Below are 71,205 nucleotides of genomic sequence, written 5' to 3'. Positions count from 1 at the left end.
AGAACACCCACAAGGCAATTAAAGAAAGATTCATTTTAACTGTCCAGTATTGCATCTTCGTTGTGTCTTCTCCTGCTATTACATAAAGAAACTCTTTGTTTAACGTTAAATTTATTACTAGAACTGTGCAATTGGAAAAGAGTTTTAGATAGGTACAGGAAATAGAGAGTAATTGCACAGCCGTGGTCATTAGTAGGGGAAGACAGAAAGGAATGCTTAGTTGGGAATAGTAGTCTTCCAGACTTCAACAAAATGCCAAGATTTCTGAATATTCACCTCAAAAGACAGATTTTTTGCCACTATTTCACTTTACCATGGCTTTGTCCAAATGGGAGTATCATGCAGAATTCTGCTTTGCTGGTTTCTGGTGTCTTTAGCACAATGGAAATAAATGATGAAGAACTCCTGTGTTCATCAAAACCAGAGCATTTGCAAAGCTGACTGGGAGTCTCTGTACAAGAAAAGGGAAGTGTTAGAAGCTACGATCACGTGAAACACAAATCATAATCCATGTTCATAATACATGGCTAGTAGAGCTCACCCAAAATGTTGGAGGGATAGATCTGCTAATGCTATATACTGTGTTCTCCCTCTGCACTGCCTGTTAAGCTCCTCTGTGATGGAAGGAAAGATCTTGGCAGTCTTTGGTTTCATGCCTGTCATTACCATGACACTACCATACGTTCCCTTCAGCATTGTATATGTCTTCCTTTACCTCTCAGCAGCAGCAACACCAGTTACTCAACAGGAAATGTCTCGAAATAAGCCTTTCATTTGAGGAGTCTGCCAAAATGAAAACACTTTTAGAAATAGACAACCGATCTCACAAACAGAAATAAAACTAAAATTAACTGAAACCAAAATCACATGTTTCCCCCCCTACGCCCCCACCCAGGTCTCTGGGTGTTGGGAATCTTAAGCTGTGCTCTCCATTCTGAAACTAAATTAGACTCGCAGTCTGAAAACTAAACCTCAGACTCAAACTTTGGTGGAGCGGCTTGAAATGATACGTTCTATACTTAGATGTAAATGCACAACTTTAGATTCATCTGTACTCATGAGTTGTTTCCTAGAAACAAAATCTTACGATTTCTGTTCAATTAGATTGTGTATTTTAATTAATTCTCTAATCTTTCTCTGGAAGCAAATCATCAAATAGAAGAGGCATCTGCACCGTTCTAATTGACTTAAATAGAAATAATGAATGTACAACCTTTGGGTTGATTGGACACCTGGATTATTTCTCACTGAGAAAAATAATACATCTGTCCACAAGCAAATTTTGAGAAAAGAGTGAGTGCTAATTTCATCAACAAAGCATTAGGAAAAAAGTGGGCTAGAATTACACACATTTACTAGGTAGAGCCTCTACTCCATCCTGTGTTAGAGCTTCACTTACAAGACTGGAATGAAACAGCAACAGTTTGTTTCTTTCAGAGATTTCTGTAATAGAGAAGGTAGGATCCAGTCCATGTATAGAAATTCTGGGAATCCTTCTGAATAAAATACACCAGGAATTGCGTTTGCCACCACTGAAATAATCCCACTGAAATCTATTTCTCTTTTTTTTCCAGACAGAATGGGTTTACATTTTAGTAAAGGGATAATACTATTGTTACACCTAGAAAACAAGAAGCCTTTCCAAAAAAAAAGTACCTTGAACAAATTCTTACAGAATACAGACCATTTACTTTGCAAAATTAATCTCTTGTACTTGGAAATTCATATACAAAACACAAACCTCATGAATGATTTCCATAAGGATTCATTTAACAGGCTTCATTATGTGGAAAGGGTATAAAGCAAGCGAAGACCTAAAATGGCTGCTCGGCATTATGCTGTTCTGTGGCTGCTAGCGTGATTTACAACTGTGCATTTTCTGCCCTTGTTTCTTTAGCTTAGTGCTGAATTATAAATGAACAACTGGATCCTGGGGTTCTTCTTCCAGTTTGAAAATAAAATTAACCTGATCGAGGGACAGTTTTCTAACACAGTAAGTCAATGAATTCTTTATGAGGAAATACATTATTTGGAGAATAAGACCCAAACCCCTCTCAGACCTTTCAGGTTTCCTCTTAAATGAAGAGTAAAGAAAGCTAGATGCACAAACAGACCACATAATGACACGTAAGCTGGTTTGATGCAGTTTGGGTAACTGTGTGGATAAGCAAGTCACAATGCTTTGTGCGAACAAATATATAAGCAACTAAGAGGTGATTAGTAACCTTTGGCTTGATTTGAACATACGTGTGCAGTAAATTTGTCTACTGATCTAGGTATTTGACACCACCTGCAATCTGCAAAATCACCTTCAGTCTTCCTGACAGTATGGATCTTTCTGCCTGCTTAACAGTTGTGGTCCATATCTGTTGTTAAATAATGTACGCAAGTGCTGCAATCCCGTCCCACAAACGAATCATAAATAATTACTGAGCATTTTCTTTTAATAGACGACGCAAGCCCCTGCCTCAGGGGCTTGCACTCTACCTCAATAATGGGCTAAAAAGATGGAAAATAATACACAACACCACAAATTAGGAGAGGTCTGTCACCATTCAATACTAAAGGCTTGAGAGAAGACATTCGTATGAAGAAAGAGAAGACAGAACTGTGAAGTTCAAAGTTAAGAGGACATTAACACTCAAAAGCCATCTAAGTTTTACTTTCATACTGGATGCAACCCCAAGACCTGCCGGAGGGAGGATCACCTCTGTGCACGTAGCCAGCCCACTCTGTATTTCTAGCTCTGTTGTAACTAGACCTGAACTTTTAAATTTAAACAGATGCGTATCTCGGTAGGTCCTACTAATCTAAGGGATGCGCGTGTGCTTCGTGGCTGCAGGTCCCCAGATGGGCCTGCAGATTGTCCCTGTGCCTTTTCAAACATCCCAGCGTGTGGCCGTGCCCGTCTCCGTGGGGCAGTCCCAGGGGCTAGGGCAGAGCGGGGCAGACTGTACGGGCCCTTGGCATCCTCTGACCACAGCCACCAACACAGGCCTCGGGCTGTCAACCACAGCCCCGGGCAACAGGAAAGGGTCTTCAGCTCGCTCCTTGTGTTATAGGCCTGGGTTAGGCTGCTTTAGCCTTATTTTATTTTTTTTTTTTGTAAATAAGGCACCAGGATCTGCCAGCAACATTCCTCTCATTTTATCTGATCTCATAAGAATTATTTTTAGTAAGGACTGGTTTGCCCTGAAAGAAAGCTATTCTCTAAAAAAAGCTTTGTACACTTAAGACATATGGGACAGAAGGAAGCCTGCATCTAGCATTACATTTTTTTCCAGTCACCAGAAAAACCCTGAAATTGCCCTTTTTAGCAAACAGAAAAGATAAATGGGTTAGTTCTGAATTGAAAATAATAGATATGCCTTGTGCCATTCTTGACAACCTTTTCTGAAGCCTCATTAGCTCACAGAACATGTGCACAACTCCTACCTCTTTTTATAAGAAAGTTACACAGGTATAATTCCACCAAAATAACAGTTGAATAGCTGTAGTAGAATGGGAGCTATTTCTGTCGCTTCTCTCACAAAAATTAATTGAAATAAATACTTCCCAGCAGCAGCAACATCAGCCAGTCCTCCTTTCTGACAAGCTCACAAGCCCTGCAGACATTGCTTAGGGTCATCATACTCTGTATTTTGGTACACAGACTTAGTGAATGGCATGCATGATATGCTTACTAAGCTACTTTGGATAAACATGGAAAAAATCTAGTGGTGTAGTTGTCACAGACCAGAATGGTTTCGTGTGCTATGTGATTTGAAGAATTGAGATTCCTTTGCTATGTGTCATTTACCTTTTATACATTGCTGTAGCTCAGTATTTTGTAACCATTAATTCTCTGGATGCCCACACTAAGATTGCTACATGCATAAAAAAAAGGAGAACTGTGCATTCTTACGTGATGTCACGCTATAGTCCACCAACAGCTTTATTGCTCTTTACCATGTTTGGGAACAAAGGGAAAGGGATGCCAATGACGTATGTCTCACGTTAGAACAACTTCCTTTTCACACTTGGAAAACAGAGCTCCTCTCTTTTACATACATTTTATGTACACACACATAGCCTTGGGACGTCAGTATCCTGAGCAAAAAAAAAAAAACTTTCCTACGTTTCATATGTAAATCAGTGACAGCCGTGATCATGTGCTAAAAGATAAATAAGCCGGTGAGGTGAAGTCAGCAAAAACTGTCATGAGTTAATTATTAACTTACTTTCTTGAGCCATGATCCTGCAAGTCATAAGGATCTTTGAGTAGGCTGGGCTCTGTCATGCATGAATTAATTGTTGGCATAACTGATACAACAGCAAACACCATCCTAGATTATAAAAGTCTTTGGGAGAAGAGCTGTGTGTCCAGGCTATAGCAGGTACAGCACAAGAAGCCCTCGCTGATGACTGCCTTCCCTGGCACACCTGTAATGCACACGCTGTGCTTCAGTTGCTGCTAATTCGATAAATCAGTTGACACCGCGGGAAGAGAATGATGATATTTAGGGTATGAGGGAATTCAGGGTAACGTGGGATCTGTTCCTCCCTCCTGTTCCCCCCGTGGTACTCCGAAACCGCCCTCCGATGCCTCTGTGCCTCCATTTCTGCCTGCACGGTAATAATTTCCGCCTCCTAGGAAGGCTGAGAGACTGTAAATGTGTTTAAGGGCAACCAAGGTCTTTGGTTGGAATTTGCAAAGTCGATGTGGCTATTTTATACAGTAGGTTGTGACATTATGGCTAACGATGATAAGGCTTCCTGTAGCTGAGGTTTTTACAATCTCCATTTAAGTCACTGTTTTCAGCTACTTACAATATTAGCAAGTACAAACTATGGTGGCTGAAAGTTACCATTTTGGGTATCCACCTCACCTGAATACTTTTGGATAAAGCCAAAGTAACCCAGGCAAGACAGAAGGATATCATTTTGCCTTAAAAACGTTCACATACGGGTTTTTTTTTAGAAATCCTAGCCCATCCTTACTCTGAAGGAGGAAAGGATCATGAATGCCGATATCAAGGAGGCACACTTTGCTGTTCATACGACGAGCCTCCCAATTTGGCCAAACCTCTGAAAATTGCTTTGCACTCATTCAGTCAAGAATGGACAGGTTCGGATTAAACTTGTGCGGTGTGACAGAGAGCTGGGTGAGAGCAGGGGGAGCAGCCCTGTGGCGAGGTACCAGGGGCTACCTGGACTACCAGGGACAGACCCATGGAGCTCGGAAGCAGGGGAGCCTGGGACAAGGACTAGGAGAAGGAGCTCCTGACAGCTGGAACGCGGCAATGGTGAGGACTAAAACTGTGAAGCTGAAAGGAGACTGAGAAGCAGGGCCGGAGACAAGGAGATGTAAGGGTAAGAGGTGGAGAAATTGGGACTGTAAGAAGGAAAAGCTAGAGGGACTAGGAGCTGAACGCTTCAAAGTTGTGTTAAGAGGTGACTCTGTGCCTAGGCGTGTTCCTCCCAGAATCTGTAACAGAACCCAGACTTTCTGACTTGCAGTATTTTTCTATTTTTCCTACTGAGATCCACTAAAAAAAGTGAACGCCTTGCCTCCTTGCAGCCCGCACAGAGGATGATACAATTCTACATAGTGAGAGTTGACCGTGGACCTCTGCTTCAAACTGTGGGTCTGGAATTCCAGCCGTTCCAGTGAAACGAAGGGGACTAAATGCGGTAACATGTGAAAGGACATCAACTTTCTTTCCATAAGAAGCTAAGAAATTATTTTATATTTATATATGTGCATGTGTGCATAAAAACTAGTTTGAAAGGAATTTGTAATGTCAACGCGTTCAGAAGATAGGAAATACAAGCGGTTGACCTCGCAACCGCTGCTCGGCTGCTTTGACCACTTGCATTTTTATAGTCTCTATTTCTGCCACCTCATGCAGAGGTTCCTCCAAGTCATCTGCCGCACAGGAATTACTTCAACCTTTTATTATTAGCATTAGTAAGTATTTGTATGGCGGTAGTCCCTAAGTCGGTGGGTGTTGTGTAAACACAGGAGAAAGCCAGTCTCTTCACGGACAACTTTGCAATCTAAAGAATCTGGACTGTAATTCAATAGCTGAAACTTTTTGCTGCAGTGCTCAAATTTAATTCAACCAACCCCCAGCTTATCTTGCTAGTCTTACTTCTCTTCCTCCTTTTTTTTCTTCTTCATTCCTTAGGCTTCTGTTTCTTCTTTGTTTGTTTGTTTCACACTTTTTCAATAAAAATGAGAGCATTCTGTATTTCTCCATTCCTGTTTTCCTTTCCACCTCCTCTGTTTCTGTGCTTCTTTTCCACAATTAGCTCACTTTTTTTCTTCCTTCTTCATTTTTATTTCCCTCTTCTGTCACAAGGAATGAAGTGTGCGCCTGATCTTGCATTATCTTCGTAATTATTTGAACCTGTATTACGTCTTCAGACCACCTCTATAGCCACAAGAGCTAAAACTTGATTATTGTAGTTTTCAATTTTTTTTTAATAAAAACTTTTTCTGGGCAGCCTCCCAACTATGATATCAGTCTTATGACATTTGCCTGAGTTTGCTGACACCCTGAAAGAATGATCTCAGGAGGTGTATTCTCCTGGCTGTGAGGGCCAGCAATGGCACATCACAGTCAGTAATGAGCCTGCCCACAGCTGATTATTTTGGGGGTTGGAATGGTGCAAGGGGAGAGAATGAAGCCCCCCTGAGAGGCCTCCCCCTGGAAACGGCTGAAAGAAAGATGGGGCGGGGGGGATGATGGATAAGCAGAAGAAAATCTGAGGAGGAAAACTTAAGAGCCCAGAGGCAGAAGCAGCAGTAGCCTAGAGGAGAGATTTTCTTAGTGTGATGGAGAACAGGAAAATAAGTACTGATTAAATTTTAGTTACAACATAATTTTAATCTATGAACAAACCTCCTGGTGATATCAGTATGAGATCCAGCGATAAATGGAGATGTTAGAATGAAACACGATAGCCTGCCTTCTTTTCTCCTCCGCTCTGCTCTATCATCTTCCTTATCCATCCCTATTTTCCCTGCCTGGGCCTGCCCAGCTCCTACAGAAGTTGAGAGGAGCTTTGCCATCGACTCCAGGAGGGGCACGGTTGGGCCCCATTTGCGGATGACTGTAAATTGAGGCCAGCCTTGGCAACGTGCTCACAGAAGGGCCAGTTCCACGTCAGGAAGCAGGGGATGTTTCACTGACAGTGTTAATGAACTGTGGAGCAATAAAACTACTGGGCTCTGGCATATTATGGAGCAACATGACAAAAATTGCAGAATCCACAATATTATCCTACCCGCAGTTTTCCATTGACCCTAATTATAGTTCTGTTGCTAAAGCTATATAATTTGATTTTCAATAGCACACCAAAAAGGCAGGAGCTCAGCAGTTCCCAGAGCGATTGCACACAGTTTGCTGGACAAATGTGTTTTGTTTTGCTTGTAGTCAGAGTTAAGGTGAATAATGAATTAAGAAATTAGATGTCTAAACATTGGGTCTCCAGCTGGACTAAAGGATGAGAACTAGTATCAGGTAAGTTAGGGCTGGCATGCCTGTATCTTTGAACTCCAAACATTTGAAGTTGATGATAGCTTTTTACTCTAATGGCAGGTGGTAGATCCCGTGACGGCCACAGTGTGCTTGCACTTCTATTCTGAGTGTCATTCTCGTACCTTTAGAGATAACGAAAGGCCTAAGCACCACCGGTGTGGTGCCACCTGGCCCTCATGCATGTGGCAATAAAAGCACAAATCTTTTCTGCTTATCCCCATTACTCGTCCCACTTGACTTATCTTTTGTCATTTTGAAAACAATTTTATAACTCGGGTGTCCACTGGTTGCTCATCCTCTGTCCTTTCTGCTCTGACTGCCCAGGAAGTGGCAAAGCAGCATTAGCTGTCACTAGGATCTGCTCTGACATCAGTGAGCCATTTCACAGAAGACACTAAACAGCATTAGCTGGTAACACAATCAAAACCCATCCAGACAGCACTGCAACTACTGACGTACCGCTGAAAGTCTCCATTTCCTACTGCCAAGTCCCCAGCTCATCCAGTGTCTGTCCCTGGGTTTTTTTTTCCTTTTTAATGAAGGAAATCAACAGAACACAGACTGTAGCTTGAAGTGAAAGAAAAATATTTGTTAGAAAAGGAAGATGCGGAGTTGTAGCTCTCCAATAAATTATCATTTCACTCATCATGTGAATTTTTGTTTGGATCTTGCCCTTCTCTTATTTCTATACTTGTGTATTCTTGATTATTTTGCTGTTCAAGTCCCTGATCTCTTTCTTGCCTAATTCTCTGTTGCCACGCAGTTGTCATACACGGGTGAGCTGACACCTGCCCAGCACTGACAGATGAGTACAGCTGTGGTAGCCTCAAGAGCCACCACGTCGGGCTGCCCTGTCCTTCTCCTGGAGGTTTCCACCCAACGGCCGAGTGTGCAGCAGGAAGCCTGTGCTTCCACCTCCGTGGGGGGATCGGTGCAAATCCAGCTGAGAATCCAGTCGAGGTGAATGTAAGTAGACGACCAGGCTTTCCATGAAGAAACTGAGGTGTGACATACTCTTTTCTGCCAGCGTTGCTCGGGTGGCGATAACCTCCAGCGAAGCAGCAGGGTGGGAAGCCTGGGGCAAAGTCTTCTGTAGCTGCTGCAGCAAAATTCACCAGAGCTCATCTCTCAACGTGGAGTAACACTCTTGGCGTTAGTGGGAATTGGGCATCCTCTGACTAAAGTGAAGAGTGGCAAGGGACATGATTTCAGATTGTTACTGATTTTGTTTTGCTTTCAAAGGCAGCATGATTAAAATTTGGATTCTAATTATCTGCCTTTTTTTTAAAAGTAGCAGCGCCTAACTAATTCCCATCAGTGCTTTCCCTAAGATCAGAAGCAAAGCTGTCTCTGAAATATATTTTTTTCAATTCCAACCCAGTCAAATAAGAACAGTGACCAAGATGAATCAGTTCTATGATGCTTTCATTCTGTGTTTAATAATAAAATAAAACCAAAAAATATTAATGGAATGCCGAATCCTGCAGGGTGCTGAAAATTGCAGACTGTTGTCTGAGCTTGCACTCCGACCCCGGCTTACATTTGTCTGCTAAAGCACAGTAAGCAGACAAGATATTATAGAAACAAATAAAACACAATTAAACCAATACATTCAGGCAGATAAAACTAACGAAAGGTTTACCACCTCTCAAAAATAATGTGCTCAGTAGAAGAAAATCTCTTGAAGTGTGGTATGTGTTAACATAATACATTTCCATGCTTAGATTTTCAAAACTGCAAAATACAGACATTTATAGGTACGTGTTTCAAATTTAAAATAATCTCTTTGGAAGAAGCAGATGATTTCTTTTTCTGACACACTGAAGGGGAATAATGTTCATTGTTTATGCATTTGCTCAAGCAGTGGAATTTTACATGGCTGAACTTCACTTCATCAGATGTGTATCAGTTTAAATTAGCTCAACATCCATCCCAACATTCATTTTTAGATCACAGTCTTCAGATGAACTGATTTATCAGGATGCCTAAATCCAGATGCACTACAAATAAGCCAGGAAAGACAAATAAGCCTCTTGGCATAAACCAAATGAGCTGGGGGAAAAGGAATGTGGAAAAAGAAAGAGCTAAGGGAAAGTAAGAACAAACCTGCCAGTGTGAAGAATGCACAGTTTCAAATCCCGGACATTACCCCACTTGGATTTCCTCATGTTCCACCTTCCCTGCAGCCTTTTTTTTTTTTTTTTCTTTTCCTCTTTTTTAACATCACCTTCTGGACCACCTTCCCTGCCCTCATCCATCAGCTCTCCGCTTTTTCATTTGCATTCCTTTTTAAACCACTTCTTTTTGGCAAACCTTATAAACCATTTAGAGTGCCTGAATGAGAACAGTTCAGAAGCACCGAAAAGCTTTGTGCGTGGTCTGATCAATGGTCGCTGCCCAAGTATGCTTTTAGCTCCCAGCAAATACAAAGAAAAACAGAATAAGACCTTAAAATGAAAGGCAGTCAATAGCAGACCCCTTGTTATCCTTCCGTTGGGTATATTGGTTTGATGGTTCTGGAGTTGTGAAGACTTTGTGAAAGAGTATGAGTGAAGGAAAATTGAAATGCTTGTTTGATACCAGTGCTGGCAAGAAACAGTGGCCAACTGCTAGAATAACTACCGTTTAAGGAATGTGGGATTAAAGGTAAAATCTTTCCAGCTGAGACCGGGTCTCCTTAGCTGGGGAGCAGCCCAACAGAGAGAAATCCTTCTTCCTGCACAAGCTTTCCTTTAACGGTGGCTAATTAACCTGGTGTTACGTTAAAGATTTACCATATTTATCAGGTCTGACTCAGTTCTTATTCATCGCTATTTAAGAACACAACAGAGGTAACTTGGCATATTTTCATCCTTGTTCGTGTAGTTTGGCTTGGGTAGAGGGTTAAATGAACTCAGAGGAGTAGGTTCCCTTAGATCATGTACAAGATACCATTTTACCAGGTAGCACTGAGTATAAGACAGTCAGTGCCCCATATATTACCATTACACTCCTCTGTTCTGGATTTTGCTCTTTTTGTTTCCTGTCAGACTCCCTAGAGGCCTTAGTTTGTATTCATTCACTTTCTCAAACGTCTTCCCAGATGCTCAAATCCCACTTCTGTTATTGCAGTTTCTTTTAAATTTGTCTGGATCCCTTGTGCAGAGTCAGGACTTTACTATTCCTTAGCTCAGCATTCTCCTGGCTGGACTCCAGCTCAGGTAATTATATCCAGGGCTCTCTCAAACTTCTCTCTCTAGCTGCATTTGGAGAAGTTATTCTGCCCTTTCTTTTCCGAACTGCTTTATAACATTGCGGATACTGAGAACTGACGGGATGTGTATTTCGGAGAGGCTGTGCATTATGCATTAGGGGTGAACCAACACCTTCCGCAGGGGGACTGAAGGTACTGTCACAGCTTCCTTTCTTTCTCATTTCCACGCTGTTTTAAGTGGACAGTTGTCACACAAAGTAGAAGCTGGAGGGTAAAAATTTGGTCCGGATTAATCTGTTGTCGCTATTTGAACGTGGAGACTTCTCCCTCTAATTTACTATTCTGAATCTAGCCTAGATTTGTTCAATAGCTGTTCAGTGGCTTATGTCACTTGAGCCGGTTGTCACAAGATGCTCACAAAAATAGATTTCTCACTTATTGGGAGAAATATCAATACAGAGGCTAAAGAGAGAATGAGCATTGCTAGAGGTAATGCTGCTACATCAACCATGCAGCAAACTACACAGCAAAAGCAATAGAAAACTTAATTTTGCAATGCCCGTGTTCAATCTGCTTGTTAACCAGCAGTTCTCTGATTCTGATACGTATCCAGTGCGAGGCCAAATACAGCTCAGAGAATCCTTTCCAATGAAAAAGAATGAGAAGGACTTTGATACATTTAAGAGAGAGAAAAATTCTTTTCCTTCTGAACTAAGACATATGAACCATAAATTCAGGTAAATTACAGAAAGAACAAAAAAACATAGTAAAAAAACAAGACAGAGAACAGCAATTAATCTACTTACTAGATGCTGCTCGTTTTCTGCAGGATATGGGCATGAGAACTGGCTGCAAGTACTTATGCAAGCTCATCTAACTGCTCACTGCAGTGCAGTTCTTCCAAGGCAAAGAAATGGATCTTCACACTTCAAACGGGTAAATTACAATCAATTCTCGCTCCCTCACCTTGGAGGAATTTGAGCTGTTGCTATCAGTTAGCAGAAGTTAGCTGCTCCCTAGTCTGGGCAGAAGTGCTGCACTCAGGAAAATCTTGGGAAGACAAATGATTCAGGAGAGCTTTATGCTCACAAGAAGTTTAAGAAATACTTTTCTAATATAAACCTGAAGGCTTTACTTTCGCCATGGGCCATCTATCAGAGAAGGATTATCAGAGAGCAGCCTCATCTACTTGGCCCTACTTGGAATGGAGGTTAGACCAAATTACCTCCAGAGGTCCATTCGAGCCTGAATTATTCTATGGTTATTCCCCAGGCTCCGTGAGGATAGCCTGTACCTGGAAAGAAGGTAGTTGTTCCTGCTCTGCACCCACAGGGGAATCCTTCACGCCAGGGAAATTCCTACCATGGAAAAACAATAAAAGAAACATCTATCTGATGCAAAAGTAATCTAGACTATATTCAACTTTTTTTGTTTTTCCTTTCCCCTCAAATCTTCAGGTTTTAAAAGCTGCCGGTTCCAGCTCAGCTTTCATGTTAAAAAAAAATTTATACCCAGTTAGGCCATGGCTGAACTTGGATCACTTCCTGAATTCAGTTCTCCGGAGCAGTCACAACCGTCGCAGACTTCACCTGATGATGTCCACCTGGCTGAGATGCTTTTGCACTTGTCCCAGAAGGGGCTGTGGGGAGCGAAGCGAAGAGAGGGGAAGGGAAGGACCAGGGGTCTGTGGAAGCGCACATCTGGAAGTTTAAGTTAACCTTACCCTACTGCAGAGTTAAGTTAGCACAGCCCCCGTGCGGTTTTGATGACAGGACTTGGCTAGTGCAAAAATAGCTGGCACCAGGTTCAGCTTCTTCCCCTTCTGCTAAACAGTCCTTTCACGCAAAAAGAAACTGACCCCACTGTACTCGGTAACATTTCTATCCTGCCTCCACTGCAGTTCAGTGGTACATAAGCGGTAATAAATCCCTATTTAAAGTGCTGTTGACTGCCTTAGAACTTCAGCAGCAAAGGAAATAAAGTAAGCACATAAGCATGTAGCCCTTGCACAGTTAAACATGGCGTCTGCTGCCGGGTATAACTAAAAGCATGGCTGACTAAGGAACTAAATAAAACTGTAATGCACTGCTGTACGGTTTTTATCACGTGGATTTTTTTGTCATCTTTGTAAGTGGAAACCAGGAATGGGTGCGCATGTTTGCACAAGACCAACGACAGAAACAAACTTATTTTAGGATTCTTACTGCAATCAAAGCACTGGGGACACGGAGAGAGTCAAATTAGACGAACACGCTTGAGAGTCGGAATTTTTATGAAGAAGAAATATTCACTCTATGATGATATCCACGCAGAATGGATGCAGTTGGCTTACATTATACCAGCAGAGATGAGTCTGATGATGATGCTACGACATGAATAGCTTATAAGAAACGTAACTTGTATTATTTCATGCTTGCATATTTTCAAAAGAGGTGATATTTAAATGAAGCCAATTCTACAGCTTCATAATCTTCAGCATGTTTCTTTCTGTTTTGAAACTTCGAACCTCAAACAGGTTTTGAGGCCAGCTATCAGGCAAGTAAACATTGCTTTATCAGATCCAACTCAGGATTTTCTTATTAATCATTACGGGTAAATATATCTAATGTATGAATAGCAACGGTCTGAACTTCCACAGTACCCATCACCCAAATGTTTCAAGTACTTTACAAATATTACTGGGTGAATTTGCATTGAACAGTGATATGCATCTTATTAAAGGGAAGGAAAAGCACTGCTATTACGGATCACATTTTTACAGAGTTGCCAGTCGTCTTCTCTGCAGGGGCTTTACACACGGGGCAAGCTCACCATGGTATGATCCTTACCTTACTTCAGTCACTTAGTAAAAGAGCCTCAGACCGCTCATATACATTTCTGCAAATGCTGTAACAATCTCCTATTCTCAAAATTCATTAAGACAGCTACGTATTTTCTTTTTAAAAACGCTGTCAGAGAAACAAAGTGAATGCTTGAACCGCTACTTTACCAGGAAGGCCTTTTTGGCTGCATGATTCTGAACGTTTGTAGATGAGCGAAAATGTTTTCAGTCAAACTTAAAAAAGAATGTGGAAATAACCATTAGCAAGCCAGAGGTGCCTGTGAAGATCATAGAGGATATAGAGAGGGATATTAAGAGAGTGCTGCGATTCAGCTGGGAAAGATCAAAGAGAGCCAGATAACAGCCAGGGGACATAAGAGTACCACGAAAGTTGCTGAGGATGTAGGAAAAGCCTGCGTAGTGCTGTGGAACATACGGGAAGTTGAATAAGATATGTATGTCAAGAAAGGTCCCACGGTGATATAGAAAACCAGAGGAGACATCATCGTGACAGCGCTGCCTGAGAAAGCCTCACAATGCTAGGAGATGCAAGCCTCAGGATGACGATGAAAACCAGAGAAGGCTGAGAATTGCTGGGGACACAAAAGACAGTCATCTAACACCAGGGAATGTTACTGAATGCAATCGCATCAAGAAGGGATACAACTGCTGGGTATAGCTGCAAGGATGTTTGAAATAATACAGTCACAGAGTGTCCAGATTATGGGGAATAACACATGCTGCTAGAGATCAGGGACTGAAAAAGGTAAATGAAGAAGCAATTAGAAACACGCCAAGGAAAACCATATTATATCACAAAATAGAAAAGAAACTCATTGCTAGAGAGCATGAGGAGGAATCTGAAAAATGTTTTCAGCAAAAAGCTCACCAGCCTTAGGAACCTTCTTGGAGCAGCTGCTGAGCCTGAAGAAGGCTATAGCGTGTTAAGAAATGAGAGAGCAATCGTAAGATGCCAGAAACAGTGAAGCAGATTGTGAGTTGAATGACAAATGTGTAAACTGCTGGTTGCTATAAAGGGCCACAGTGTCAGGAAATGGTGGAGCCTGCTGTTCTGCTGCTGGAGGCATCCAGGAAGAATCCAAGTTGAAAGAACACTGCATAGGTTGAACAGCGTCAAGAAACATCGAAGGCCATGAATACTTTTAAGCCTGTTCCACGGAGGGACCCAGACGAAGGCAGTGAATTACTGGAGTGGTTATCTATGCAGCCACATAGAAGCCAAGGCGAGGCCGTGATCTCCCAAGGGCCCAAGATACCAGGAAAAAGCTCGAGAAAGAATGCAGATTGCCAGGGGGACTGAAGAATCCTGCATATAAACTAGGGACAACTGAAAAGCTGTGAGATCTGTCAGGAAGCACGGGGTAAGGTCGCAGACTGAAACAACTCAGATGTCTGGTTTCACCGTTTGACTAATAGAAGAAGGATGTGACCCAAGATAATCCTGCCTGATTCTCTTTTGGAGTGCAGAACAGAATCCCTTTCAGTACTGTCTTAAAGGAATGAATGCTTCCTGCCGAACAACCAATGCCATGTATGGAAAATAGCTATCTATCCTATGTCATTGTATGTGTTTAAACTGGGCCTTGGAAACCACATGAGACTAGGAGAGGAAAATAATCTCTTTGGGGCACAGGAAACTTTTTAAGGGCTAAGTTGTGCTTAGCGCTGTGTGCTGGCACATGGAGCCCTTTTGCCCCTCACGGCACAGTTACACAGCAGGTAGATATCACTGGTCTCTCATTATGAGTTTATAAAATACCGATAAGAGAAAAACAGTACGGAAAATATGTTTTATTCATGCAACATCTATCTCCAGAGCCACTGGCCCTAAATAGAGTAACATAGCCAATGTATTTATAATTCACGGTGCTGACTGGCTCTGGAGCGATGCCTTGCTGGAGCCTGGGCAAAGCGAGGACCTCAGCCCCCATCTGGCAGCCCGGTTTTGCTGAAAAGACACTTACTCTATTTGAAACATGTTCCTTGCTGCACGTCTTCCCGGGGGAATGACAATCGGCACCAGCACTTCAGCAGCGCACCTCCTCCCTCCCTCTAGCACAGCTCAGCCTCAGGAGAGCCATTCTGCAGCCTGCGTTTGGATGGGGGGGGAAGGGGAAAGAAGGCAAAGAGTTATTTTTCATAAGATTTGCTGCAGAAGGCAGCAAACAAGGTTTCCAACCTCTTTCCTTTGTTTGCCTTAGGTCTCTTAATTTCTATATCAGGCTCTGGTTCAGCTTCCATTAGCGCTTCCTCATCAACATCGTTAACAATGGTTTCCTCACTGAGGGTATCACTAGGATTATACTTACTGCCAGAATCCTCTGGCACAAAATCACTGTCTGAGTCAGAGCGGAGAAATAATTAACCCTCATGATACTTCTCTGAGGAATGCACAGAATACCTAATAAGATTTATGGGGCATCAAATTGATCCTGCTCCTAAGGAGAAAAGCATCCACACGTTGAAGTTGGCATTGCCACTGAGGAGTGAGGAGGTTCCTGTGTCAACACAGGAGACATCTTCACCTCACCTGTAAATGGCCTACATTACCTTAATTGCATTAGTTACCTTACATGTCTAAACAGCAAACCACTTGTTTACCGCTCTGGCCCTGGATTAGATCATGGTTTCATTACCCAAAAAAACTATCAATGTCAATGGATTCTCAGCTTCTGTGAAACTGGAGTCAGGCAGGGTAAGACTATCTTACTCTAAATCACCAGCATCTGATTTGCAAACAGCCTTCAAACACTCCTGATCATATTCTCCATCTATCAGACTAGATATATGATTCAACCTACAACTCCAGAAACTGAAATAGAACTGCTGGAAAATTTGCCCCACATATGGAAAAGAGCGTTGCCCCACAGAAGAGAAATAACCTTCAAGATTTAAAAAAATTTGAATGTTCTTGCTGTTTTCAACTCTGGAGACAAGATTTTTCCTTTCCTCCAAAAAGTAATCAGTCACTTCAGTGGCAGACGTTCGCACACAAAGCTAATTAACTTTTTAGGTCCAGAAGGATCCCCTCCCAAAAGCTGATAATATGTCTCAGCGGGACAGGAGGAGGATAGTGCAGTCCTAGCTGGCTGCGAAGGACCTCTGGAGAAGCACATATCATACAGATTTCTGTCTGCAAAAAACAGTAGTCTGCTAAGATCTGGAAGCCTCAAAATCCTTTCACTTCTGCTGGGAATTTAGTTCAAAGCAGCTGCATGTAAATTTTTCATAGCAAACGCTGCACTGGCAAATCTTTCTCATGATTCTTGTTTTTAAATCAACAAGAACAAACTATATAGAAGAGGAGCTAGCTTTAGGGCAGCCAGATTTACCCTAACTGTTTTAAAATAAAAGTGAAAACAACCCTAAGGAAAAGAAAAAGGATCTGAAATATGTATGAGCAGACGCACTGCCCTGCCTCATCTCTTTGTGCTGCATAAGGGGGACACAGATTGGCTGAATCCTTATAAATAGAGATCCGATGCAGAGATTCCTCAGAAAACATGCAGCTACCGTTCCCAGATCCTCTCCCTCCAGCCAGGAGTGGGTAAGAGGAAGGGAGACAAGGAAGGAGGGTCAACATCACACTGGGAATTGCCTGAAGGCTCCTTGTCTTTCTCCAGGCCCTAAAATGACGACGGCAGTGAATATTTCCTCCTTCGTTCCCTTCCCTTGCATATGTGTTTCTGGTATCTGTGTGACCTCTAAACTCCTGCCTCATCTGAAAGAAGTGGGAACTTAGTAATTTATTCCTGAATTGCCAAGATCACTTCAACCTTTAACTTACTTCATACACATTAAAAAAAAAAAAAAAAATCAGTCAAAGTTGCTAATGGAGAGAGAAAACCACCTCAGCAAGAATGCAATTGTTAGGACACATTTCAAATCTTGTTAGTAGTTATCCCTTTAATATAAAGTCACAGCCCTGCTATATAATTTATATATTTTCTCTGCCCCTACTCCTACACACTACCTACATCTGCTTTCATATGTTTAATGTACTCCAAATCTTATGAAAACGCTAAACTTACAGATTTGAGGTTAAAATTTCTCTGCAGACTCAAGCCAACCAAAGGGCCAGGTAAATAACTTGCAAGGTTTGTAATAGCAGCACCATGTTGGAAGTAAGGAAGCTCTTCCCAGCACAGATCCCATCTCTTACGGATGCATTATGTGGGCCTGCGAGCCCGATAGCTACACAAGCTCTGCATCACACATCCTTTATAGAAAGCTGCCATGCTGTAGACATCAAAGGAATGTCTGTGCTTGCAGTTGTTTCAGGAATTGGCAATGCAAATGCCGAGAATCCACTTTGACACTGATTTGACCATAATTTGGACCTGTGCCGGCGCCGACTCTTGACCAAGGACAAACGCGTGAACAGGAGAGCTTGAGGAGCCTGCAGAGGCTTCAGTCTGCTGCGCCTTCTCGGCAACAGCTGCTCCGCACAAAGTTTTTCTACTGTTGTAACGACGGGAAGGGGTATATGGGAAAACAGCTGCACCGCTGTGGCTTCCCAAGTTCAGCCTGCCAGCTGAGCTGCCCAAGGCGTAGGGGGGGGGGGGGGGCGCAGCGGCTGGCGTCCTCTTCTGCCTGCCGCTGAGGGGATGGGAGAAGTTGCTGATTCAGATCCACTCCCCCTGCTCAGCCCGTCCTACTTCTTCTTGTGGAAATTACCACCTCTTCAGATCTGCCTGCAGAGTGGCGCGTGTGGACACCCCCTAACCTACTTTGGTCAACCTGAGCCAGACTTAGCTTAAATGGATTAAGTAGGAGGTTTTTGCTAACCCAGTTTGATTGAAGTGGGTTAAGGGGCACTCACACAACCATCTCTGCAAACACATCATGAGAGGGCATTAATTCCTAGGAAAAGGCAATGACAAGTGGCTGGGATGACCAGCCTCTTTTACTGACACAGCTAAATCAAGAGTCCACTCGAATGAGGCCGCACAACTTTAGGGACAGGCATGAATTTACTTTGCAAACAGCAAAAGTTACTGTTTCCCACCAGCCGCACGTTGCTGCTCTCACAACAGCACTGGGGGAAGGCGGAGCGTGTTACTCTCTCACTTCAGCGAGAAGTTGGCAGGGTTCACCTGCCAGGAAGGTTCAAACTCCAGCATTACAGCGGACTGGGAACCGCTCATGTCTTCCTTTCCGCAGGCTGAACTGGGAAGGAGGGAATTCCCATGTGATCTGGGCTGAGACATACAGTTGAGAATTAGAAGTCAACTCAGTTACACGTGGCGAAAGCCCTTCTGCCCCAGGTGCAGTTACACTGCTCCAGAGGACCTGGGAAGGTATCGCTATAAGCATGTAATCTCGCTTGCCTGTTCTGGTGGTTTGTACTCTTCAATTACGTCAGCCATGCCGGCGTGAATTGCACAGGTAAACCAGCCGGCAGCCATGCCTATCAAATAAAAAGCTTTTCTATTTAAAGATTAATGTAAGAAATCAATGTGCTTCCAGCGTGTGCCAGCAGATGATCTAACCCCATCTTAAGCATGCTCAGAAACTGCACGTAATGGTGATAGAAAATCTATGAGCAGTTAATGCTCAGAGTGTCTGTCTGCTTCCAGAGTGCTTCAAATGCCTGGTCATGAGCTGGCTACCAGATGTGCTCATCTTTTCCCCAAAGGCCATCACGAGGACTGCTATTTCATTCTCAAATCTCAACAGTCAATGTTGTGACAGCATAGAGTCTGCTCTCTAACATATGTCTCTTGCATGACAGCACGTTAATTTCAATACGTTATTATGCTGAAGGGACTAAACTGACCGCTTAGCAGGAAGGGATGCGTCTTTCCAGCTATCAAAAGCAAACAGCTTAACAAGAACACTGTCAGAACAGCATCCGAAAATGAAAGGGCAGTTTCTATTAAGGCCAGGCTGGAAACACAGCCATACGTAGGGACGGCTCTCTTGCTAGTGTAATGGCTACTGACATGCACATACATAAACTCCCTACCGTACAGTAAGATTAGATGAGACAATATTAAATGACAGGTTTATTTTTTTTTTTCTGATTGTTAAAGCAAAGTAGGAAACAATGCTGCCCTTGTGAAAGGTTTTATAAATGTATAGCAAGTGTGGATCACGGTGAGCCCACGGCTGCGGGCTCCCCAGCAGCGCCGATCAGGGACGTGTTTGGAGCGTGTTTCCTTTCACAGGAGTAAGGACACTGGGGAACAGGAACGAGGATAATAACAGGCACCCAGGTCTCATCCTGACTTGAAGCTGTGACTTGTCTGGGACAGGCACCAGGACAGGGCCCTGGAATCCTGCTGTCCACGTACAGCCTTAATTGTCATGAACTGTATTTTAACAACCAAGTGACACCAATATTTAATTATCCTGTTAAACAGTATGAGCCCGAATCACTTGATAAGATGCTTGTGTGCAAAAGAAATAGAAAATTAGCATTGATGTAATTAACTATGGATGGCTTAACCTGGCAAAACCATTAGCCAAGCTGTTTAAAACATAAAGCTCATAGAAAGGAGCAGAATGTTTTGTGCTCCTTCATGAGCTGTGGAGTGAAAACCTGTGGCTTGGTTTGGCATGTTATAACCCATCCAGGAGCAGGAACAGCTTCTGACTGCAGACTCAGTTCTCATGGGTACTGAGATTGAGAAGCCAGTGAGATGTCAGAGACCTCAGATCTTACTGTACTCAAGATCTATCTGCATCCTTGTGCACATAAATACCCTTTCAAAGAAAAATATAACCCCATGTGATTGAAGTTTGCATCAGTACAAATCCCAAACTGGTTTAGACCATACACACACGAGAATGGAATGTTTCATCATCGTGCCCATGCCTTCTTAACTTTACTGAGGGCTGGGTTGAAGCTATTTTGAAAGAAGTGACTGTATCTTGCTCTTTAAACATTCCTGGCAGTAATAATTGCCTCGTAACTAACTCCTCATTAGCACTCTCTTAGACCTGTGTAACTGCACTGACTTTATGTTGCTCCTAGTCCAAGAAGAGGATTATCATCTCAGCACCAAAGCTTGCTCTTAATTAAGCTGTTACAGATACAAGAAAAAATCCACTGAAATAAAGGGAATGACTCTGGATTTACAGCGGCATAACTAAGATCAGAGTTTGTCCTGTTGTTTCCTATCAAATCCATAACTTGGCATGATAATGCACAGCATTCTGTACAAAGCTTCTTTTAGCTGGAAAGACCAACTTCTTTTGCCCACCAGTAGTATGTCATGGTGACAGATAACAATTTTAATGAATTCAATACTCTTATCTGAATTTCTTATCCAGTAAAGAAAAATCCATTCGCAAATAAGAATATGGCACCTGCTTTAGACTGAATAAAAGCATTAATGTGAAGAACAGGAAACCAAATATCTAACCCTGAGTGATGCTGAGCAGCTGCAACTTCCATGAACTTTGTAGAAGTTGCAAGAAGCCAAGATCTCCGTGGATGATATTTTAAGATATAATGCAAGGTCTTTTTCTACTGTTTTTGTTCAGTTTGTCATTTAAGTAAAGGAAGACACAATATAAAAAACCTAAAGAAATTAACATGTGGAATCCAGATGCCTGAGCATAACTATACAAAGCAGAACTTGCAGTGGCGATGCATGTAGAAGCTTGATCAAAGAGAGATCATTAATCATGTACATACAGGTTGGATGAGGGGAAAAGGCCTGAGGAAAAACCGCACGAAAAAACTTCATCACACAAGTACTTACACTATTGCTTCATAGCTTTTTATGGCCTTAAATCCAAGCTAAAAAAGACATTATCTAAGGTGGTCCAGGGGATATAGCAAGGATATACAAGGAGAGATTGAGGAAAGGGTAAATGAGGTTTTATAGCATTCCAGATTTCACTTACAAGTGATGGAATGGCCATTAAGACTGCTGGAATGATTTCTTGCATGGAAGAAAGCAAGAACTCAAGAAAAGAAAGCAAGATAAGTATGTATATTTTAGCAGAATTCTTACCAACTACTAAATTATTATTGGCTGCATACCAAACGCTCCACACAGTGATAAACAACTGTTCGTTTTATTTCACTAAACAAAAAGCCTATTGAAACATTTCTACTATTAGTGCATTCACTGGAACTCACTTGAAAAATACAGTTTTGGACATACATCAAATACAACTTACAGATGAATAACTGCAGTGGTCTAAGTTACTTTTCAAACATGTCAAGAGAATGTTCTGTTCTCCAACGAGAGGAGAACAACAGGGCGAAGCAGCACACTAACTATAGGTATCAGACATTCCCTGAGGCTCAGAAATAGCTTCTCTTTTTAATTGCCGAGATTTCAGCAACTGGCCTTGCTTTCGGGGGAGTTGGGGGGTTGTTTCAGATACTGGCCCCCATTTTTGGTGGCAAGCCAGTAAAAACAGTAGGAATTCCCATATCCTGTCTTGCCACCAAAAAAGGTGCATTTTCAACAGCTGTGTCAGCACAACAGTATGTAAGGCCACACAGCAAACTGGAAAAACGAACAGATCTTAGTTGAAAAAATGTGTTACTAAAAACGGTGCTGCTTTTAATCCAAGCATTGGTTTGATCCCCAGCGCAGAGTTACAAACAGCTGTGGCAGCACAACCATGGGGCCATAGGTGGTGGTGGTGGTGGTGGCAGGGAAGATGAAATCCTTAAGATCGCAGCCAGGAACAGGCTATGTAGAATTGTGCATCAGGCTGTATATAACTGTCGTAGTGACACATCACATTTTCTTCAGAGGTAAGGCCAATTACAAAATCCCTCTCTCTGGTCTTTGCCCTGGCTGCTGCAGTTTGTCACCTCCAAAGTTGTGCGTATATAATAGTTTTAGAAGCTGCATCCTAACCTGGATCACAGAAATCATCTGGGTTAAGGAAAAAGAAATACCAAAATGGGTTTGTTTTCTAATCTGGCTCTGTCGCATTTGCTCAACTGCAGAAATTGTGAACAACAAGGCTAATGACTGGCCACTGGCAAGATCCTAAGACAGCTTTTGTGTCAAAAAACACATAAAAGATCCTGAACATTTGAGTCAAAATTAAAATCCTCTGAAAAGCAACCCTAAGGTGCTTCTGACTGGACAGAGCAAAATTGGGACTCTTCCTTCACAAAGAAAATATCTGTGTCCCACTTCAAAAACCTGGATCCAAATTTGGCAAGCAATGGTTTTGTGAAATGTTACAGGGTTTGCGCTACCCATACCTTTCATTTTCATATATTTACATCCCCTGTGTGTCTGTAAAACACTGCCAAAAGCAATCCCTACTTTGCAGTTATAAACGGCTACCCAAAACTTGAGACAGCGTCGAAGCACTCCTTCCAGGTTAGGTTCTGTGTTTTCGATAATTGCTCTGTCAATACATCTATCACCTTTAATCAGAGCTGTTGATTATTGGCCTCTCTGAAAGACAACTCTTACATTTCTGAAGCTAGGTTCTCAGACACAGCAGCATCTAAACTCTGTGAGCAGTTCTGGAAAGAAAAAAAAAAAGTCTTCAGTCTTTCCACTATTCATAGCCTCCACTCATTGGTGCAAAGCCCTTTAACAGAATTGTTTAGACCACATAACACCCACAAGTCGCAATTTATTGAAGTTGGGCAGTCTAATCACTACAGACTTTTTCAGAGTTGATCCCCACAGTAACAATTATTTTCTGCTTTACTGACTCAGGGAAATTCATTCTAGTTTTTCTCCCTTCAACTCCCATCCACACTTTTATTTCTATGCCATGTTTCTTCATTCTCCCTTGCGCCTATTGTGCCTTTTGTGGTCAAAAAACCTATGGCTAGTATTTCCCCATGTTGCTAGCGGAGACTGGAACAGCCTGCATAATTTGTCCCCTTACATGCACATCTGCCCTAAACTTTGCAGTTTATTTGTTTGGCCGCAATGTTGAGGTTTGTGCAGTTCAGTAAAACGAGCTTAAAGTCGTGAGTCGTTATCAGGAGCTTCTGGGTTTTCAGCGCGTCCCCATGAAATAGAGAATAGAGGACTGCAATTACTGTTTATTGTAACCGCAGCAGTGACACAGGCCGTGTAGCGCCGTCAGAGCTTGGCACTGTGGCTGTTCACGCTCTTTGTGCAATTAAGGAACAAAAATCACAGGTCACCAAAGGAAATGGGATTTTAAAACGTAACAGGAGAAACCGCGGATTATTTTTCTTTCCTCCCTCATTTCTCTTTTGAAATGAATTCTAGTCAGTTTTATGTAAATGCTTTACACACACACAGACGTATATGCGTATTTGGACAACGGGGTTCCCCGAGATCTTTGTAACTTCCTGACTTCCAGGCTCTCCCTGAAGCCAGCAGCCTGCCTCCCAGCGCCAGGCCCAGCCTCAGCGCCCTCCCCAGCGAGGCCAGCGAGCTGCTCCTAAACGTCCCTTTTGTTCGACGCGGAGCCACCCTCCAGTTTAACAAAGGACCTTCCAGCCCGGGAAAACCTGGACCAGATTCAGCTGTAAAAGCCAGCCGAGCTAACGCCCCACACTCGCGGCCTGCTCGCCCGCCTGACCGAGGCCGGCCCTGGGCCTCACCGCCCGCCGGGTCCCCCATGGCCTGGAAAAGCCAGGTCGGGCCCATCGCCCCCACGCTGGCCCACCCGCGCCCCCAAACTCCCCTCCGTGTGCCTCAGACCGGGAGACTGAGGCGGAGACAGCCCGCACCTGGCCTGGTGGAGCCCCGCTGCTGCCGCCCCCTTGGAGCACCCAGCCGCAGGCAGCCGGGCGGGCCGCCTGCCCCCTCCGCCGGCAGCGGGGCTCGAACCCGCGACACCCGGCTGGCGGGCGGTCGGCCGGCCGGCCGGCTAGTCCGCGCTGCTCCGGTGCGGCGGCGCGGCCACCAATGGGAGCCCTCGCTTCCGCCGTGGGCGGGGCCGTGCGTGCCGGCATCCCGCCGCGCCGGGCGGGGTCGCTGTGGCAACGGCGGGGCCGGCATCTCCGAGTCAGCCTCTGCGCCATTGGGCGACGGTTTCCCGCCGGCCAATGGGAGGTGCCGACTTGCGGTGACGCGGCGCCCGCCTTCGGCGCCATCTTGCTGCCGACCGGGGAAGCGGAGCGGAGTACCGGGCCGGCCTCGCCATGCCGCACTATCAGGCCTGGGAGGAGTTCACGCGTGCCGCCGAGAAGCTCTACCTTGCCGATCCCATGAAGGTAAGGGGGGAGCCGGGCCGAGAGGCTTTACGGGAGGGACGGACGGACGGACGGACGGACGGGCGGCCGGGGTAGGCCCCGGGAAGGTGCGGCTCTGGGGTGAGGCGGCGGTCGGCGGCGGCTTGGTGGCTCCGGCGCTGTCGCTTTAGAATTGGTTTATTTTATGAGGTTGCAGCCTTTGAGACCGTATCATTTGAATTAGTCTTCCTGGAAAAATTAAAGCATTGGTTAGCTCTTACGGTGCGTTGTTGCCTGCAGTGTCATTTCGGAGTGGAAGACGTTAGCTTCCTAAGGAGTAACTTCTTAGTATATGACAGTGTTTTCTTTCTGGTAACTTTTTCATGTGTATTGATTGGTGGGAACGTTTCATAACCTATTCACTCTCCAGAATCAGCATTGCATTTTAGCTAAAAAGTAGCACAAAAGGTAGTGTGGAACTTGTATGCCTGAGAAAGCTTCTATAAGAAAGGCCTAGTTTTCCTCACCAAAAATAGAGGACACAGAGAAACCCTCAGAAGCAGTATTTGATGTCTGCCTTTAATTAGCATGGTTGACCACTTACTATGCAATTGCCACCTATCTACTGATAATAAAATAAATTGTTCTGGTTTACCTTCTTGTGCTATTTAATGGCCAATTAAATGAAAGAGTTTGCCAGGGGTGTCACTGCAGCCAGGAGTTGCTCTTCCCCTTTTCTTAAGGGGCCTCCAAAGGCAGTCTGTTCTCATCTATGACAATAAATTTTCTGTTTATGAAATAACTTATATAGGCCACAGGGTCACAGCACGAGTACCCTCCTTTTATTTGCTAGAGAACTAGCCTGAGAAGCTTCTGTGTGTAATTGGGCTTGTCAGGAAACTGAAGGAAGAACAAGAATTGTGGGATGTTAAAGGAGGTGGGTCTGGGCTCTTCATGGGCTGGTGTGGCTGGGCAGTGAGTGGTCTTTCCTTATGTGTGAGCAAGTTGTCTATCGAGTCTATGCCTGCTGCCTGTGGCAGCCTCTCCTGTGCTTTTGGGCCTGCTTGGCTGAGAGATGTACCGCTATGCAGCTGTTATTGTTTGAAGACGACAGTTCCTTAAACAAGAAAGATAAAGCTGTGGGGAGATCCATCTCAGAGCAGGAATTTCAAAACATATTTTGTAGTCAAGGAGGTTGTTGACCATTAGCATGGGTCACTCTGTACAACAAAGACCTGTTTATAGTGTGAGTTCAGAATGTTCTCAAAAGGACACCTTGCTTTGTTTCTAGTTACTGATGCTGGCTGAGGCTTGAAACAATAGATAGAAAGTCCCTGTGGCCAGCTCCCCATTCAGGGAGGAAGCATTTAATGCTCGGTCAGTTGCTGAGGATGTTGATTTTTATCACCGTGATTTTGAGAACTTTGGCGATTTGAGAGTGCAGAAGGACTGTGGACAGGTTAAAACTCAGGGCAGGTATCTACAGTAGTAACTGGCTTAGTGAGAAGTTGAATGCTTGCTTTCGGACTTCAAATTTAGCCTTATTGAGTCTTGAAAGCAATTTCATCTGCAGGAGCTCTCTTCAGTCTTCTGATTTTAGTTACTCTAAAAGTGTTATTCATGTCCCTTTTCACTTGCAAAACATCAGAATGTTTCATATCTGTCTGTAGGCTTCAGTGCAGCTATTGAATTAACTGTAGGGACTGGAAATACAATGTTTTAAGATAATAGTGTAGGTACCGTAGAAGAAAAAGCAGTAATGTTGAGCTTACCCCAATCAGTTAATCCCTTCCAAGTCTTCATGTAGAACTCTTTTTTAAGTATTTCAAGACTATAAACACAAGTTTCCCTTCAGTTTTTCTGAAGCATGATATATGGCGAGGGGACATCTTGTATTGATATGGCTCTCATAATTTTTCTTACTTGTCACTGAGGTCCCTGCAGCTGCTGTAGTTAGAGTGGGTTTGAACGCACCCAATGTGAAGCTTCCTGATGCTAATATAACAGCAGTTTTGTATGTTAGACAGGGAAATGTGGCGGTTCAACTTCTAAACCGTCCTGGCTGTAGGATTAGGGGCCAGCAGAGCTGAGGACCATCACAGAGGTGACACAAGGTAGTCTGAATTTGGGCATATTTTCTTCAGATATGTTCTCAGAATTGTTAATAGATGTTAATTTTTAAAATGTTTGTCATTTCAGGTACGGGTTGTTCTCAAATATCGACATTGTGATGGGAACCTCTGTATCAAAGTAACAGACGATGTAGCTGTAAGTACGGAACATGTTCCCCTTTCAGGGCTTACTGTACCTCTCACAGACTTGCGTTTTGCTGTCAGTCAGCTTGTGAGCTCTTAGCCATTGCTGTGAGAGTGCCTGACACTTTCCTAAAAAACTTGTGCTCAGCCTTCTCTAGTTGCTGTGTCTGTGACTGACATTGACCTGGGGTTCAACTCTGCATGGTCCAGGAAGAGTTCTGACACTTCAGTGTTCTTTGTGGGTCTCAACATAATTATTTTAGGATTCTATGAAAACAAGCAGTACAAAAATCTTGGACCTTGTCTCTGCCTGAAAATGCATCATGGAAGTGAAGGACAATTAAATTGATATCTTTCACAGGGGAAGGCTGGAGTCAGGTGATTCATGAACTTGGACTGTTTTCAGTTATGGGCCTCTTTACCTGCTTCTAGTCACGGAAAGCTGTTACACCAGTGGGGGATAGGGGGTTGGGTTGGTTTTCTGGTTTTGGCTTTTTTTCTAAAGGTGGGAAGGGAAGTCTTGCTTGCTGCTAACTCTGTAGAGCTAACATAGCTGAAGGGAAAAAGAAACTGGTTTTCTGCTGTTTGTCTCTGAATTAAAATAGGAATTTAATGCTGTCAAAAAGTTGCTGTGTTGACAGCACTGAAGAATGGAGCATTCTGGGGTTTTTCCATTGTTAAATCAGCCTGGGCAGTCATATTTGTGCTGTACAGGTGTAAGGAGTTGCTTAGTCTGCAAAAAAACCCTAAGCAGTCTTTCTGCGATAAATCAGTGGCATATTACTCTTGTTCTTTTGCATTTACAGGCTTGTCACATGAAGGAGTTCCTTTTGATCTTAATCAGATGTTATGTTCCTTATTTAGAACTTTCTTAGAGATTTTGCTTGGGGGAGGGGATCCTCTTCAGTGGGAAATACTGGACTGATTTTTATGTCACTTGCAGTGTAACATTAAGGACTGTGAAAGGCAAAATAAACTTGCTTTCAGAATATAAAGAATAGGAAAGTAATTTTGGGTTTAAAATCTGCTTCTATTTTTAGACAACACAAACAAAGGTGTCTTTAAAAGACAGTTTTAAAACCCAAGTGTTGGCACCTCTTTTGAGAGAAAAGAAACAATCATGAGCTTTCGCATTTTCAAAATAAAAGGCATGAGCCTTTCGGAGAAACTTAAACGTAAACACAGATGCACGTGTATTTTAAAACAGGGTAGATGTGTGTTGGTGCTGTCTCATGGTAACAACATGCCACAAATGAACATTTAAGTACTTACCGTGGTTTTGTGTGTTCCAAGCACAAATTTGTTGCAATTATAAACAGGATAAAAATGGTTCAAGTGAAAAACTGATGTTAAGCAACTTTCTCTTACAGTGTTTGCTGTATAGAACGGACCAGGCACAAGACGTGAAGAAGATCGAGAAATTCCACAGTCAGCTAATGCGACTCATGGTGGCTAAGGAATCCCGCAGTGCTGCCATGGAAACAGACTGAATTGCTGAAAATAAAATGAGTGCTCCGGTCATATTTCACTGGAAGAAAATATCTCTTGGATTTGAATGAATGCTGGGACAGGAGATGCTTTTATGTACCAAAGTGGACCGATGACAAGGATGAAGCATTTCCCACCCCCCAGACTCCACTTTGGAAAACTAGGGAAATAAATGCTTTCAATTGAAAGCTTATATTTATTTTTGGGAATTGAACAAGAAACTATTCTTACACATTAGGTATGCTAAGATGACAAGTAAATACTTTAAATCTACAGTACTTTAGTCTGAATTTGATGGGCCACAAGCATATTTCTGGAAAGTTACTATAAAATTTCATATAGATTTCGTTGTGTTCATGCCTTATGCTGGTGTATTCTCACAGTGAGAAGGGCTATGAACCTGACTAATACTGTAGCATCATGACTGGATCTAAGAACTATTTACATAAGCACTATACATCAGAGGGTTTTAGAAGAACGGATGTTTTCCAAACTGAAATGTTAAAATTGCCAGTTTGTATTAGCACTGTCAATAGCAAGATTTTAGCTTTTAGTATTGATCTTGGTCATAAGCTGCGCAACACTGTCTGTGATGCGGTTTGCAGAACTGTTCTATTGGATAAATCAAAATTCTGTATTTTAGAACAAAGTAAAACTTTGCTTGAATATTGCTACAGATCAGTGAGAAACTGGGAGTTTCTTTTCTGCTTATGCAAATACTGTTATTAAAAAATAGCCAGTGGCTTTTTTCCGGTACTTGAACTATTTTATACCAGCAGGGAGGGACCTTTTCCTATCCTTGCTACAGGCAGAGTTGAAGTATATCAGCAAGACAAATTCTAGAAGCTGTTGCCTATTATGTTAATAGAAAAAATGCTACCAAACACTATCCAGATTCCTTATTTTAGCAGCTTGCTAACTGTGCATTTTTAAATGTTACATGTGGCAGATGGATGTCAGCCAACTGAATAAATGGATGAAAACCAGCTTAATAAATACTTAAATACCACTGTCAAAAATAGACCAATGCTCCTGTGGCTTAGACTTGTTTCTTATTGTTACCTCTGGTAGGGTGATGGAAGCCTTAATTGTCCTTTGCAAAGGCTTTTTGCTTCAAAACCCAGTAGCTGAAATTGATACTTGCTTTGACTAGATCTTGCATACTTACAACCAGATGAATGTTTTAATGTAATTATGCTATTGGTATAACTAGGCTTTTCCAGCACTAATGTTTTGTGTTAAACCAAGCCACAAAAGTAAAGCGGAGCCATACAAAGACTTGTCTGTAGTGGCATTTATGTATAACAAAACAATCTACTTAAATAGCTACCTGCTGTCACTTACATAAAAATAATTGATCTACTCAGAAGCGGTGGAGTTCCCACATTTGCCAAGAGCTCTGGGAAAAAAAACCCAGGCTTGAATATTGCATTAGAGTACCCTTGCAGCTGAGCATGGAATGTTGCATATTGTTGGAAAATACTGCAGTGCTAAATTCCCAGTGGCTACTCAAATAGTAGTCTACAGGAGTGACTGGTACACATGTAACGTTTTTCTTTTTGTATTGCCTTTTGAAATACAAATAAATCCTGAGAGAGGGCTAAACTTTGTTCATAGTTAAACTTTAATAAGATACTCTAATGCTGAAAGTTTTTCTTGATGCTCCAAATCATTATCTTAATATTTTCAATCTAGTATATTAGATAATTAAGCCATTTTTGTCTAAAGCACTGTTCTGCAGTATGAATGGTTGCTACACAAAGTCATACAAACAAAGATTTAAGCTAAGTTAGGAGGTGAAAAAGCTGCAGCTATTTCAGTATGATTTTTGGCCACCTCTTATCCATTGGTTTGGCATGTAGATGTCTTCTGTGAGCTGAGGGACAGAAAGGCTTGAGTGGCGTGAAGGATAAATGGAGAAGAGTGTAAATAGACTTGGTGTACCAAGCGGAGGATGTGTTGTTAAGCTTATTCTCCATATACTTGCAGAAAAACTAGGGCGGTTCTGTGCATAATACACAAGAATACTGATAAAGCTACTGCTTTTAAATTAAAAAAAAAAAAAAAAAGGTTTTTTTAATTTAAAAAAAAAAAAAGGTGCTTCTTGACTTTGTCCTGGAATTTTCAGCAACTCCAATACTGTATTCATGGGGTGGTAGAAAAGCTGTGAACTCAAAAGCTCTGCTTTTTTTGTGCTTATACTCTTGTTGAGAGTGCGTGTGTGCGTATGTACGCTGATCACTTTCCAAATAAACTTTCCATGAGTTAGTCCATCATATTGCCAACTACTGCAATGTGTCCGCTGGTACGTGATTGAAAAAAATCAGCTTAACAGGGCTGTTGCGCCAAAGGGGTGCCTGAATGCGTGGCATGAGAAGCACTGAATTTGGCAGCCCGGCAAGTGCTTCTGATCACCAGCTGGGAGTTTGTGCCGTGTACAGGCTGCAGGCAGGCAGCACAGGAGCAGATGGGCAACCTGTCCAGCTGCGGACAGGCAGCTGCCTTTGCAGGAGAAGCGAGATGATTTTTTTTTTTTTAAAAGAAAAGGATGTTTTCTATTGCTAATTATATTGCTGCATGTTACTTATCTTCAGTAATTGTTCTGTTTTGTGAGAATGGTTTAATAAAGAGTATGGGTGGTGTTACTGCACAAAGAAATTGGATTAGTTCACCCATGGAATTTATTCTGGTTTACTGGTGTTCTCACTTCCTGGATTCTCAGTGTCTGGATTTCAGCTCTGCCTTTGTGCAGAGCACTTCAGCTGACTTTGTAGCTGAGCTCTTTCTTAAGTGCAACTACATTACTTCTCTTTTCCTTCAGGGGTTTTACCCTTGAGCTTCTCTGTGCTCAGTCCGTTCTGTAAGTGTATTCTGGATTACAGGAACATCCTTAAATTATCTGTAGAAGTGAGACTCTTGGTCACAGGTCTTAGATTTAGAGATCCTTATGAAAGAGGCCTTTGTTTCCACTAAAGTCTTGACCTAATGCTTTTAAGAGCAACAGATTTATTCTGGAAAATGGGAGCCTGAGTCTGTGAAAATGGGAAATGGAACTGAAGCCAAGCAGCTGCTTTTAAAAATGTTTTAACCTGTCAAAATAATCATATTTCTTCTCAGTAAGTTCCTTCCTGCGGTATAAAAGTGGTTAATAATCAACATTTTGCTGTAATAAATGTGAAGAAACCCTGGATTCTGTCAGATGCGGTCACTTATTACCATGGGTTGATCCTAAAGTATGACATCATCTGGGAGGTGTGTTACCCCTCTCGCTGTAGGCAGGACAAATCCTCTCACTTCATTCAAGTCAGGAGGGGAACAAGCTGCTGCCCCCAGCCCACCTGTGCTTTTCTCGCTTCTGTTCCTCGCTTAGGGGAAGATAAAACTATAACTATAATTAAGTTTGAGATCTAAGGTAGAAAAAATGAATATATAGCGAATAAGTGGTTTTTTCTGTGTAGCTTATTCTCTTCTAGACTGCAGATTCCGCACAAGTCCCATTTTCTTCAAGAGTCTGAGCATCAGTGGGGGACTTTAGGGAGTACAACTATTATTTGTTGTACAATCCTCTGTGCTGAAGTAACTTAAATCTAATTGACTGAAACAAAGCTGGTTTGGTCAAGCATATCTAAGTCTTCTTGCGAAGATCCTTTAAGAAAGGTTTCTGATAACTTTCTTTTTTTTAAAAGGAAACTAGTCTATGAAGAACTACATCTAGTTTTTGCTGAAGTTAATAGTGATTTGCTTTTTAAGACATGGGGGTGTCTGTTCTGAAAAGCTGATACCACTTTAAAGGTAGACGCTGTGTGACTCAAGATAACTGCAATGGTTTGTTTATAAAGATTTTATCTCTTACAAAGGCTTTGAGAGTTCAAGGACTGGTATTTAAATACAGGCAAGAGTTGAATTGTCTTTGTTGCTGGGGATGACATAAAAACATGCCTTTCATCTCGTACTTACTTTTACAGTAAGTAGGCTCTAGACTGACGTCCAGATAGACCTCCCCACCTTTATGCCGGGCTGAATTATCTCACTTTAATTACTACGCACTGAAGGCAGATGTGGGCTTTTTAGTCTGTAGAAATGTTGTTTTTTGAGATGAGAATGATGCCGCGGTATTTTAGAAGCAGATCAGTTACTCAGCAGAATACAAAGCCGTGGTAGTTTGCTAACCCCTGCTTATTACGTGAGTTTGTGTAGGTCCTGTAACTGTTCTAACAGGCTGAATGCTCTCAGGAGAATGTGGGCTGAAACTGGACCAGGTGAAACCCAAGTCTGTGGGAACCGTGCCAGCAATAACACGGTCACAGTGGGACAGCGGAGAGAGAACTGCCTTCATGCGAGTCCAGGCCCTATTGTTGAAGGGCGTCTTTGTCTCTTGGTGAAGCTATGTGATTGTTTTCTTATACCGTGCCAAAGTTAGTTACAGGTGTGTGTTCTCGGAGTCCTGTAATGGGAACGCAATTACTTTCTGCCATTCTGAAAACATAATTAGTCATGAGCGACTGTGGTGTGTTGAGCCTGGCTGGATGCCAGGTGCCCCCCAAAGCTCCTCTTTGCCTCCCCTTCCTCAGCTGGACAGGAGGGAGAAAATACAATGAAGGGCTCGGGGGTTGAGATAAGGACAGGGAGATCACTCAGTAATTACCATCATAGGCAAAATAGATTCGACTTGAGGAAAACTAATTTCTTGCCAATCAAATCAGAGTAGGGTAATGAGAAAATAAAACCAAATCTTAAAACACCTTAACCCCCACCCCTCCCTTCTTACGTGGCTCAGCTTCACTCCCAATTTTCTCTACCTCCTTCCGCAAGCAGCACAGGGGGATGGGGAATGGGAGTTGTCATCAGTTCATCACACGTTGTCTCTGCTGCTCCTTCTTCCTCAAGAGGAGGACTCCTCACACTCTTCCCCTGCTCCAGCCTGGGGTCCCTCCCACAGGAGACAGTTCTCCACGAACTTCTCCAATCTGAGTCCTTCCCACAGGCTGCAGTTCTTCACGAACTGCTCCAGCGTGGGTCCCTTCCACAGGGTACAGTCCTTCAGGAACAGACTGGCTCAGCGTGGGTCCCCCCGCGGGGTCTCAAGTCCTGTCAGCAAACCTCTTCCAGCGTGGGCTCCTCTCCCCATGGGTCCTGCCAGGAGCCTGCTCCAGTGTGGGCTTCTCTCCCCATGGTTCCTGCCAGGAGCCTGCTCCAGTGTGGGCTTCCTACAGGGTCACAGCCTCCTTTGAGCATCCACCTCCTCCAGCATGGGGTCCTCCACGGGCTGCAGGTGGATATCTGCTCCACCATTAACCTCCATGGGCTGCAGGGGGACAGCCTGCCTCACCACGGTCTTCACCGCGGGCTGCCAGGGAATCTCTGCTCTGGCACCTGGAGCACCTCCTCCCTCTCGTTCTTCACTGACCTTGGTGTCTGCAGAGTTGTTTCTCTTACAAATTCTCACTCCTCTCTCTGGCTGCAATTGCACAGTTGTGGGTTTTTTTCTCCTTAACTATGTTACGTCCGAGTCGCTACCACTGTTCCTGATGGGCTCGGCCTTGGCCAGCGCAGCGACAGGTCTGTCTTGGAGCCATCTGGCTTTGGCTCTATCTGACACAGCGGAAGCTTCTAGCAGCTTCTCGCTGAAGCCACACCTGTAGCCCCCCCCGCTATCAAAACCTTGCCACACAAACCCAGCACAGTGCCATCTCTGAGTGCTCTTGAGAACACCCAGTCTTCTAGCAAGAACCAGTGCTCAGCCCATTAGTACTCCCTGTACAGACAGCTCCTACGTCTTGTGAATGTTGATATTATAGTACTAAGGGTATAGCGTGTCTCTTAAACTCTAACGTTGGTATTTATGAAAGTGTTTTCCATCTAAATGAAGAGCAGCTCTGAGGATATTTTGCTTTGTTTTTGTGGCAAGTTTTGATTTTGTGCTCATATCCTTCTGTCCCCTTTTTTGGTGGTAATGCTAAAGTCATATTTTTAGAACTTAAAACATCAGTCATACCGAGAGGTCTGGGAGAGACTGGGGTTTTTTTAGTTTCCTTTGAAGTTGTGTTTGCGTGTTGGGTTTTCATTTTTTTGTCTAGAAGTGGTATCTGTTCATAAAAGGACTAATCTGCATTGTTCGGCTTCCACTGAGCAGAATCTTCCTGAGCATAGGCACGTGGTTACAGGAGGATTCCAAAGACTGGGTTCTTGGAGAGGGGGTTGAGTTTTCTGCACACCTACCGAAAGGCTTTGCTGGCTGGTAGTGAGCAAATGAGGTTTTTCTGCTCACATTGGCTAGCAAAAATGTGTATTTTAACTGGATTGCTCATGCATGTAAATACAGCCATCTATAATAGAGTTCTGCTAGCATTATGTGGCTAGAAGATGAAAGGCTTGCCTCGGGGCACTGACAAATGAGCTCTGGCAAACTGTGTGTGTGGCTTAAAGATGTTACCACCCAAAGGCATCTGCTCTTCTAAGGAATCGGCAGGCAGGAGGATGAACTGATGCCTCAGACACCTCCGTGTGACAATGTCTTACTTTAAATTGCCATAAAAGATACCTTTTAAATTTGGGGGCAGGAGGGAAGCTGACCTTTTCAGAGTGATTGATGGGGGGGGGGGGGTGGTTATTTTTTTTTTTTAAACACATTTGCTGTGGTGGTGCTATGGTATGGCTGAGGGCAGTGGCCAAAAAAATAAACAAAATTCACCAGGGGATTGTTCGTTTGTGCCCAGAGGCAAACCTTCTCTGTGTTGGTCACGCAGCAGACCCACGTAACATGGGACTATATTTAAACATGCAAATAACCAACCGTTTTTTTAACAGAGCAAACAGATGCTTTGCAAATAGTTTCTTAACCACTGCAGCAATATTCCCTGTTGTGCATCTAATAAATGCGCAAAGACTGGGGTTCCACACCAGCCTCGGTCAATGTAGCAGCTGGTTGCTCACCCCTGTTGCCTCTCTTGCCACACAGTTCTAGTGTCCCTCAGAGCCTCAGCCGAACCATTCCAACGTACCAGTGCCTCAGGAAACTCCTTAATGTTCCTGGAGAGCTGCTGGTTTGGTGTTGTGCCTGGTTAGTGTGCTGAGATGGCTTCACAAAAGGTCAAATGAGGGCTACAGGGGGTGAAATGGAGAGGTTGAGGGCTCCCAAGATGAGTGATAGGAGCAAAAGAGCCAGGGGTTAGATTGGCTCAGGCTGCCACAGAACCACAGCCTCGATAACTTGCACCTTGCTATTTCCCTGACTTGCATGCAAAAACCTCCAGCCTGTCGCGTTAAATGCTCTGTAATGTACATGCCATACAATATTTACCTAAAAAATAGCCATGTCTGAATTTGTTTCTATATTGTTCTAGTTCATATGGATGGTACAGAAAGTGTGGAACTAAAGATGGTCGATGATGTTCTGCCTAAAGGCCTCTAACACTCTGGTAGCCTCTCAAATGGAGTTACCAGAACTGAGTATGTGATACAAGGTGAAGATTATATCATGGATTTATAGAACTGTGTTGTAATTCTTAACATTCTTAAAGTGCTGGTGCTGGGGCAGGGGTTCAAGAAGGGATCAGTGTGGTGAGAGGCGTATGTGACTGCAGTAGTAAGGGTTCAGTCTGCAGTAGCTCCAAACCAATAAATTCTTCAGGCGCCTCCAGAATACATCCAGGTGGCCAACCCTCAAAACACCTACAAATGCTGAAACACCTACTGGATATGATTTTGCTGGTGGTGAGAATGGAGTATTTTGATTTCATGACCTGAGAAGAGTTCTCCTTCCTCATCCCTTTGACTTCCTTCTTCTCTGACTCTTTGTTCCTTTCTTCTTTTCCATTTGTTTTAAACTTATCCTTTCTCTTTCAGATCTTTAAGACATGTTCCTCTTGTTTTCTTCTATATAGTTGATCATGGTGAGTTCTTGGTTGGCTAGGGGGAAGAGGATTGTTTTACAGTTGGATCTTTACTTTCTTCTACTTGAGGGTGCTAATAGAGGATTTTGTTCTGAAATCTGAGCTTGGGTAGAGAGCGATTTTGCTTTGCCACACTTGCAAAGAGTACGTGTGTAGGTGTCACAGAAGCATCGATAATAAATCACATGACCAACTTCCTTATCCAATAATAGGATAAGAAAATATTTTTTTCTTGATATCAAAAAGAGCACTTAGGCTTTAGCAGATGAGAAGATCCTTCAGCACAAACTCTGTGTTGGAGTATCTACCTAGGTTGCAGCAATTAATTTACTTTCCTGTACTGCAAATTGCATACTACTTGACATTGTTTTACCTGGCTGATGACTGCCTACCAGTCTACAACTTGTAATCATTACGTAGCAGCAAGTCTTCATAATAATTTGTCATCAATATCTGTCTTTTTAAAAATCATTCCTTACATCGCAAGATAAAAACTGTTCTCCAAGCACATCTGTTGTTCTCAGCTTCTCTGTGCTTATGTGAATCTCCGACAGAGCTCTCTGCACTTCCCCTCACACCAGTAGTCCCATAAGTTTCTGTCATGGCCATCTCTTCCCCTTAATTTCTGCTTGCTGTAACAAACTCCAGCTGCTTTAAAGGTGGATATAATGCTGTGTAATGTTCCTCTACCTCAGCTCAAGACTTTAAAGCAAAACTAACTTTTAGGAACGCCAGACCATGGAGTTGCTCATGTTTTCCATTTCTATTATTAAGAATCATAGAATTTCTCAAGTTGGAAGAGACCCACCCATAAGGATGGTCAAGTCCAGCTCCCTGCTCCTTGCAGGACTACCTAAAACTAACCCATATGAGTAAAAGTGTCATCTGAATGCTCCTTGAACTCTGACAGGCTTGGAGCCGTGACCAGTTCCCTGGAGAGCCTGTTCCAGGGACTGAGCACCCTCTCCGTGAAGAACCTTTTCCTAATGTCCAATTTCAGCTTCCCCTGATGCAGCTTCATTCCATTTCCTCGTGTCCTATCACTGGTCACCAGAGAGGAGATCAGCACCTCCCCCTCCGCTGTCCCCCATGAGTAAGCTGTGAACTGCAATGTGGTCACCCCTCAGCCTTCTCTTCTCCAAGCTGAACAAGCCAAGTGACCTCAGCTGCTCTTCATATCTCTTGCCCTTGAGACCTTCTACCATCTTGGTCGCCCTCCTCTGGACACACTCTAATAGTTTGATGTCCTTGCAACACAGTACTCGAGGTGGGGCTGCACCAGTGCAGTGCAGAGTAGGACAATCGCCTCCATCAACCAGCTGGCAAGGCTGTGCGTGGTGCACCCCAGGACACGGTTGGCCCTTTTCGCTTTAGTGGTATTTGCATCTCTGTGTTTTCCTTTGATAGGCAGTGGGAGTTGTACCATTTTCACAACAAGCAGCCAAACCGGTTCCAGTTAGGAGGAATGCGTGTAAAGAACTAAACCTGGTGTGGTCTTCCTGTTCTCTGTATGTTTGACGTAACTACTTTGCTCATTGCTGTTTGCTACTGCTACGGCTGTAAGAGTCCCACTCACAGATCAGAAGCATCGTATGTCAAATCTGTTAAATCACAGAGAAAAACTGATATTTAATGAATTTGCAATTTAAGAGCGATAACAAGCACAGGAAGACATATATGCAAGAGTGGTATCTCCACGGTAGGAACTCTGAACTACCCTGTCCACTTCATGAGAGGAAGAACCGGAAGGCACTAAGGAGGTAAGAAGGTGCCTTCCTGGATGACTGAAGACACCTGTTTTAAGAACACGGGACAGTCTGGATAAAGTATGAAACTACTTCTTTAACAAGTTATAGAGGCTGGAGTTACTGGCTAACTAGAGATTGGAGTTGGCATTTTTATAACAAATAGGGGATAGAAGAAATGCAATTTTTCATTAGCTAAAATAGTCAAATATGGTATCTGTCTGGTTGCTATAATAAAGTGTTATGACAGTGGGACATAAAACAGTTGCATTTTTATCTATCACCCTATAAAAGTTATGCTTTACTACAAAATTCAACACAGCCTTATTTGTATGTTTGTGAAATGCCTGTAGTCCTACAGAAGAAAGATGGGTTGCTTCTAAAGCTTTTGTTGTCCCAAGAAAAGTTAGCATGGAGCTGTTGGTGAAGACAGACGCCTCAGAAGGGGCAGAGCTCTCAGCCAGCATGTTTGGTGTGGAAGAAGAAAACAACAAAAAAAGACAAGCCTTACTTACAGAACAGTTTAAGCACCTGTTGGTTTAAAACAGATTACTTTTTAAATTGAACCGCTATTGCTGCTCATAGCAAAAGAGCAAGAGATCTGCACCGAATACTCTTTGGGCAAAGGACTGCTTGAGCAGACTGGGATGATTGGGTAGAAGAGATTGAAAGATGTGAAAGGAATTGTTATGTGACCACAAGTCTGCCTGTTAAGACTTCTCTGCAACAATCAAAACAAGAGAATTGAGATGGCGTGGAGGTGACAAAAAAGGTAATATTGGAACCTGGGAGTGGAGTGATAGATGAAAACTGAGATTGAATGGGAAAACCTCGAAGAGCCAATAAAGAATTTAAGTTGCTTGTTATGTTCTTACTGATGGGATTAGTTGTTACAGCTAGACCTTCCGAGGCTCGCTCTGATCTCTCTGACCAAGTTTGGAAGACAGGCCTTGGAGAACACAGGTTCGGGGAACAAGCACCCCTGCTACCTGCCTTCTCAGTGTGTTCATTCTGTTAGTCACATAGTTACACCGCACAGGAGGGTAGGTGGGGAGGTGGAGCAGGCTAACGTGTTTCTCTTTAAGTCAGTCCCGCTCCAGCGCGGCGAGCGCTGGTGAGATTGCCTGAGAAGCCATTTAGGAAGCTCACACGTGGTGCTCCTTGGTAAGTTAGTTGCTGCCTGGCTCTGCCCTAATTCTGGCATTGCAACTGTGAATTAGCATTTGCTGGGCTGCAGCCTGTAACCCTCTGTGAGCGCCTGTCCCGGGGAGCCCAGGTAGCCCCCGTCGCTGCCCTGTTGCCCAGCTTTTGGTCGGTGCCGAACACCAGTGTGCCGGGCTGCGGGCAGGCAGCCACCAGCCCTGCCGGCGGCTGGGGGCAGCGGGTGCCAACACTGGGCAGTAACTCCCCGGAGATGACTCTGTGACCGGCGTCAAGCGGGTAAAGCCTTCGCGGCCATCTGCTCGTTCGCCATCGGCTGCGGTGGCCTCGGGGGCGACCGACCGGCCTGGGGCGAGCCGGGGAGGGCGTCGGTGGCGGTCCGGCGCTCCCCGCCCCCGCGGCAGGAACTACATCTCCCAGCGGGCTGCGGAAGGAGGGGCCCGGCCGCCACCTTGCCCCTCTCCCGGCGTGCCGGTCGGCGGCGAGGCGAGGGCGGTGCCGGTCCCCGCTCCGGCCGCGACAGGTAACAGCGGGCGGTCGCCGGGCGGGGGTGCGAGGGGAGTTCCGCGGCCCTGCTCCCTCTCCTTGGGGGAGCGGCGCTAACCTCCTTGCCGGTGGGGTTCTGCCTTACCGCGGCCGCCCGGCAGGACAACCGCAGCGCTTAACCCGCCGTTCAGCTCTCGCCCCGCTCGCCCGGCGGCGGCCGGGGCGGGGAGGGAGGTGCCTCGCCTCGCCGGCCGTTACCCGGCGGCCGCGACCCGGCGGTCACAGCGAGGAGCTCGGCGAAGCCTTGCCCGGGCGGGGGTGTGTGAAATGGTGCCTCTGCCCCCAGCAGTTGGCAGCCCGAGGGATGAGGGGAGCGAAGCGCGGGCGCTGGCCCGGGCTTTCCGTGCAGTGAATAAAATGACTCTCGCAGGTTGTTCTGCGGGCGGCGTCTCCCGCCGGAGCCTGCAGACCGTCAGCACCGAGAGAGAGGGAACGGGGGCTGTTTACAGCAGGCTCTGCGCCTGTGTGCCTTAAATACTATTGTTTTTGTTAAAGAGTGCGTGCCCCTCTGCCAGCTGGCAGCATCGAAATACTATTAACAATGGGTATTATTAAAGTCTGAATAATAGCAGTGGCCCGGGTGGGGATTTTGGGGTTGATTTGCCAAACAGGAAGGTCCTAATCGGCTTTTCTGGGGGGAGAGTAGATGTGACATTCCCCGACAGCTTGCTTGAGCCAGGGTTTTTGTCCAGCCTAAGGTTCCTGCTAAGCTGGCCTTACTGCCGACAATACTTATGGAAACAAACAATTTTATTTAGCCTTCGTTGGGAATCCGGCCAGGTTTCCTGGTTTAGTGAGACCAAGTGGCTTTAACTATTGGCATATAAATGGTTTAGTCTGTTTTTTATTTGTTTAGTTTTGGTTTTGTTTTTTTTTTTTTTACTCATCTCTAAACGGGATATGACATTGAACTTTTTTTTTCTCTAATGGGTCATTTGCCAAACCTGGAGATTGTTTGAATGAGTACAGTATACATAGTTCCCTTTGCTGAACAAGCATTTTAGGGATGAGAAGAAAACCTTTTAAGTTTATTGACCGTATTTTGTTGCATAATTGAGCAATCTGCAAAGATTAAGCAAATAATGCCCTCGCTCCTCAAGTTTGGCTCAGTTTGTCAGACTTCAGTTGGGATTGTGATTTTGTTGCCCTGCAGTTAAAACATGTCCTAATCAAGTATGTTGCTTAATTTTTCAGTTCTATTGCAAGCACTCTTTTTTTCTCTTATTTTCATAGCGGAGCTTTACCTAAAATAGGAAAACTTGCCTAGTTGTTGTAGGTGAACGTGGGAGATGGGATCAGTCTTGGGAGGCCCTGCTTGAAATTTACTTCGTCAGCCACAAATGCGGGGTTAGTGTTTTGATTGGCACTATTCTTTTGAGATGCCATGCATCTCCTCTGAAACGGATATTACTCCTGTCTGAAGTAAGCTAAAACTAAGACCTGAGTGCACAAATTGCTAATGCTTACTGAAAATCGATGGGAGATAGGCACCAAAAGCAATTAGGCGGCTCTGAAAATGAATCCGCTGTTGAAGTTGTCCAAGGACAAGCATTAGATCTTTGTCAGAGCTGAAGTCTTTGTGGGGAAGGTCCTGGCACAGTGTCAAGTTCATGACTCTCTGTTCTACATCTTTTCCAGTTTGAATTCATGTATAAAACTTGTGTGTGGTTTGCTTAAACTCTGTTTGTTACTTCTTCTGAATTCTCTTATTTTTTTCATAGGAGGAGTCATGATGTTGAAGTAAACAATTTGAAATAGAGCACAGTTGGCAATAACTGGTACAGCCTGAATCCACATGCAATTTGTCTGTATGAATTGCCCAAAAGAGGTTTTGAATTATTAGGTGTTTCAAAAGGCCTTTTTTCTCCCATCTTGATCTACTGTATTTCTTGTATTCGGTCATTGCATAGGGTAGTAACATGTTTTCAGCCTGTTTGTTTATTGAGGCTTTCAGCAAAGCTTTCAGACATACGTAGTGTTTTTAGACATAGAACTGCCATGTTTTAATATGGTAAACTCTGTGGAACAAGTTCAGGCTTCTTAGTAGAATACACATGGCCAATTTGTTCTAAGTAATTACAGCGGGTAAATACAAAGGTTTGGGGTAATAATTCCTGAATGATAATAGTCCCAGAAGTTCTTGTTTCTTCAGTAATAGTTTGTCAAGTAATTTGTCGGTGGAGAAGTAGCAAAACAGGGATGGGGGTGGTAGGTGAAGTATAGCTTATAGCTCTAGGCAACATGAACTGATTATCTTATTCCTATGCACATTTCTTGTATTATAGTTGGAGTATTCAAATTTTGTGGCCAGACAAGCAGAGTCTTTGTGGTAAGAGTGTGCACTGCTTCGTTGAGCCTGCCAGAGTATTTTTTGTCATGCAATGCACAGTCCTAGAACCAGGGCAGTCTTCTTTAACGTGCAAATTCCAAACATGGCAAATTGATCTCTAATTACTGTGTAGGTCCCTAAAGAAAAGTCACTTGGAAAGTAGACTGTCTTGCTTCTCTCTGAAGAGCTTTGGTCTGCTTGTAATTAATGCTGAAAATACTTTTTTTCCCTTCTGAATACTACTACTGAAAAAATCCTGGATTCTCCTTCTGAACATGATATTTTTAATTAAAAGCATCATTGTATATGCAAATAGATGTTTATGTAAATAGTAAAGCACAAAAACCTACTTTTAAAATGGCATTTGCTTTAATATCTTGGCCATGCTAGACAGACCAGGATGGCGAACACAATGATTTAAATGTCCTAGATTTTATGGGGTGGGTGGGTTGGTTCGTTGGAGGTGGGGGGGTTGTATGTTTTTTGTTGTTTCTTTCTTTTTTTTTTTTTTTTTTTACACTGCATTATCAGCTTTGAGATATATTCACGCATATTGTTATTGATTAAATACTTTCTGATTGGCAGGGCTGGGAATATTTTTGGGGGGAATTGTGATAGCCATGCTTTGTTAGTTGCTTTTTTCAATAACATATGATGCAGACTTGTAATGCATTTGCCAGAATGAGGAAATTATCTGTGATCACGTATGTGGGGGGGATCCTATGGGGGTAAAGAACAGGAGCTGTTTTCTAGGTTTCTTCTCTGAAAAGTGAGCTGTTCTCCAACATTTCTCCACTTTGTTTTTTTGAAACATCTCGTTTGGAGGTGATTAAGTGTAATCTACAGGAAAAATAAAGGCTTAGCAAACTTTTTTTTTTGTGCTTTCTCTACCTCAAGCAATTCTTATATTTCTTGCACCCAGCAGTTGATTATTTTCTTATTTATTTATTTTATTTTGAACTCTGCAATGAAGACACCCAACTATCGCTCTGTCTGTTTGTTCTGTATGTCCTGGCCGCCCACCACATCTGTACCGTGGGTATGCTTTGCTGTCTAATGCAGGATGAATCTTTCTCTCAGGTTAAATAGCTACATATTATGAATCAAAAATAAAGCTCTGTTGAAGGACCTAGTGGTCTTGGCTGCTTCATCATGAGAGTTAATTGTTCTAATCTGGTGGCTACAGGTAGTGCACTTTTCTAGGTGAAGCCCTTAAATCCAAAGAGAACTTAAATATTTAGTTGTTATTAAGAGAGAGATGAAATAGCAAGAATTGTTCTTGTTACATGTTTACTCTGGCACATCCCTTTGGTGTTGCAGTTATTTGACAGAAAATGATGACTACCATCTGTTCCCTCCTCTCTCATCATTCAAAGTTCCTTTTCTCTTTGAGAATGAAGTCTTCATAGAGAGATAACAAGTTTCTATCTCTTCCTGTTTCCATAGTCACAATTTAAAAAAAAAAATATTTTTTTTCTTTTACACTCTCATACACGTTTTCGTTCATGATGCCCTTACTACATGGAGTCATGATCCTAATTTAAATTCACAGAGTGCACCTCATCTTGCTGTCTTGCAGGTTGCCAGCAGTTTTCTCTGTCAGTCTTTAGATTCACAATTTCCCTCTCCACACCATCTTTTAACGGAAGGATTGTCTTATACTTTGTTCTTACATAGTTTGGAGTGCAAGATTTCAAACTGTTTGCACTTTGTTTTCCCCCTCTAAGGCACCCCGTATGTGTCAGTTCTGCATGTGTTAATAATTACAGGTTTTAGTAACACAGTTTTCTAACAGTGCTAATACAAAAAGCTTGTAAAGCTGCTAGTTAAAGAAGATCTTTCCCTCTCTGATTTCATGGAAGAATCTTAAGAGAGTTAGACTAATGGAAAATCCCGCAGTACACAGAATGACACAGGCTGTGCCGTACCACCAAGCGGTACGGGATGAATCTAGAGATAAGACCGGGCAAAACATTGGCAATAATACCATGGCAGGGGAGGAAGGCAACCTTTTACTCTTTAGTACTGGAGGATTTGGTGAAGCTAAAAATAGAGCTTGAATTTCCCTTAAGGCCTGAGGAACAATTACCTCAATCTCATTTCCTTTTCTGTAATATCTAACTCTTTTGGTGCATCTGCGTTTTTTTCCACCCCCTTCGTAAAAGGCAGATACTGGCATAGGATGAGGAGGTTAACCTCATTGCTGCTAGAAACTCTGGTGGAAGGCAAAACAGAACAATGTGCTATTCATAATTTCTTTTCAGACATTAGACACTAAATGTTGAAGCAAAGATTGAGATGTTCTTTGGAGTCTGTTTTATTGGACTGTGTCATTTAGTTGGCTGGACAGTGGCTAAGAACTGTTTTAAAAACTTTTTACTGGCATGATAACCTTCCCTTTAACTCCAACATGTGACTTGAGAGAGTTCTGTCTAGGAGACCCAGCTTTCAGCTGTGTTCACCCCCAAGTTGTATGCCAGGGTTCTGTCGCTTCTCGGCATACGTGCAAAAAAAATCCTGTTGTTGTTGGAATTTGAGGGTCGTTAAACAGGGCAAAGGCTGGATAGGATAAATAGGATAAAAATCTTTGCATGATCTAACCTTAATGTTTTAGCTATCAAATGCATTATTATGAAAGTTTAAACAGTTCTTTCACGCTTAATTATTGTGACTGAACGGTGCTGATTTAAGAATCCTTTAGCAGCTTTTCTGTCTGTAGAGTCCTACATGGAAATTACTGCAGATGATGTGTAGACCTCCTTTCCCCCAAATTGTGCACATAAGTCACTGGGCCACAGTAACGGGTGTCACACAGATCCGAGGTCGGATTCTGCCAGTTTGTGTTTATGTAGCCCACAGGCTTTTTTCAGACTCTTTGAAGGAAGTGGTTTTTTTCAAGAATAATAGAAGCAAAATAAGGAAAATTGAGATAAACAAGACAAGTTTTTAAGCCGTACAGAAGACTGTGTTGGGCATGGATTTGAAAGAGCAAGTAATGTTGCTTAAGTATGTGTTCTTGTAAACTGAGTACCTTCCTCTTCAAAATATGGCATGCAGTATTTTAAATGACGATTGTGATATGAGCTTTGACTGGCCGGTGGTTGTATAAGTATGCTGCCTCTGGGTGAGGCAGTGGATAACAGTGAACTTAGTCCCATACTACTTTTATTTTATGCTTAGCCAGGCTTGAGTCTCAGTGCCTGTCGGATTTCAGTGTAGTACTGAAGAGATGATAACACTTGACTGTCGTAGTATCATAGGAAAAATCAGGTGCTGAATACTCTGCTGGAATGAAGTGCATCAGGGACTAACTGCTGTAAGTACACGTTCTGGGTGATGCCTATGAGCCTTACATTGGCTCTCTGTTACTGTTGTCCAAGGGGCAAAGCAGGTGAAGAGCTGCAAGGGAGCAGTGCCCCACTGCCACAGGCATGGGGCGTTCCTCAGCAGTGATGGAGGTGTGCCCCCCAGCCTGTCCTGGGAGAGGCTTAGTTGTCCCCCTGGGAGAGAAACCCCCTGGGTTTCTCCTTCTTTGGGGAGGTGACCCCTTTCCTTGGTTGTAGTTTTCTAATTAGGTTCCTGCTGTACTGGCTAATTCCTAATTGCGAACAATCTAGAAAAAGATTGTGGAACAGAATGATATCATCTCTTCCTGCTGTTTTGGAGATAGCATTGTGTGCCACCTCCCTATGGCAATAAAAAAATGTAAATGCTAAATTTCTTATCGAGACAAGCCAGAAACTCTGGATTTGTATTTCCTGTCTTTGATTTGCTTCCCTGCGTAGGACGCTTTATTTCATCCGATGCCTACCTCTCCTCCTTTCCTACAATGTTAATGTATCATTTTATGCTCACCTGGGAGATATTATCAGTTGTATGCAAAGCAATTCCTGTGTTGCTAAGCTATTTTGAAGCTTGTCATAATGCTCCATAAACTACATAAATAGGAAGGTTTTCTTATACAAATATCTTCACTTCATGGTTTTCTTCTCTTGCCGGTATTATGTAATGACAAAAATGTGATGCCTGGAGATGGTAGGATGTAGACTGAGGCTGAAGCTTCTGGGGCTGTGCCATGTCTTAGTCCCTTTCAGGCTGTAAGTGCTAGGGGATGCTGTTACAGGTGCCTTGAGTTTTTGAAGTCCTTCAGTGGGTTGTTTTTCCATCAGATCTATTGGGAAGAGTAACCTGCGATTGCTGTTCTTCAGGCGAACCGATCTGTAAACAAAGATGCTGCAGCAGAGGGGTGCCTTTTCAGTAAAACCTAATGGGGGAGTTTATGTAACAGAACAAAAATAAATGGAAACATCACTTCTAAATTGAGCTGTTATTTCTCCTGCAGAGTAATTATTAATCAATAAACCTTGTATCTGACAGCATCAGAGTGTGCTAAGTGCAGTGAGCTACCTTGCAGTCTGCTAGTAAACCAATCTTGGAGACAAAATGTTATTAACTCTAAACCACAATCACAACCACTATGTGTCTGGAAGCAGCATGGTCTTTTAGAGCTTTTCCTTCACCCATGCACTAGCTGTTTTGCACTGATAGGGTTTAATAGCACCACTCGGTGTTGTGGGTATTGTACATGATTCAAGTTGTAGTAGCTGGGTTGTGTAGTGTTTGGGCCAAAACGGGTTTTCAGATGGAGGGTTGAAAGTCTTTCCAGTTGCTTATTTCTCCAATGACATGTTTCAGATGGATTCTAATGCTGCAAGGCAAAGATGAATGATTACCAGGAGAACAAGACGGGGATTTTATCATTAAGCTATTTCATAGATGACCTCTCTAAAAAATAAATAGCACTGTTGCTGGATACTGATGAAGACGGGGCATGAGGCAGGACATAGCTTTCATGTAAATATTAGTTGTTCTCTTGTTGTGGAGCTATTAGCTCTGCTGTTAATGCACGAACAGAGGACATGCAAATCAAAATGCAAACAATGCTGAAAAACAAGTGTTTTCAACAAGGAGCAGTAAGATACTGTAAGAAAGTTTTGGGGTTTTCTTGCGAACAACATATTTCTTGAGATCCACTTGGCCTTCTTCAAGAGGAGCTAGGTTTTGGGCTATTTACTGGATCTATCACACTTCAACATTTTTCTTTCAAAACATGTTTTTAAAGTAGCAAAATGAAAACATTCTTCCTTGGACTCTTTAGGATAAAAGTACCGTCTAAGGTATTTAAGTGCTGTCTACAAACAATATCCACCCTGGAGTACTGCAAAGTCTTGGAGCCTAAGTACTTGATGGTAAAATAAATGGAAATATTTCCTTCTAAGGTCTTGCCTTTGGTTGCATAAAAAGAGGAAAAAGCCAAACAAAAACATGAACTCCCTTTGAAGTAGTCATTTTTAAAGGCAACATGCCAGCATGGTTGCATCAAGAGACTTCAGAGAATAAAAACACCAGCACTTTGTTGTTTACATCTCTGAAAACTGCAAGTATAGAAAAGTCTTATTGTTCCTGCTCTCCTTCCACATTCATGATTCAGTATCGCTTTATTATGGAAGAAGTGTAAGGGGCTAATAACTTCCATCTCACAACAGCGCTGTAGTGATTAGCGGAGGAAATTCTGGTGCAGATGCATCACGACTGAGGCTGCTTTATGCCGTTCAAATAACACCCAGGAGTTTTAGAGAACTAACCTGAAGCGCAAACTTGGGAAATCATTGAGTACGTTTGCCGTAAGTGGTCTCCTCGCAGCACGGGCTGCGGAGGTTAGTGGGAACATGCTGTGTTCCAGTAACTCATCACTAGCAAAACAATCCCTTTGAGTGTGCTATGAACTGGTGCAAGTTAAAATACTGCTGACACACTTTGCCCTTTCTCTTCCTCCTGTGCACTCAGGGGAAAAAAATGTAGCATAGTTGGAGCTCTAGGCCCCAGTGTTTGTTGTAATTAGGAATTTTGCAGGCACTTTCAAAGGACTGAGAGAGATTGAATATAGAGAGCAACTTGGGATCTCTCTTTGTTAGCAAAAAGAATTCCAACCAATATCACAGGCAGCTTCTTCCAAGTCAAAATGACATCTCATGCAAATCAATTTGTTGCTGGCCCCAATTCTCTGCAATAGAAGACAGAACTTTTGTGAAATCTGAAATTGATTTTGGCACTTATTGTTGGATTGTAAACAAGCTCATCCTAAAGTCTGTTTGGAATAAATTGCAAAAATGGATATCTTTTCACATAGTGAGTTCTTTATGCGCACACTCCAGGGCAAAAGCAAAATACACATGTTTGTATGCAATCCCCTCCGTGTCTTCTGCTGCAAAAATTCTGATTTCTCAAGTCCCCTTGAAAGCAGATGGGAGAAATATTTTTGTAGCTCTGGGTACTCCAGTGATGTAGGACATGGAAATTTCTTTCTTGAGAATGGGTTTGGGTTTCTGTTTCTGGGTAAAGCAGTTCTGTGTTAGGTGCTGTGCCTCTGTCACAACGTATCACGGTGCTGATACAGCATACGCCAGGAGGAAGAGTCCTGTTTTTCTAGGTAGTCCAGCCATCCTGCCTGAACAATGGGGCTGGCACTGGGAGCAGCTCTCTCTTCTCTTGGCATGGCTGTTTGTTGTGGGGCTTTGTAAACATACTGAAGTTGGCCAAGAGCGTGAATTTTTCATATGTGATGTTTACATAGTTATGCTGGTGAACCTTTGTAGTCTAGACGTGGCCTGAGTTGCGCTGTAATTTCGGGGAAGTTGCTGTTCTTCTCTGTGAAGGCTTAGTAATAGAAATGCTATCAAATACTGTGTAGGTATTATTTCAATGTAAAGTGCTTTGAGGTTTCTAAAAGCCCCTCCGATTCTGCTTTGCAGTAAAATTTAATTGTGCTCTAGAGGCTCCTAGACTGCATTGGTTTATGTGTTGAGGCAAGCTGAAATTGGACAAACTTTTTAATTTTGGGGTAAGTTATGGCCTGACTGTGCCGGAGGTGAGAAAAGATTGTTGTCTCGTGCTCCAGAGAATATGGTGAAGAAAAACTAGCACCTCCTCAAACAACAGAAATTATGGAAGGACAAGTGAAATGACTAAACAGATCAAGGTCTTTCAGTGCCTATCATTTCCATTTCTCCAGCCTCTGAGGATTAAGGAATTTCAGGTAACTTTTCAAGGCTGCAGCCCTTTCATATGTAAGCAGTATATTTTTGTAGCTTGCTGTCCTATCTGCATGGTGCCTGACTTCTCTACAAACGTTTCAGTGCCTGCTTATTTTGATGGGTTTGTGTATTTATTTATTTATTTATTGTCAGCCAGTAGAAAATTGAACTCAAGAGGCTGACCAAAATATGTCCTGTCACATAAAGGCACCTAGAGACAGGTCAATTTTACTCCTGTTATAATCATGTGAGCTGCCACTGACTTGTGTTACAATTCCTGTTTTGATCCAGAAATAAATTTGGCCCATTCTATTGACTATTTGAGTAATTTCAGAGCATCAAATTACTTTGCAGCATCAAAACCAACAAAACCTTCCAGCTCTGGAGAGAATGGAGACTGTTCTGTGTCATAAACAATACTTGCCCTACAGAAGTTTTTAAATACTTCATGTCTTATCAATTCACAAACAAAAGTGTGTTTGAAACACTACATTCTTTAAAATGATGCATGAAAGTGATGACAGTACTGTTCCCCAAACCACCTTACAAATGTTTCTCATACTTAAAGGGAAGCTTGAAAACATTAATTATTAGAGTCTGAGTAACTATTTTTTCTACTTGCAGTTCAAATATATTTAAAATGGATTTTTTTTTTTTGTTAAGGTGTTCTGTTTGACTAAAGCACAACAGCCCTGCAGTTGGTTTGTGCAGATATGCTGTGAAATCAGGTTGCTGTTCACTTTAACATAACTTTATCACTTGCACAAGGGTGTTTTAGAGCCAGGAGAGCATGCATATGGTCTTTTGTTTTCTCTTTAAAACAGCTGAGAGGGAGAAAGAAAGGGAAAGTCTTTCTACCCCTTTGCACTGCTGTTCAAGGGTTATGTAAATATATCCCTGCCCTGCTCCCCCAGGCTGACTGGGAGGGACAAGGCGGCTGGCCTCATGCGCTTCACTTTTTATTCTCTGTATATGTCTTGGAGGATTTTTCCTTCCAAATTTATAATAATGGATACATGAGCCTTACTGAAGAAATGCCATTCTTTGGAATTTGTGGGAAATCTAGAGCTTCAGAGGAAGAGAAAGCATTAAACTTGAATTATATTTACAGTCACCTCCTTTACTGTTGAAGTTTAGCAGCAGTCAGTGGCCACTGAAGAAGCCAACAGGGCGTGTTTAATCAGAGGACTAATTACCAAACCATGGGATCTCTTGACTTGCTTTGAGTACTGTTTTTACTAAATGCTTTTATGTAAAACACTTAATTCCTCCCTATTTGAGTTGCATAGGTTAAAACATCCTATTTCTGAAATTTTACAGAAGTGTTGATGTCCTGTGAGTGACAGAACATCATGTAGATCAAATCTTATCTTAAGAAGCGAATAAACTTCTATATTCTTTATAAAGTAAGTCGCATGTCTCTGAATTATCTGATTGGGCTTACCAGTGTTCTGTTCTTCTCTTGCAGGCATTATGCTGCTCGAAGTGTTCCTGGTTCTGGGGGCAGTCATCGTCTACTTTCTGTTTTCCAAGAAGAAAGAAGAGACGTTACCCTTCAAAGAGGGATGGTGGGGCAAGGGAGAAAAGCCTGACACTGAAGAAGATACAACTATTCGGCCATTTAAGGTGGAAACTACAGAAGAAGAGCTGAGTGTAAGCAAATATTTGTACTGGGGAAAGAGAAGTAAAAAATGGCCAAATAAATGCAGAACTTGTTTGGAAGTAATTTTTAAATTGAACCCATAGTTACGTTTATGAGAATGAGCAATGATATCCAGGACTTGGAGGAAGGGATTTTTCACTACTTCAGAAGATAGGTATGCATAAGCAGATTTCACATCCTGCTATACAGTTTTGTTCTCACTGGCTGTTGCAAGATTACTAGTAAATAAACCCATTCTGTAAAGCCTAATAAACATAAAAATCATATTACAGATTACTCAACTCTGTGTTCCTCTTTGTGCACCTTCCTCAGTTTGATTGTGTAGGCCAGAGTAAGAACAATGTCTTTTTTTTATTTTTTTCTTTCAAAAGCAATTATGAATATCTCATTTTCTTGACTGCTTTATATTTGCAGCTGTGTTGGATGCTGATTCTTCTGTAATTAATGATCTACTTTGGTCAACACTAATACCACAGCGGTAATTACAGTAAACACACAGATTGCAGAATTTTTTAGATAGCTAGACTCTGATTGTGTATGTTTAAGTCAGGGATTGCACAATTTCATAGATCTGTGTGGAGTAGCGGTTCAAACAGTATTCATGGGATTGCTCATATTATTAATTTACAATGGATTCCTATTCTCAGTGAGGCCTGTTTTTTTTTTTTTTTTAACACCGTTTGCCCTCCTTAGTAATATCAATGGATATTTATGTCCAATATGTTTTCCCCTTACACTGCAGACACAAAGCTAGATAATTTCTAATTTACAGGTATTTTTGAAACACACAATTCTGTATTATGACAGCTATTGCAACATAATCCATCAGTAGAAAAATGTTTCTAAATAAATGTTTACATAAACTGGAGTTAAAATTTACGCTAGTGTACATTACTAAGGTATTTTTTAAAAGGCGTTGAGCATAGGCAGAAAGCATGTATGTAAAGACATGTTAAAAACGTCATTTAAAAATCCATGCTTTCTGTATACCTTAAATGCCGAAACCAGTGAGCTTACATACTAACATCTTGCCTAGACTGAGACTGCCTGCTCAGCGCGAGGCATGAGCGAGTGCATACACCTAACTCATGTTAGTCAGAATGAGAGCTACCTCTATCGTTGTATTCGAAAATGCTGTTCAGGTTTAAATCCCACAGAGGTTTGAGCAGGATTAGATTTCCACACCTGCCTTCCACCCTCAATTACTCTGTCGTTCTGTTCGCAGCAGGAAGAGGCTCTTGGCTGTTGTTCCCTGCTGAGTGATTTTGGACTCATTTTGCAGTATCATCAGCATCCCCTCTAACCTTGAACTGCAGTAGGAAGGTCACCTTAATAGATACTCTAGATTGGGAAACTTTCACTCCAGTCTAGTTTCAACAACTTTGCAGCCATTCTAATCCTTCAGAGAGTTTCCCAGTGAAGACATCCAGCCGCTCGGTTTGGGAAAGGAGAGCAAAACGTTTGGGCCAGATCCATGCATTGATTGTGAGGTTGGGCTCACAGGTAACCTGGGGAGCAAAGTACCGTAGAAAGGCAACAAGACTTACGCTGTGAAGCCCCAGTGGTGTCAGAAGAGTGTATTGTCCTCTGGTTATCAGCCTGGCAAGCAGGTTGGCCAGCCCTGCAAAACAAATTGAGAGAGAGAGAGACTGTTAAGAACAGCTGTAAATGGAAGAGGAAGGAGGCCATCTGTAGGAGAAAAAGAACTGGAACAGCTGATGGAGCATCAGCAAAATGCACAGGTGTCATCAGAGATGTTATTTTCATTGTTCTCGTTTCACTTGTGAATAACTAGAAACCATGCACAGTAGAGCCAAGATGGCAGACACAAGTGCTTGTAATGTCTCTCCTTTCTTTTTCTGTGTAGGACTTATTTAGGAGACTTGACCAGGCTCGATTCACTGAGCCACTGGAGCACAGTTGCTTCCACTATGGGACTAACTCGGTGTATCTTAGGAAGGTTGTCTCCTACTGGAAGAACCAGTTCAACTGGAAGAAACAAGTTGAAGTCCTCAACAAGTACCCACAATTCAAAACTAAGATTCAAGGTGTGTGTCTTTTTCCCTTAAAAAAAATAAACAGACAGTAATACATAATATTGTCTACAAGGGATCTCGGTGGTAGGAATGCTATGGTTGTGTTGCATGGGCCTTCCCTCCCTGGCTGCCATGGTGTGGATCATTGCCTCTGCTGCTGAAGCAGCAAGAAACTCCTTCATTGTAACTGAAGCCTTTAGGACAAGGAATGACAAATGGAATTCTCTTGTGCATGGATGGGTTGTCAGCTGGTGTTAACAGGAGCCAAGCACAGGCATTTGGAAAAAGAACTGGATCTTAAGATGTACACATGTTCCCTGATTTGCATGCAATCACGCATGCAAGATGTCTCCTCTTGCTTCATGTAGTTCCCCAGCTGCTGCTGTCATGGTGATGCCGTCAGTCTGGCAGCCCTCCTCAGCAGGGTGTGCTCCTGCACAGGTTGTCCCTGCTTGGCAGGGCAGATGTGCTCTGCTGCACCATTTCAAGCATTCGTAAGTCTAGAAAGGCAGAACGCTTTTCCCTTGGGGTTGATGTGCTGTCAGGTGTGAGTGAATGGTTTGTCTTTCCATCCAAAGCACAGACACCTTTTGAAAGAGGCCATTCAGCTAAGGTCTGCCGGCCTGGGAGCTTGGTCAAACTACGTTTTTAATGCTTGAATTAGGTTGTGCTTGGGTCATTTGGGGGTACGGTTGTAGATTTAGAGCACAGCAGGCAATCGTCTCACACGATGGCAAAATTCAAGCTTGAGAGATTATGCTATTACATTTTTACTTGCACCCTTAATTGTACATTATTTCAAATGGGGCAGTTCACCATAATATTTAAAATGGATTTGGGGCAATAAATGGTTGTTACATAGTGGTTAGAACATAAAGATGGTATTTAAGTGTATAAAGTGTGGTTAGTGCTAAAAAAGATAAAAGCAAAAAGTCTTCCCTTAAAAAAGAAAAAAAAAAAGTACCATCTGAGATAAGAAAGGGAAAAGAAGCTAAGGACAGTGCACTGTGTATAGCAATAGGAAGAGAAACTTCAACATTAGGAATGATTACAGAGATGAGCCATGAAAAGATGAGATCAAACATGCTGTATACCAGATTCCTAGCTTCTGTCATCACTTGGAAGTTTTTCTGAGAATACAGAAATCCACAGAATTGTCAAGGATGTGGAAATGTCAGTCAGTGAAATGAGTGGGATTGCTGGTGAGCTGCAGTTGATGTGAACAAAATGTGCTTAAATACATCAAGAAGTGAGGCATTCAGGCTCTAATAAAAGCAAATTATTGTTTCCTAGAAAGCAAAGCCCTGAATGGGTTTGAGGAAAAGCAGGTCACCTGGAGCAACTAGTGCAACGCTGTGTGAAGCCTACTGCTTCACAAATAGGACTGCAATTTTAACCTTTTTATTTAACAATGAGGAGATCGGTACAAGAACATAGTTTCCTGTTTTGATTTACTCACTTAAAGAGATACTGAAAGCTTTGGACAAAAGGTAGAAAAAAAACTACAAAATTGAACACTAACTCTCTTTTAGCAAGGCATGTTTTCAGATCTTTGATGCAGCATGATTGGTTTATCAGCAGTTAAGATGTGTGACTTGACTACAGGAGGCCTCACAGACAGAGTATAATTACTGAAGGCTTTTAAAATTCCTTTTGCTGTGACATAAACGGCTGGAGACAGAAGCTAGATGCGTTCAAATGGAAAGTAAGGTGCTGCTCCAGCATTGAGGTGCTGGAGCAGGTCCAGAGAAAGGCAACAAAGCTGGTGAGGGGTCTGGAGCACAAGTCTTACGAGGAGGGGCTGAGGGAGCTGGGGTTGTTCAGCCTGGAGAAAAGGAGGCTGAGGGGAGACCTTATCGCTCTCTACAACCTGAAAGGAGGGTGTAGAGAGGTGGGGGTCGGACTCTTCTCCCAAGTAACAGGCAATAGGACAAGAGGAAACAGCCTCGAGTTGTGCCAGGGGAGGTTTAGACTGGATATTAGGGAAAATTTTTACACTGAAAGGGTTATCAAGCATTGGAACAGGCTGCCTAGGGAAGTGGTTGAGTCACCATTCCTGGAGGTTTTTTAAAGATGGGTAGACATAGTGCTTAGAGATATAGTTTAGTGATGGTTTTTGTCAAAGTTAAGTTGATGGTTGGGCTAGATGACACGAAAGGTCCCTTCCAACCCAGGCAATTCTATGATTCTATGATGATTCTATGATTCTAAGGCATGCACAAAACAAGGAAAGTGATTAGTGCCCCCAAACAAACAGGTGCTAGTTATGATGGATTCCCTATTTCTTGATGTCTTCAAGTTGCAATTGTATGCCTTTCAGGAAGAAATATCTGTGGTTGGCTGAAGCCTATCTAGTGCCATATAGGGACATTTGGGTAAAATTTAAAGGCACTTGGACTAAATGATGTAATCGTCTCTTCTGCCTTTAAGGTGTGTGAGTCACTGTGTTACCGTTAGTAGATGGCTTCACTTCTATGTCTTAATTTGCCAATTTATTTTGAAACAGAAACGCGACGACCTCGTTTGGCTGTTGTGCTGCTTAATTGCCCATTATAAAGTACTTTAAGGTCCTTGGATAAATGGATCCAGAGAAGTGCAGTGTGTTTGCATGCTCACTAAAAAAGGACTTCAGAAAAGATTTATTCATAATCTGTTCTGAGATTAATTTCAGTTTCATGGTAAATTTGGGCATGTTAATTAATTATTTTATTTTTGCAGGCATTGATATCCATTTTGTTCACGTAAAGCCTCCTCATTTGCCTGAAGGCCAGTCTGCAAAGCCATTATTAATGGTTCATGGTTGGCCTGGCTCATTTTACGAGTTTTACAAAATCATCCCTCTCCTGACGGATCCTGCAAGCCACGGCCTCAGCGATGAGCATGTTTTTGAAGTCATTTGCCCATCTATCCCTGGTTATGGTTTCTCAGAAGCACCCCACAAAAAAGGTATGATGTATGAGAAGAAAGTGAGCTAACAGAGGTCTTGTCTTACAGTGAGTGAGTGAGCGCCTCTTAGCAGAACAGTAACTCCTGCCTCTTGTTTGCCCAGTGTAGAAACAAACATCCTGTGTGTCATGTGGGAAGAGGGAGATAACTATGTGACTTCAGGTGACACCATTGATCAGTTTCAGGAGCAATGTATAGATAATTTACGAATTACTATAAAAAGTTATGAAGTGATAACTCATGAATGGTAATTGAGTTAATGAATTGTGCGTGGGTGAGCAGGAAGGGTAAAGTTAATTTGTCATTGTTTCTTTTGGATGTTTTGAATCCATATTCAACAGCATTACACAGGTAGTTGAGAAACAACAGTTGATACAAATCCATTCGTGCATCTACATGGTAGATTGCAGCCAAATACCTGCTTGTTCAGCTCGTGCTCTGAATTGTACCAACACAAGCTGCAACAAATTGGAGCAATGTAGTATTTAAAGTGATACTGAGTTTAGTATTTAATTATATGTGCAGGTGAACAATGTGGGGCAGGTTGGTTTCCAAGTTTCCAGCTATCATTAAGATCAGACTCTGCTCATGGTAGACAAAATGGAAACGCTGCCTGGGCAATGCCCAGTGCCCCTGATAGGGCTCAGCTGGAGTATGGCTATAGTTTAAAGGGAGTCTGGCAACCCCTCAGTGGGGCAAGTGTGTGGGCAACTGGTGGGGTTAGGAGAACACTAGTCAGCAACAAAGGCTGGATTTTCTCCTCATGGTTTCTACTTGCTCTCTAGACCTTCCCTGGATGATGTGATAAGGGTTTCCATATAGTCTGTCAGACAGGCAAGGAAAAATGGACTTGTAGCTTTTTAGGAATTTGAATGTTGCTTTTATGGGGAAAATAAATGCTGCAGAGTCAGAAGTGTAGCTGGAATTAATGCAACGGTGGTGTGGTTTTGGTTTTTTTTTCTTTAACGCAGACTTTAATTCTGTAAGTGCCGCTTCTGTTTTTTATGAACTGATGCTCAGGCTGGGATTCAACGAATTCTATGCACAAGGTGGTGACTGGGGCTGGCTCATCTGCACCAATCTGGCCCAGATAGCTCCCAAGTGAGTATCCCTTTGGTACAGTGCTGCACGGCTAGCATGCAAAGCTGGTTTATTCTTTGAATAGTTATTTCTTGTGCATGTGAGAGTCCCTCTCCAAGTCCTCATGTGAGCACTGTGTATTTTCTCTCTACAGTGCTCAGTGTTATGCAGTGATCCAGAATTACATACCCTAGTTTATACTACATACCTGTTCTTTCAAACAGTTGTACAGTAGTTTTGTCATGGCCCCCCTGGGGTCTGGAGTGGGATGAGTACTTGTAACAAAAGGAGGATTTGTGACTTAGTGCCCAGGAGCATGTGCTGATTACTGTCGCTTGCCCCTTTGACTTGTCATTTTTGTGTGAAAAGCCACACTACAAAGTACAGCTAAGGTCATGATGTAATTAGCAGGTCAGAATTTAAGTATCTCCATTTTTGTTAATAACATTTTAAATATAACAACTTTGAATCATGCTTTATTTCTGTTAATTTATGGGGTTTTTCTGTTTTTATCTTTAGCCATATGAAAGGTCTCCATTTAAATCTAGCCTCAGTTACAAACATGGGCTTCATTCACCTGCTCTCCATTCTGCTGGGCCGCTATCTTCCAGGGCTCTTCGGTTTCCAGGATGAAGACGTTAGGCGGATGTTTCCCTTCCTGAAAAAAGGGCTCTACAGGATCTTGTTGGAGTCTGGCTACGCTCACATACAGGCTACAAAACCCGATACTGTTGGTAAAACAAACAAACAAAACCTTTTGAGCTCAGAATACTTAGTCTGTTCGTTTTAGTTGTACTTTCATAGAAACAAAACATACTGCTTAAAACTTGCAAAAAATCAGGTTTTTTTCAGCAAAATGGAAGTAGGAATGTTAGAGGTTTTAAAAGGTGGGCTCCTTTTCTGTATCCAAGTCAGAAAAGGTTACATAGGGGTATGTAGTATTACACTCACTTTTGCATGCAGAAGCGGTAAATCTGCACATCAAAATTGAGCATGCTCCAAGTGCCACTGACCTCATTTTCAGTTTTCATAAATAGTTTATTTAATACTTTTCCACTTTTGCTATCACTGGGGACTGTAATTCTATTTCAAATGCAGCTATGCTAAAAGCAAAAGATAGTTTCATCACAAAGAATGGATCGCATTCAAATGATGTAAACTACAAGAAGCTTTTAGCTGTCTCAGCACACAGTGTAACTTATTTATAGGGATAAGTAATACCTGAAAAGTAAAATCAAATTTAGTTCTTACTCATTGTTCTGAATCACTTACAGACTTTCAAGGAAAAAAGACAAATGTACCTAAGAACATTCCTTCTAGAGCTAGTCACTCAGATTACTTAACTGCTTGAAGTATCTGAGTGTTAAATGTTTCTATTTTAAAAGACATCTTTTGCAACTGAATTGGACAACTGACTCAAGAATACTGAATATATTTTAGTTTAGTAGCAATTCACTTGTGGATTTTATTAAAAACTTAGCTAAGGAAACTCGTTCTTGATGGTTTTCCATAAGCTTACTTACAGAACCAGCTACATTCTTAAAATGTGTAGGCAAAATTATAATTTTATGGATTTTAAATAATTTTGCTTCCTTTGAGTTTTGGTTTCTAAAAATTACTAGTCTCCAATTCCTTTTGTGCTCTAAGAAAAGATGGGGAAGCTGGTAGCTGAACGATGCCTAGTCATGCTTCTTCTGCTGTGGTTTTCTGGATGATTCTTGTCCCTACCAGTAACGTGTGGTCTGTCAGAGTGGACTGCGCAGACTGGGAACCAGCAGCCAGTTCATGTTTTGGGAGCTGGAGCGTTCTTGCAATTTTTGAGGCCAAAGAAGAGAGAAGCATGGCAGGTTTCCGTGGGGAAAAAGACACTCTGAAGATGGGAGCATAAGGTAGCTGGAGGAAGCTCGGCCATGGAGGCTATCACAGCCTTCCTGAGACTTATGGTGGTACAGGGCTACCTTGCAAGCTGTCCTAAGCAAGGAAGTTGTCTCTGGCTCTTGAGATATACTGTGCTTGCTAATACTATACTCTGGATTGCTTCAGAGCTGGCTTTTGATCAAAGTGGCTTGCATGGATTTGATTTTACTTATTCTTTGGGAAACCTGCATGGAGCGTGGGTTCATTTTCAGCTGACTGAAACAGGCAGCGCCTGTATTTAAAGTACTGTTAGGATCGATGTCAAATTTTCCTGCATGTAAACCGATGTACTCGTTGTTCACAGTACGTATATGAGAACAGGCTGTTACTCGTCTAGTTCTGCAGATCTGGAAAGCATGCTCAATGTAACTTTTTCAAACACTCTCTATTTCATTTGTCAGTGTTAGTTGTCTGATAACTGAAACTCAACTGTCATGTTTAAATAGCAATTACTGACGAAATTGTGCTAGCTGCAGTGTTAGGTATCTTTCAGGAAGGTTGGGTTGCATGGGTGGAACTTCAGATATATTGCTGTTCCTCAGGAAAAGCTTTTTCTATGGGTTTGGTTTTTTTTTTCTGAGCAGCTGGGACAGTTTATGGATCCTGTATTTCACAGCACTAGGATGTATTCGCAAAGTTCCAGCTGCAGGTGTGGTTTTTCTGTCCAAGCAAAACAAACTATAAAAAGTCTGTTCAGCCTTGTTCTGTGTGGAGGCAGTTGGCTATTCCTAATTCAGAAGATGGACCATTTAATAAAGCCTTGCTCTTCCTTAATGACTCTCTAATAATCCTTAAAATGTTTTTGCTGTTAGATAATGGTGCAAATTCTCCTGGTCCTGTAATGCTGTTTAATATGTGACAACTTCCAGATTAATGGAAGCAAACCCTATTTGGCACATAGAGCTTAATCTTATTAGTTTACAAGAAAAAAAAAAAGGCCAGCAGAAATCCAATACTGTTACATCAGTTCAAAAAACATACAGTGTGAGCTAATGCAGAGCCTGTTGGTTTGCAGATATACTATCAGTTTATGATTCAACAATAAATGTCTCCAACTTGCTCTACTATTTTACTTATTTATTTAAGAACACAGCTGCTGGAATAGCTTTGTAAAGTTATCTACCCTGTATTATAATGGGCTGCTTTTATAACAGTCTGAGCTCAGTTGTCAGATATCACGATTTTAGTTAAATTTTCCTCCTCCTTTTCAGGCTGTGGTTTGAATGACTCTCCTGTAGGGCTGGCCGCATACATCTTGGAGAAGTTTTCTACATGGACTGATCTGGAATTCCATAATTTAGAGGATGGAGGACTAGAGAGGTAAGCGTTTCCTCTTATGCCATTTTGGACGAGGTGACTAAGCCCAGAGCTGAAGAATTTTGTCTGAATTGATCGCCTCACATCTCGTAGGGAGCCTGTAGTGCACAAATGGTGCAGTGCTGTACTACAGCACGCAAAGAAGCAAATAGGCAATGAAGGCTGATGTACGCCCTTCCCACTTTCATCTCCTAGAAAAGAGATACACCCTGCAACTTCTGGGGGTTAAAAACTGACTTAGGTGGAAGAATCTCAGTAGGACAGAAAAACAAAAGTTTAACCTACATTAAGATGCTGGGAAACAGAACTTGTAATTAATTTCAATACTTAACTGTCCATGAATTTGCTTTAAATTGATTAGTATTGCTTCATGTACCTTCTGTTTGCTAACAAAGGATCATTCTTAGTGTGCAGCAGAAATCTGAGATGAAGTCCCCTTTGAAAAGCGCTGAGGTACCTGGCAGGAGTGGAGCGAAGCGAAGGGCCATGTTATGAAAAGGTCCAGTGCCAGTGGACCTGAACAGAATGTTTGCACTGTGTACAGCTGATAATTTGATATGAAACGTGCGCTGTTTACAGAAGTGCATGTTGATGCAATGGCTCTATTGAAGGCTCATGGTAGCCATTCAAATTATGAATAATAAACCGTACAAGCTGTTTCCATGCGCTCTTCTGCTCGTACCCTCCCAGTCTGAGGACAGTATAGACAGCTATGCTGGGGCATAAGGTGCTTGTTGGACTCTGCCTTATGAGTAGGAGTTAAAATGTCACTTCCCAGGTTGTGTCTGAAAGCCTTTAACATGCTTATTTGGCTACTGACAGGCAGAAAGGTAGTAACACACTTCTCAACTCTTTTCCTAACCAAGTTAAGTATTTTTTCCTTGTAACCAAACCAAAGTCAAGTCTCTGCAAAAGTAATGCAAAGTGGTATTCAGTACTAACTAAGCAATCTCTGGGCTTACCTATTCAGGAAGTTTGACCTGGATGATCTGCTCACCAATATCATGATCTACTGGGTGTCAGGCTGTATAGTCTCCTCAATGCGTTTTTACAAAGAAAATTTGCAGAAGGGGATAGGCAAACAGAAACATGAAAGGTAAGTGGGTTTTTTCTTTAAATGTTTTGCCCTGAACTTAATTTTATGGTTGCAGACAGGTTGTTTATGTCTTATAACTGCTGCAAGTTTCTGAATGCTGAGGAAAAGCAATGCTGTATCACACTGTTCCTCAGCAGGACAGGTCTGTTAGTTGAGGTACTGTGTTGCGCCTGGGAAACACGGTAATTAGGTAAGAATCCTGAACCATCAATAAGGAAAATCTGACTGGAGGTACTGCTTGAGGACCTCTCATTTGTGGTGTATCCAACTAGGGGAAAGCATGTGCAAGTACTTCCAGATTTTACTTCAGTTACCAAATTAGCCTGTGACTGAGTCATGCAGTCAGTTTTGTTTATAGTTTATTTGGTTCTAGTACTTTTTTGGACACAGTTTGCCTATTTCTGCAAAAGATTTAAGTCCTACCTTTGGAAGCAACTTCAGTATACTGACAAACTGCATAATTTTAAAGTCATTAAGACTGATATTCCTGCTGCGCAGACATTTAAGACAGCAGCTTGGTTGTGTATACTTGTGTCAGCTTGAGTATTAGTGAAGGCTTAAACCTGCCCTGAGGTATTTGCAGCCACAGCTCAGTGCTATGGTATTTATTTAGCTGTGAAATGATGCTCCCAGGAAGCTGACTCAGTTCTTGAAGCTGTTGTGGCTACACTGTGGGCAGCATCCTGCTCCAGTTCTGCCTACATGAGATGAGCTCTATGAGCTTCTGCGTGCTTAGAGGAAAGAGTCTCAAAGTCCTACATAAAATTAGGCACCCTGTTTTCAGGCTTCCAGGGGTGACGTGCCCAAGAATTTTTCTATCTAAATTTTAAAGTCAGGCTGCACTGTCAGAAGTGCCAATGTGCATGGGACATTTAAACCTAGAAAATACTGCTCTGTTTATAGTAAGTGCAGATTGTTCCACTTTCTAAGGTACTTTTCCCCTTAAATCCAGTTGCTTCCCTACGATTATTAATGTGCAGAATGTTCTGTAGAGTACAAGAGGTACTTTACGGGGTAGTCTCACGTTCAGAAATGTTTCCTCTGAACTAGTCTAGATTTATTTTGCAGCGGTTCAAGATACTATTTCCCCTGCCCTACCCTCCAGTTGTCCTGACAGGCTCAACATGTTCTAGTTGTAATCTTCACTGTAAATCTCTCTCTAGCCCTTGTCAGATTGTGTGCTTTCCCCTCAATACATGACTCTTGTGCCCTGAATGCAGCATAAGGAAACTTGATACAAAAATTAGAAATTTTATTTCTTTTTTTTCCTTCCCAGGAATGGGAGTATTGTTGTTGAATGTTCAAACTTAGGATTTGGAAGTCAAATTTTAATTGCCTAACAGTGTGCCCAACTGTTTAAGAACAATATTTCCATGGGATTTTCCATTTCTTGCTGAGTTAAGTCTTTGAAAGATTGAAATTATTCTCTCTCCTCTCAGGCTCACAGTACAAGTACCTACTGGCATTGCCTCCTTCCCTAATGAACTCGTACACACACCCCAGGCTTGGGCCCAGAAGAAATACACCAACATAGTTTCCTTCCATTTCATGCCTCGAGGTGGCCACTTTGCAGCTTTGGAGGAACCTGAACTTCTTGCTGAAGACATTCTGCAATTTGTTGGGAAAGTAGAGAAAGAGCAACTTTGGAGAAAGAAAGGAGACTAACTCTCCTAACAGCCAGCAGAATAATTGCTTATAGGTTAGCACAGGTACAGGCCTTACTAAAGTCTACTATAATCCATGTAATTAGATCTTATTCTTGACCAGATGCGAGAGAGGACAGCAAGAAAAATGCAGTATATCTCAATAAGATATTGCCATGGAGACGTACAGATTTTGGGGTGGTTAATTTTGTTCAGCTAGGCTAAGAAGGTAGCATGAAGACTACTGGATTACTTTCTCCCCTAAGCACAGACTTCTAAAATCTGTTCTGTAGCGTTCCTAACTCTTGCTTTGAAATTGAAGAATAGACCTTACAACTAGCAACATAACTAATAACAGTTTAACTGTTATGAAAGTCTTTTTTTCATGGCAGTAGTAAAACTTGAGTTGGTGTAGGTGTGAGGTTCCTCATGTAAAGAATGGGGAACAGCCTAGCGAGACCTAATTGGCATGAATGCATCAGTTAATCAGTCAGCAACAATGATCTACAGTACCTTTAAACTAGCCAGCTGCCTGCTGCAGGCTGCCTTTCTCTTCAAGCCTGGGCTGTTAAGCAGCTTCCTGGCTGTGAGGAAGCTCAGCTCCCCTGCACCAGGCTCCTGGGACTGCAATATGTGAAGAGCAGCTGAAACACGCAGGTGCCTTTAGCTCAGACCAGAAGGAGGGGTTGGGTGGGAGTAATTATAGCCCAGGCTCCTCTTAACTAAAATCATAGTCCTGTATCAGCTCAAAACACTGTGGCTTTGCACAGCTTCTGCAAAGTATTGTGTATACTTCTTATTAAAGAATAAAAATTTGATTAATTAAAAATTAAAAGAAACTTGCATTAAAATTTTGAATAATACCTGTATGTTTTATTAAAATTTTTAATAACTGAGATTTTGCTTGGTGACAACAAAGAGAAGTGTCAATTCAGAACCTGTCGATTCTGTACTGGGTCTATTACAAAGGTCAGATTGAAGGCAAACTGCTCAAAGAAAATTGAATTTGAAGGGCTGTATGTTTTTGCCAGCAACAGTCCCTAGTGTGTGCAGTTGAGCTTCAAATACAGTTAAACTGTATCCAGATGACTGATTTCAGTATGGTTTGTTCTCTAGTCACTTCTGATATACTTCCCTACCCTTGCAAGCAGAGGGAAATACAATCCACCAACAACAGTTGCATGGATTAGTATTATTTCACAATATCAATTGAAATGGAAGCTGTTAAGTAACAGTCACTCCAGCAGAGCCTGGCTCCATCCCACAGGGCTTTAGACTCAAGAATACCAACTAGTTTGTTTCACAGAAGGAAAGTCAACACTCCTGCTGGGCAAATTTGAATCTTAGTGCTCAAAGCCACCTGATATGCCATGACAGAAGATCATTAGGACAGATGGATTGTAGAACAGCTTGGATCAGTTTTCTGAGCAGAGATGAGACCTCTTGCTACCCTTCCTCTGCCTTCTGTGCTTCTGCACCTACCTCTGCCAGCAGAGGAAGGCACAGCAGCTCTCGGGTCTCCCTACAAGATTAGGCCCTCAAGCTGTACTTGAATTCTCTAAGACAGCTGACTGCTTCCAGATTAGTAGTGAGTATTTGTAAATGCTTTCACTAGTCAAAATTTATGTTCTCATTTGCAAAATACAGGCCCATCTGTTTTGAATAGACGGGAAGAAAATACAGAATCATTCACTTTGTCTAAAGTAGATTCTTCTCAGAGAAGACCGTCCCCAAACTTGTTCCAGGTTGAGTATATTAAAAAGAGGTTACTTATTCAGGAGGAATCAGCTCACCTCCGATCCGACAACAACAGCTGTTTACGTGCATCACTGTGCTCCCTCTTGCACAAGTCTTGATCTCTGACCATTTGGTTTTGCCTGACTTCTGTCCCCTGTGTGGCCTTATATTTCAGAGCTGGAGATCATCCTCTCTCATCTTTAATGCAGATGCAGACATCTGCTGTGGTGCTAGGGAGCACTGCCATATACTGATAGAACTGAATACTTCCCCAGGGACTGCTCAGTCACAATGCAGATAAAGTAAGTGGGAAGGAAGTTTGCTATATGATACCTGCCAAACCAATTTTCAGATGCAAGTAGAAGGCTCAAAGCATTTTCTCTCTCCATTCTGGAACAGATCTGCTTGAAGGGCCCCAGCCTTGGTGAAAAGAAGCACAGCAGGACTCTGTGTTGTGATCTTGTGTTACAGCAGCTCATCCAGGCTCAGTCACCAGTGAGACTTGGACAAAAAACAACCTCCTGTAGAACCTTTCTATTTTTAAATGCGCCTCAGCAATCTGAGACAATGATAATGAACAGAGAGAGTAAGCAAGCACGTCCTTGCACCTCTCTGCAGGCCAGGTAAGTGCACATCAGCCTGCCACAAACACAAGCTGTCCACGCTGCCCCTTTTACTTCACATAGAAGATAAATACTGAGACAGCATGAAAAGGGGTTTGATTAGCTACTGTCTGAAAGAGAAGAAATCTGGACATAGAAGGTAGTAGACTGTAGAAACTTAAAAATTATAATTAAACACCTGTTATATAGCAAAGGTTGTTCTGAATCCTGATGTCTTTAAGCCCACAGCTATCAGCAGCCGTTGTTCATCACCTACTTATCTACACTTACATAGAAAGATTCAGTGAAATACTGTGGCAATGTGAAAGAGTATAAAATTCAGCTATGTAAAGCCTGACATCAGTTCCCCTCCCCGTTTTCAAAATTATCATCTGTTTTTAGCAAAATACAGCCAACCCCACTGCCTGTAGTGCAAGGTTTAATACTAATGAAGTGTTTGTGGGCTAGTGATAGCATCTGCATTTCTTCCTGCAGGGAACAACTCTCCCACGAGCCTGAGATTTGGATTTGAAAACCACCTTGAGCGAATCCAGACCTACTCCTGATACACAGTACAGTACATTCTGGTGCCGTACTGCAGTCAGTAGTGTAAAAGTCAGATAATCAGAAATAGTCGTAACATTTCTGTTAGCAAGTAACCACATATCAGGTTATTGCAAAAATACTAAAGTAGTAAGAAAGGATTTCCCGCCCTGTTATACTTGTTCTTATTTAAGTGGGCCAGCTGAGTACCTGCTGCTCAGACAGTAAGTTTCCTCTAACAAGGCCAAACGTGCTGCTGTTGGCCTGGCTGAGCCGTTTCTTTGGAATAAGGCTCTTTGAAATAGTAGCTATGGCCTTCAGGAGAACATGGAATCTGATGACATTTTGATGCTCCAGAGCCGTTTCTTGGTGAAGCTGCCATTTCTGGACCAAAGTCTCTGCTCAAAAAAAAAACTGTAGTCCTAACAAAAAAAAAAAAAAAAAAGTCATTCCTCCTTAAGTTGCTCCAAAACATGCATTTATCCCACACTGAAACAAGACGTAGCTGACCTAAACCCTGCTTTTTAATTAGCCAGTTACAGCCCATGAAGAGTCTGGATAGAGGTTCAGAACCATGGAGATGCCACTGAAAATAAACAGGACTTACACTCTGCCTCCCAGCTGAAATGCTTTGGAAAGTATCTGCTTCTGGTATGGAAAAAACACTAATAAGGTCATCATCTTCTCATACAGCTCCAGCTAAACTAACTCCCACTACAACCAAATTTGACTTCTGACTTTCAAACTACAACCCATTAAGTCCTGAAAAATCCAAGCCGCTATTTGCGGCCTTTGGACACCTTATACAACTAAACAAGACAAGACTTCACATACATAAGAGTCAGGCATTACTCAGATTATGAATGAAAAAAAAACCATGGATAGAAATCACACTTTCATATGAAAAAGGAAGTTAAACCATCATTTAGCAAAAAATAGAATCTGTTAAGTCTAGCTTCACAGTCATATCTAAATCCATGAGGGGCACTATTCATCACCACTGAGTCAGTTGGAATTGCTCGGGGGCAGGGATTGATTGGTTCAAGACAGTCAATCAAACATACATTCTGTTTTACAGCAGGTGCAATACATAATATGCATTAAATGAAGATACATTTTTGTCTGAAAGAGGAATGTAAAGATCCTTCTGGATACTGTGGGAAGAGACAAGGAATAAATCCATATTGATTTCAGGGTAGCTTATTTTAAAACATTGAGAAATGATGCCACTTGTTTTACTTGCTGTAATAGCACTTTAAGGAACATCACTCACACTAAAACCATCTTGCTTAGGATTAGTTTTCTTTCACAGAAGAAATATCTTGCGCAGTGCCAGACAGCCCTGATGGTGTTATGCCAATGCTGCTAGAAGAATTAGCCCCATTACAATCGTCAGTTGTCTTCTAGAGAGCAGTATTTATACACAGATCTGCGCTGAGTGACAGCTCGTTCCCCTTGCTAGAGGTAGTCTAAACTTCAGTACTCAAAGTACCTTCCTGATTAGATTTTAAGATGTTAAGAAGGATGCTCATGCTCTCCCTGTGTTTAATAACTGAGTGTCTGTGGTTTTGAGGATAGGACGAACGATAAATGAGATTTAAGTGATGAGTTTCCATCTTCTTAAATGAAAGATAATCCCCCTTTGCAGCAATGGTTCAAACCACTGCAGACGATCAGTGCAGAGGGAGTACAGCGCAGTAGAGAGACAAGGTGAACAGGGAACATGAGAAGACAAAACTACACTCAGCTGCGCAGCTACTGAGTCAAAGGTACCAATACGACAAACTCAGCTATGTGTGAAGACTTCACCTTGCCTCTGCTGCCCGTCCCAGCAGCTGCAAGGGGCCTGGCATCCCACTTGCAAAGCCCCCTGCCCCCAGGGCTGAGCGAGGGGCTCTGGCTGTGTCCACAGCCCAGCTGTCCGTCCCTCGCAGCAGCTGCAGCCAGCTTTGGGCCCAGGGAGGGCCAGGCCCTGCAGGCAGGGGAAAGGGGAAACTGCACCCTCAGCTCTAAAATTCCTCCCACTCCCCTGACTTGCCCCCCACTAGTATCCACACCATACCCAATGAAAAAACAACTTTTGCCTGTCCTGCTGACACTGGCTCCTTGGTAAATAGCCCATCCTTCCTTCTTAACACATCCACCTACTGTTGCTTCAGTCCTCTTTGTCCATTGCACAAGTGTACATGGATGTGCCCCACCCCGAGGTACTCAGATCAGCGATGTCAACATCGTCCTCTGCAGCGGGGAAAGGCCTAGCCCAGCTGACATTTTTCCCATTGTCTGCATGGCATCCCTCGCTCCGTGCGATTTCATGAGCTTGGGTTGCAGCTCTGCTCCAGCCCAGCCTAAGTACTCCCACTCACTTTTGGACTGAGGCCATCGCAGCCTTGCAGGATCTCATCCTTGCTCAGAGCACCCCTACTAACATTTCAGTTTCCACAAATGGAGGAATTCCTAGAAGAGCTTTATTTTCCAGCAGTTCTTTAGCTCTTTTGCAAGCAAGCCTGCATTGTTGGAGTGAGTTTGTATGTAAATACATTTGTATCTCTTGAATTCTAGGAATTCTTGTATAGTCTCAAGGGAACTAAGGTCCACCCCTGCATTTTTGTCTCAATGGAATTTTTTTTTTTTGGCATTGTTTCAAGTCTTCTGTGGCTGATAAAGCTTTTCGCAGTGATCAGAAGGCATTCTTAATCTTTCAGAGAAACCAGGGACAAAGAGAGATTAAGTAATATTTCTCACAAACTGAGCAGCAGAACCCATTGCAGAACACAGATATAATTACTTTTCCTAACTTCACCACTATACCATTATGTGTTTTCCCCTTTTGAAGCTAAATAACAGAAAGAATTGCTTAAGTGATTCCTCTCAAAGCTGCACAACCAGATTTATTTCTCAATTTTTGCCCTTTTATTCATAGCAGATTCTGATTTCTGTTCGTAGAAGGGAATGAATTCTTCCTATTTTAGTAACAGTTTTGAAGTTACAGACATCAAATATAAAAGAAGAAAGGCCTACTCTGTTCTCTAAAGCTAGAATGGAAAATTCAATGCCTGCATTCAAATTGCAGAACTTGGCAAATTTTTTAAATCACTTCCTTTTCCATTTTCCTTTGTGGAGATAGCTGCTGGTTTTATTTCTCTATATCTATAGATGGAGGGGGAAGAAGTACTGGTAATCTGCCATAGGATAAAAAAAAATTAGAATTCAAAATAAATTTTGACATGCAACATCTTCACTTGAAAGAAACAACTTGGTGCTTTACATTTCAGGAGAGCAGGCTGTAATAAAGCTAATCAATCTGAAAAGCCAAGTATGAAACACCACTAAATGCATGAGGGAAGGCAAGCCGTGTACAAAAATACATCTATCTTACATTCCCCCTGCTCTCAGTCTTCCTCCTGGACTGCAGCTTTTCTTTTTTTAATAAAGATCTAAGAAGCACAACAGATAGACACCTTTCAAAAACAGCCACTAACTTCCATCACAAACTTTCACTTTTTTGCGTCACTACATAAAAACTGGCGGTTCATAACTGCACAGCAGCGATGATATGAGACAGCAACAAATTCTGGCTCCTATTTTATTTAGGAGACATACATACATTATATTTCTAGAACTCTATTTTAAACGTCACATTTGAGACTAGTGTCTTCATTAACTATGAACCAGCACTTAATTAACCATTAAGTCTAGAAACAGATGTGAAAATTTCTCTCTCTTCTTGGCTATTTACAGTCCCACCCATTCCCACTTGACTATCATGCAGAGACCTAGTACAGAGTGCTTGAAGCTATCAGATCCTGCAACCGCTGTCCTCTGACTTCTCAGAAAAAGCTATTTTACTTCAAGACCAAAACATAAACACCAGTTTAGGGTCTGGAAGATAAAAGTGTTTTAAGGCCCTAAAAGGACACTATCGTATCTGTGTTATATCATATATGTGTTACATATCTACCACATTGTAGGGAAATGATAAGATGGGATGAAGCTCTGGACTGCTGAAGACCACAAATGTTAAAGTTGTCTTGGCAACATCTACTGATAAAGAGAGATGACAACTGATAATTAGAGATTTTAGGTTATTTTAGACACTTCTACAAATTAATACAATGTACTGAACCTTCTGAACATCTATCCAGCAGCAGGTAAATCAAGGTCTGAGGAGGGTTACAGCAGAATGAATATAATTTCTCCCTGACGGGCAATATCATCTCCACTTACTCATTGACGGGGACAAAAAAACCAAAACCCAATGAAACAAACAAAGAGAAGCTGTTGTGCAGGAAGTCAAATACAGTAGTAAAGAGTAGCCTTTTTAAAATACACAAACTTTTAATCTAACAACACTTCAGGAAATCTAATCATGTTCGTTATGGACATTTCCAAACCAGAACTTTAATGGAAAGAGAACTCCGTCCAGAATTGAAGTTGTAAATATATTTAGCTTGTTAGTTAACACTACAGATTATTACTTTCTACTAGCCATAAAACTTGGTCTTGAGGTGGGACTTTCAATCCATTCAAGGTGAGAAGATCAGGTACTTGTTACACCAGAACTTACCTAGAAAGGCAGGAAATAAGCTGCTACAGAAGGGAACAAATCCTCCTCCAGGAAAGCAACAACCTTTGCTTTCAACCAGGAATCCAGAGTCACTCTTCACTGGAGACTGCAGGCTCCTGGTTGGAAGACAGTAGTAATGGAGGCACAATGAGTAGGGAGAAGCAGCTTCATACCCTACACCAGTTAATTCATGGGGCCACATTCATTGTGTCATCAAAAGAATTAAAAGCTAATTATGGTACATGCAATAGAAAGACAGCTGATCTTGAAACACATTCTCTTCAAACAACAAAGGCTTACAGACTGCTGACAACGAACCAGTGAAGATAACCCAGGAGCTCTGGGTTTGAGCACAGAAAAATTGGGAGGTTGCACTTGCTGCAGCTGAGATGCTACAGCCTAATCAATAGGATGTCAGATACAAGGCAAGAGCCAGGATTTATCCCAAGAACCAAAAAATTAGAGGGAAGAATGTTCCATTATAATGACTCAATTTTCAGTGTCTCCACTTTTGGTCATTTCCTTTCTGTTTTGATCTGTCAGACAGCTGTCCTCAGAAGGAAAGAAGAACTTTTGTACCTCTGAAATATCTGAAACAGGCACTTGCAGCTGTTAGAGACAGGTGACAAGCAGAATCATTCGAGAAGTCTTTAGATTAGACAGAGAAGGAATTTGCGAGGCCAATTTAAAAAGATAAGACACATGTCCTCTTTGAAAGTTATGACCCTGGCCATCATTTGGAGTTAAAAGTGTGTGTTTCCTTCTATTGTTGCAGTTTAGAGACATTGAAGTGCATCTTCTCTTTGTACTCAATGTACTGGGTTTGTCTTTGTGACAGAAAGAGACCCCTCTTCCCCAAATCTTCCTGTGCTTCTCACCTCACTTTTGCTGA

The 71,205-nt window shown here is 42.4% G+C and overlaps 2 protein-coding genes and 1 long non-coding RNA gene across 4 annotated transcripts; 2 read left to right on the top strand and 1 right to left on the bottom strand.

Annotated features, from left to right (window-relative positions):
• Window positions 1-24,540: 24,540 nt before the first annotated feature.
• Window positions 24,541-31,587, top strand: SRP9 (signal recognition particle 9). Its single transcript, XM_074579008.1, has 3 exons — window positions 24,541-24,698; window positions 26,856-26,924; window positions 28,282-31,587. The coding sequence occupies exons 1-3, from the start codon at window positions 24,627-24,629 to the stop codon at window positions 28,399-28,401; spliced, it is 261 nt and encodes an 86-aa protein (XP_074435109.1). The 5' UTR covers window positions 24,541-24,626; the 3' UTR covers window positions 28,402-31,587.
• Window positions 31,588-39,455: 7,868 nt separating this feature from the next.
• EPHX1 (epoxide hydrolase 1) lies at window positions 39,456-63,727 on the top strand. Of its 2 annotated transcripts, none has more exons than XM_074579006.1 (9): window positions 39,456-39,476; window positions 50,635-50,819; window positions 52,697-52,877; window positions 55,584-55,811; window positions 56,783-56,912; window positions 57,411-57,625; window positions 60,020-60,128; window positions 61,096-61,221; window positions 62,661-63,727. In XM_074579006.1, exons 2-9 carry the CDS (start codon window positions 50,640-50,642, stop codon window positions 62,884-62,886), a joined length of 1,395 nt encoding a protein of 464 aa, XP_074435107.1. In that variant the 5' UTR covers window positions 39,456-39,476; window positions 50,635-50,639; the 3' UTR covers window positions 62,887-63,727. The 2 variants fall into 2 exon arrangements, with proteins under 2 accessions (XP_074435107.1, XP_074435108.1); XM_074579007.1 differs by lacking the exon at window positions 39,456-39,476 and adding an exon at window positions 39,502-39,720.
• On the bottom strand, window positions 44,368-66,044 carry LOC141740383 (uncharacterized). Its single transcript, XR_012586015.1, has 4 exons — window positions 65,957-66,044; window positions 52,377-52,450; window positions 50,611-50,687; window positions 44,368-46,780 (listed from the first exon to the last, which is right to left on the bottom strand). It is a non-coding gene; the product is annotated as an uncharacterized LOC141740383 (long non-coding RNA).
• Window positions 66,045-71,205: the final 5,161 nt, after the last annotated feature.

The sequence above is a fragment of the Larus michahellis genome, chromosome 3, assembly GCF_964199755.1.
Source record: "Larus michahellis chromosome 3, bLarMic1.1, whole genome shotgun sequence".
NCBI lineage: Eukaryota > Metazoa > Chordata > Aves > Charadriiformes > Laridae > Larus > Larus michahellis.
Note: the sequence above shows the minus strand (reverse complement) of the source record. Positions and strands in the feature narration are given on the sequence as shown.

Excerpts from the sequence above, each read along its gene's own strand:
- EPHX1 (XM_074579006.1), top strand. The coding sequence starts at position 50,640 with ATGCTGCTCGAAGTGTTCCTGGTTCTGGGGGCAGTCATCGTCTACTTT. Across the intron at positions 55,812-56,782 it reads AGAAGCACCCCACAAAAAAG|ACTTTAATTCTGTAAGTGCC; the intron begins GTATGATGTATG and ends TCTTTAACGCAG. Across the intron at positions 61,222-62,660 it reads GGCAAACAGAAACATGAAAG|GCTCACAGTACAAGTACCTA; the intron begins GTAAGTGGGTTT and ends CTCTCCTCTCAG.
- SRP9 (XM_074579008.1), top strand. The coding sequence starts at position 24,627 with ATGCCGCACTATCAGGCCTGGGAGGAGTTCACGCGTGCCGCCGAGAAG. Across the intron at positions 24,699-26,855 it reads ACCTTGCCGATCCCATGAAG|GTACGGGTTGTTCTCAAATA; the intron begins GTAAGGGGGGAG and ends TTGTCATTTCAG. Across the intron at positions 26,925-28,281 it reads AAGTAACAGACGATGTAGCT|TGTTTGCTGTATAGAACGGA; the intron begins GTAAGTACGGAA and ends TTTCTCTTACAG.